The sequence below is a fragment of the Ascaphus truei genome, chromosome 5 (assembly GCF_040206685.1).
Source record: "Ascaphus truei isolate aAscTru1 chromosome 5, aAscTru1.hap1, whole genome shotgun sequence".
Classification (NCBI taxonomy): domain Eukaryota; kingdom Metazoa; phylum Chordata; class Amphibia; order Anura; family Ascaphidae; genus Ascaphus; species Ascaphus truei.
Genome location: NC_134487.1, coordinates 292,114,124 through 292,186,212, shown reverse-complemented (window position 1 = coordinate 292,186,212; position 72,089 = coordinate 292,114,124). Strand labels below are relative to the sequence as shown.

Here is a 72,089-nt window from a genome sequence, read left to right as displayed (position 1 = left end):
GTAATGCCATTCTGGTGGAGAAGGTGTTAAATGCTCCAGGCCTAGAATAAAAAAAAAAAAAAAACACAACCAAAACACGTGACAGGCAGGGATCCTCTTAGTATTATTTTACCAGCAGTTCTGCATCTAACAAGCACAGCGGCTTCACTCACCTGCCACGAAAGCCTGTTAAACAAAGTGGAATCACTAGGAAATTTGGGCACCGTTCCAAGCCCGAGAGAATGGAATCAAGCTACGCGGCTGCATTACTGTCCTCATTATTCCGACACGTAATTACGACTGACAAAATACAAAGGTGTTGTGTGGAGCAGATACCCATCTCATTTAGACAACGAGTGACAACTAGGCCTGAAAATCATCTGCATAAAAAAAAAAATATGTCATCTCACCCGCAAGACCCGCGTTTCACGGCATATTCTCATTAATCATATATCTGACATGATGGGATCCAGTAGAGGCCCCAGCACCTATATTCTATCTAGCACACCTTCAAAACGACCAGGCAGCCATATACAGTCTCACCAGCGGTGGAAGTGCTTTAAAAGTGATGCTGAGTCTGATTTCAACCCATAGTGATGAACCCCGCTTTTGATATGAATTAAGGGGAGAGAGAGAGCACCCAAGTATCGCACTATGGTTTCCCATTTATCTGGTTTTAGGTTCCATATAATATTTAGGTTTACCTAAGCTGTGCCAGTTTTCTTTTTGTTAACCCATTTTCAATGTCGATACAATATTTAGGCTTAAAGTATGAAAGTAGAAGAAATCCTGCGGGAGGTAAGCGGAGCACAGCAGAGCAAATGCAGGGGCTAAACACCAAGATAAATAAAAGTCCTTTATTGCATGATCGACTTCATGGTAAGTGGTGAGTAAAAATCTCTTACGTGTTTCAGGCGTCTGCCCTTTATCAAAGAGAACTAAAAAAATTAAGAAATTGGAAACGTACATTTGTAGATAAAATGTAATGGTAGTTTGGTATTGTGTTACCCCTAGTGCCATTGTACTTCAGAGTTTCACTCATTGTAAGCACAAGTTATCTTGTGAGAATAGAGAGCTCTTGAGTGTAGCTACAGAGATCAATACTGGGCAGCATGAGTGATCAGTGAGATGTGGCAGGAAAATTAGGGTAAAGTATTCTATTAATCCAGGGGTGGCCCTGAGAGATGCAGCTAGAAACTCCAACAAACTGATCTCTCATACTATGATGGTCGGCGAGATGTTCCATCGCAACCTCCTGGGCGGGAGCGGAGACATCAACCCTATCCCACATCAAACAAAGAATTTGGGTCTCCCTTAAAATGGAGGAACTAACCACTATCATTAGAGATACATGCCCCAAATTCCAGAAAGTCTGGCAACCCTGGCTGCTATATGATAGTGTAACAGTCGCGCTGCCCACAAACAAGACAAGGCCCCGGCACGCAGGTGGGAAGGTATAACACCACACACCCGCAGCAGCGGAGGCGTGTCTGGAAGGCGGATAGTTTAGTATTGCCGGGTCTGGGTTGGAGAGTGTAGGAGATGCGGTATACTTGCTGAGTCCTTGGATTGGAGAAGACAGGATAGTAGGGGTCTGTAAGCCGTGGTCTGGGATTCTAGAGAGCTGCGTTGAGACGCGGGAGGTGGGACCAGGTCGTGCAGCAGCTAGAAGAGCTGCGGGTGCGCGCGCATGTGCATGAACAGTGGCCGCGGCAGCAGCAGCAGGTAAGGAGGGAACACGCCGCAAAGGACGTGATCCCCGATTCCTTACAGATAGCCCCACTAGTGAGGGCGGCTTCCTCGTACACAGACCTCCATCTTGGTTTAGTTGGACTCGGCAGGCAGGTTCTTCTGCTGTGATTATGTCTCCCGTTGTTTGAGGAGTCTCAACCTCGGCTAGAGTCAAATGTGTTGTGTGTATATATATAGATATATATATGTGTAATTGATGTATGTCACCTTTCAAATCTCTCTATTTTGTACCCCTCCCCTTTTTATTGTACTTTTAAATTTCTCAAAAACAATAAAAAAAAAAGTAATTTTTTTTTCTTTTCTACTACTCTTCTATTGAGGTGCAGTAGGATGAATTGAAAATTTTTTTGTGCATTGCAAGGCACTGAAGTGGTTAATACAGAGAGCCAGGTGCACTTTCAATGCCAGTTGTTGCTTTGCGTCTTTGTCCGTTTACCAATCTGTTAGGACTGGCTGGTGCTTCCCTCTACATCATCCCATGTCCCTCTAGGGTTCCCAGTGGGCGATTACTTTCAGGTGTTGTCAACCCAGGTGTCAGGTCCTCTTACAAAGCAGACACCTGTACGGAGGCTGGAATGTGTCAAAACAATGAAACCACTCGGGCCATTTCTGGGGTACATTGAGAACACAGCTGGGAGGTGGCAGCACTCTGAGGCTTTGTTATCTTTTATTGTTCATCTTACATTCATGTATGTTCCTTACATTCACGTGGGCACATTTACACTTAGACATATATTGAGACAGTTTAAAGCTTGTGCCACCATGTTCGCACGTCTGTAAATGTCACATTTTTATATTTTAAACATCCTAACATGTTAACTATATATTGTCAGTTGTTAGCATTTACAACGGTGTTCTTGATTAACGTTAAAATGTAAATGAACCGTGGGTCAAACAAACTAATGTACGCAAGATATTGTCTTCTATCTCAGGGGTGCTCACCTCCAGTCCTCATCCCCTCAACATCCCCCTAACAGGTCAGGTTTTCAGGATATCCCTGCTCAATCAGAGGCTCAGGATCAGCCCAGTCCATTACTATCAAGGCGGGGCATGGGCCCAATTCCTTAGGACCCCTCTACTCCCTGCAGATCACATCCTACAGTAGGTGGTTAGTCCTTGAGCCTGAGTGATGGGGGCACGGACCATTGGTTACTCCTGCTCCTAACCACACTAGGGTGAACTTTCTTCTTAAATCGGCAGAAAAGAAAGATCGAGGTGACTGAAGCTCCGAGTGAAAAAATGTTGGAAACTCACCAGCTGATTTAGGGTTGTTCTATAGTAGGTGCGGGCGCGCGCCTGTGCGAACGCGCGTGCACGTGACGCACACTTTTTGTGTGTATGGTGGTCTGTGCTGCAGGGTGCGACAGGTTTGCAGTGGTCTGTGTTTGTGTGTGTGTGTGTGTGTGATTTATTATATATTTTTAAAATTAAAAAAAGACACGTTGGTAAAATATTAACATTGTGCACACACACACACACACACACACACACACACACACACACACACACACACACACACACACACACACACACACACACACACACACACACACACACACACACACACACACACACATTACAACGGCGGTAGCGGCGCAAATACTTACTTTCGGAGTCTTTCCCGCTATCGCCCGGCTCCACGCTCACTGCCGTGCGCTCGTGCGGCCCAAGCATACAATGGCTGGCTAACCACAGCCAACTATAACTGCCACGCGCGCGCATGGCGCAGCAAGCGCGCCCACTATATTACGGGCCTTAAAAGTTAAAATCCATTTATTCAGCTACATAAGAACGGAACAAGATAGGACATAACTCCTCCCACGCGTTTCACGCCCACTGCTGCGCTTTTTCAAGGAACACTCCTTGGAAAAAGCCCCACAGTGGGTGTGAAATGCGTGGGAGGAGGAGTTATTTCCTATCTTTGTCCATTTTTATGTAGCTGAATAAATGGATTTTAACGTCTAAATCAGCTGGTGAGTTTCTGACATTTTTTCACTCGGAGCGGCAGTCACATCGATCTTTTCTGCTGAATCTACTCTGATCGACGGACGCCACCGGGGGTATAGGAAGGCGAGTTCTGACTCATTCAGACTCGCAGCGCGGAAGGAGAGGCGAGGAGGCGCTCCCTAGTGAGTGCGTGACTCCACACCACAACCGGCCAGGAGAGACTGGGTAAGAGGACTATCATAGCAGGGTACACATATTAGTGGCGGTCACCCGCTCGGTGTAAGCTGCCCGCTACATTTGCACTATCATTACCCCCACTTTATGTCTCTCCATCTCCTAGCACTGGATACATTACTTCCACAACCCGGAACAAGCTCCAGCTTTCTATATTTTTTATTGTGAATTATTATTCTTACTACATTCCTAGAACTGATATTCGGTTTAATTTTCATTCTCTTAACAAATCAGCCTATGACAGGGGTACGCAAAGTGGGGAGCGCGAGACTTTATGGGGGGGGGGGGCGTGGCTGTTACAGAGACCCCGCACTTCCCCAAAGGCATTTAAATTAAATGCCAGGGATCGCGTGAGGCCTCGGTAACTTCACTTACCGTGCCTTCCAGCGACGCATCGTCATGACAATCCCGTGTAGCCATGGTCACATGACCCCGCAGCGTCATTTGACGCAGGAGCCAAGCAGGGGTGGGCACAGGAAGAAAACTTTGCGCACCCCTTGTCTAGGACACACACCCCAACCCTGGCTTACCTCACACAAAGGCTACACTGAGCATGGGATGGTCAACTTCTTTTTATAATGGTTTGCAAGGAGGCACTGGAGAGTCACAGTTACAGCTCGCCCCCTCCAGTGACTAGCTCCGGTTCAATAAAAAAAATATATATTATATCTTCAGCCCTCGTCGATTCACTGCTAGATGAAGTCTACCCAACGATCTCCCAGGTACCGCGGTTACAGCCTCTCTCCTCCACCTTGCGCCAACACATTGTCTGATTTCACCCTCCCATCTTTCTTTTGGTTGTCGTCTTGGCCTTTTTCCCCTCCCAATTCTTTATTTTATTGTTGATTCAGGTGTTGTTTTCTCATACATGAACAGTTACATTTCTTGTTACATATTAATCAGTATTGAGACATTTAGATAATACGTGATATAGTACTTCCAGAGTCATCGACATTTTGGAAGTACATTCAGAACGGGGAGGGGGATAGTATGAAAAAAAAGAGGGGGAGAGAAACAGGTATCATTTATGAGTGGGGAGGGAGAGAGAAGCAGGTATCATTTATGAGGGGGGAGGGAGAGAGAAGCAGGTATCATTTATGAGGGGGGAGGGAGAGAGAAGCAGGTATCATTTATGAGGGGGGAGAGAGAAGCAGGTATCATTTATGAGAGGGGAGGGAGAGAGAGTACATGCATCATTTATGAGGGGGGATGGAGAGAGAAACAAGTATCATTTATGAGGACGGGGGGGTAGAGAGAAACAGGCATCATTTATGAGGACGGGGGGGGGGGGGAGAGAAATGGGTATCATTTATGAGGGGGGAAATGGAGAAACACGTATCATTTTGAGGGTGTAGGGGAGAGAGAAACAGGCATCATTTATGAGGGTGTGGGGGAGAGAGAAACAGGCATCATTTATGAGGGGGGGGGGAAGGAGAGAAACAGGTATCATTTATGAGGGGGGGGAAGGAGAGAAACAGGTATCATTTATGAGGGGGGGAAGGAGAGAAACAGGTATCACTTATGAGGGTGTGGGGGGGAGAGAGAAACAGGTATCATTCATGAGAGGGGGAGAGAGACCAGGAGCAGCCTCGTTGAGCCGTTTCGTGATGTGGTACTATAGATATTTCTGAAAAGCATCTGTAGGTTGTTCAGTCTGTGAGAGGATCAGAGTTTGCTTTGGGAATTACCCTGTTTGTGTTGCTGATGTATAAATTTGCATGGGGTGCCACGCCTTTTTGAATTGTTCTATGTTGTTTCCTGTAATGCTGATCAGATGCAGCGGGATCATGTGACGTGACGCCATGGCAAAGCGCATGAAATGACGCCACGGGTCAAGTGATGTCACGTGACCCCGCATGTCTTTTTACGCCAGATTTTAGGTAAGGGGGGGTGCGAGCACAGGGGCTGGCAGGTTGAGGGGGCGCAGCGCACAAAGTTTGCGCGCCCCTAATCTATATGATTGCCGCGTATTACTACTGTGAAGCGCTATGTACATTAATGGTGCTATATAAATAAAGACATACATACAAGTCCACTTTCTTACTTGCTTTGTCGAGTTCTCTGATTTGTTGCTGGAGGTCTTCTGCACTTGACTAAAATAACAATGTCATCTACAATATGTCTGTGACTCAAGTATTCACTGTAGATTTTGATTCCTTTTTCTTTCCACTTCAATGTCCTCCTCGTTATCTATGTTCTGCTACAATTTCATGTGAAGTCCTCAACTCTATGATAAACGGAGTCTTTTATTGGTGCTCCAATGTCTTGCTCGTGTGCAATCATTTGCTTCCTCCCAATCATCAGTTGCTTCTTCATCTTCTTTAAACTTTTGCTATCTTCAAAAGTCCTCTTCACCATATCACAATGACATTTTCTTACCTCTTCAGTTATACTGTACATTGGTGGGTCGTCTTGAAGAGCACAGGAGAGAAAGACCCTAATTGACGCACACTCCCCCTACTGATAATTACAAAAGAAATACATTTTATTGAAGAAACAAATGAACTACAACATGACGAACTTAAAATCCTAATAGAGCGCTAGAGTATCAGTGAACTCGTTACTAAGCGTGTAAGGTAATAGCGTCAACCTACACCATAAGTGACTATCACTAGTAGCTTATCATGATCAAGCTACCTATTCATTATGCTTCTACCCTGACAGCACCACTCTAGGAAGTTTAACTATTTCGGCAGGCTGAGCAGGGATATCTCTGTTTGTGTTTGTGTACTGTGGATCGTGTTGCCCAGCTCCGCATATTCAATTCTTGGTCTTGGGGTTGCTCCATTTCTTGTCGTCTTCTCAGTAACTGCTTTGTCTCATCTGATAGTTTCTTATCCTTTTTTTGTTGGCGATTCCTCCAGTTTTTTCTGCCCTGTCAACTACAATCTTCCTATGGTCTTCAGAGTTGTTCGTTTACGAGTAGCCATATATTTGGAGCCAGCTTTTTCAGCTCTGGTTGACATTCTCTGCTGTTATTCTTGAGGCTGATTGTTCTTGTCTTCTTTTTAATCAGTCCTCTTTTCCACCTTCGCATTCAGATGTGATTTGCCCAAAACCAATAGGTGATTACCACTTGTGTCAATTTTTTTTTTAAAGTCTTGCGTAAACTTCATGTGGCTCCACTTTACTCTTCCACTTGTAAGGTCACCCGAGGTGACAAGGGACTTGTGAGCGTGAATCATTTATTCAATGGCCACTCACCCCACACACAGTTACCTGATCATTTTAACCTGAGGCTATTTGACCCAAGGTCAGAAGGAGCTGCCCAGACAAAGCACTGCAATTTTCTGCCAGCTATGGATACAAGTGTTTTTTTTTTCTTCTTCTAAAAAACAGTCTTTCCCACAAAGGTGAAATCCAACGGCTTCCTGTGACCCAGTCAGACTGTCTACAGCTATATCTGATTACATCGCATCATAAAACATTACAAACATAAAAAAAACTAAACTCACACCTCTAAAACTTCATTTATTTGCCCTTTTATGCAGCTAGAATCTCCATCCTCTATGATCATATAATACATTTTGAACAAGTTATCCCAATCCAGCAAAACGAAACACAAATGATGGAGCCATTGAGATGTTTGTCACTCGATCGGTAGGAGACAGTGAAACGTCTGGAAGAAGACCATTTTATGATGGCCGGGCAGAAAATAATAGACTAACACCTACAATGTTATAAAAATGAGTCCCAAAAAGGCTCATTGCCAGCTCTTCCTATCTGTCCATGTTCTCACTGCCCCATTATTAAACCAAGATCCATTCTCACATTTCCTGCCTGCTTCCATAAACCCTTAGGAGAGTCTGATAAACAAACACAGGTCCCGGAAGGCATCCATCACCCACTTCCAAACATGACCCCTTTCTGTCTGTCTCCTCCCCCTGTCTGGGCTAGAGGTCAGAGGGATTTATTTTAGGAAGCTGGCTTTGTATAGGTCAGCTGGGCAATTTGTCCTCATTGCACAAAGTTTTAGTCAAATCTCACTTGTTTGGAGTAAATCTCACTGGTTGGAAACTAATCTCACAGATTACAGGCACCATATAAATTGACACTACAAGCAAAGTGACTGTTAACTACCCTCTCCGATGACCCTTCCTTATAAATGCTGCACCTTATACTACAGAGCATGTGTTGTCTTTTCTTTACATACCATAACCTTATTGTGTCTGGTTTGCAACTACTCCCAGCTTCATGTTGTACAACCAGTAACCAAGCTCACACCAGAGTCTAAAAAGATGATACCGCTGAATTTGTTCTAGTTTTCTTTCTCTGTACTTCTTTTTTCCCAGTATAAGATGTGGAATAACGAAAGCTACAAAAAAATTGCATTATCATTGAGCTCATGTGCATGTTATTTGTATGAATGGAGTTCAAATCTTCCCCAGGAAGGGGAAAAAGGTTTTACAGTATACAGTGTAAGGATGTGTATACATATATATAGTATGGTTCCGCGCTGTCACTGACATAGGAAGCGCCATACTGTTCTGTGGCCAGTAAGGTCACTGAGTAAGAGTCAGGCTGCGCATGCGCGAGGAAAGCGCGCGAACGGCAACCAATCTGGAGAGACTTTGGGGGTTGCACTCTGAACTGTGGGAGAGTCAGCTGAGGCGGGGACCAATAGGGTGCGAGACTCTGGATAGAGAAGACAGGATGCGTGTGGGCGGTGGGACACACGAGTGAGAGGTGAAGGAGGAAGGTGGCGGAACCTCGCGTGCGCGAGCGGAGGGTCAGTGACCCTTCCACTTAGGTGAGAGACATTCCCCAGCCCCCAGGAGCATTACCCCTGTCATCGTAGGGTGCCGCTTTTGTAGGGACGGCCGTAGTAGTTAGGGACCCACCCTTTAGTGCGGTTCAGCTGCGAAGTTGCGGACGCCATCTTGGTCTGGAGGACAGACCTCATAGCATCACGGAGTGTCGGCGAAAGGCTGGAGCAACACTGGGTATCTGTGTGAAGTGGTGTGGTCACCGCAGTGACCGGAAGGTATCTTTAGTCAACAAGTGCATCTACACCGGTCATCAGGCGCTGATCCCGCCTCCCACTAACTAATTGGGGGCACCAGTGTGCCAGCATACTATGCTATACAGACACTAGTTACAGGACGTACTCCTAGGGAGAGTGGCAGAGCCACCGGGTGTACAGAACATTATACCTAACAAGGTGTGGCTGAGCCACTGTGTGTGTGTTACATGATGTGATATATAGAGTATAAGGGTTAAGACGTGTCATGTATACTCTCTAAGCTTCGTTACCTATTGCAATAGTAAAAGGTTGCCTGTTGCACAATACCGTTGTATGTTTCTTACTCAGGGCAGATTCTCTAATATGGGGATCCTGGGTAAGTGGAGGCGCTGCACCATGATAGTTAAGGGTATGACCCCAGGCTCTCCCATAGCGGAGGCTCAGAGCTCCTGAAACCACAGGTATACACAGCACACCAGTAGTTCCCTTAGATCTGGGATTCACAAAAAGGGCTACACAGTATATATTTTTTTCAACTTAACATTTGTATTGGGTTTTCACATATCATAACAAACGATATTCCCATTTTATCACTTGAGCTCCGAAGTCTTGAATCTTAGTTCTTTAATGTTAATTATATACCCCATGTGGATGAACAACATACAACATCGGAAAGGGGGGAGGGGGATGGGGGGCAGGGGTGGTAGAGATCCTATCCACTGTCCACGGATGAACTTCGATTCTGACCAGTTTACTTCCAAAGTCCTGGCTGAGGTGCCCCTGTGTCTGTAGCTTTCCCTGCTCTCATCCTTAATCCACCTGAGCTCTGCCGTCTGTCAAAGGAGAACGCACCCAACTCTATCACAGCCAAGCGGTGGCATTGCTCACCCCCGGGATCTCTGTCTGGGCCAGCCACGGCAACCAGACCTTTTGGAATTTTGGGCCAGTGTCTTTAACTAAAACTCGTTAACTTTTCCACTTGGCAAACAAACCAAATTCTATTTTGAATCTTGTCAATGGATGGAATTGCATTTTGTTTCCACAATGCTGCGATCTCGCACCTCGTTGCTGTTGCGCAATAAATGTATTTTCCACTCTTGCTAGTTCCTGTGCTGGTAGCGACCTTGACTAGTACCCACCAATATTAGAAATCTGCCTCCTTTGTCCCGTTGGATTTTTTCTGTGGTGAAGGGCAGTTTGTTATGTATCAGTATTGCGACCCCCCTCTTCTTCTCATTAGCGGAAGCGAGGTGAAATTGCCTAAAGTTTTTATCTAGAAATTTAGGATAGTTTGTCTTGCTAAAGTGGGTTTCCGGTAAGAGCAAGATGTCCGCCTTTCTCTTTTTGTACTCTGTGAAAGCTATACGTCTTTTATGTGGACTGTTAAATCCCTTAACATTGTGAGATATAAAATTCACCGCCGTTTGAGTTTATTCTATAATTTTCTTACCCCTTCCGGGCCCAGTGTCCGGCGCCGCCGGGGACTCAGGATCCGTCTTATCCATGGATTCCGTACTGTAGCTGCTTCAATCTCTTGACCGGGGAAGGGACCACACAGAGGGTAGACAAGGAAGAAAAAACACACAAAAAACAAACAAAACTAACCGAGCCTCTACTGGTCCTCCTAGATCTAGGCTCTACTGTCCTTGGGTAGAAAACCTCCTCTGGGCCCCTACAAAGATGGGCCCAAAGACTTGGGTTACACGTGTACCCAAGATCCCACGGGTCTTGACCTGCGACATGGGTTAAGCCCGGGGAAAGATGCCGGGAGATGCTGTTAGACACCAGCCACCACGGTGAGTGAATTAAGCACCAGTTCTGCGAACTTGTGAAATTTTAGGAACAGGTTCGCATGAACCGGTGTGAACGGCTGAATCCCACCACTGGTTGTAACCTTTATCAATGGTGAAATGTTTGAGTGTATATATAAACTTTGCATTACTTGTTACCTGGGCGTACTATGCTGGTAAAACACTTACCAAGCTTGCATGCCCAGGGATCCAGGTTAACCTGGTCCCAGGAGAAGGTTATGGAAAATGGAGGGTGGGGATGGGCAGTCCTTCTATCTGGGAACCATTGGTCTGATGAGCAGGGCTGTCTGTCCTGACAGAGAGGCGCCTATCTCATGAAATGATTGCGAGCCAGCCCAGAGGTATGTGCTGTTCTCATTGGCCGGTTCATAATTCCTGCTCTCCCTGCCTCTCCATCATGCCCCCTGTCCTGGTTGGCCAACACAGACAACCCCTAGCCCACATCTTGTGATTGGCCCATCACACAGCATCCATGTGGCGATTAGTCTCTGGCCCGTTTTCCATGTTTGTCTATGCAGACGGGAAGCCTATAAGAGTTGCAGCCGATTTTAGTACCAGTGGTATTGACACTAGCATATAGATGAACTAAGTGGAGCTCTTCAAGGAGTGAAGCAACCCAAAAGCGAAGCTGGGCATTCTTCTACAGCAGGAGATTCAAAGGTGATATCTAGACTCCAAACCCTCACAGGAGTGGAAGTTGCACCGGGAAAGTAATTGTGGTGAAGCAGAGCACCTAGGCCAACTAGTATTCCCCCTGTAGGGGCCTGGGATCGCGAGTATAGCTCTGTTGTTTTATTGGGTTGGGTCTGCTGGCTCTTGCCAGAATATACTTTTATTTGACTTCGAAGTCCTGTATGATTGCTTGATCCCGTGACATGGAACATGGATCATGGATGATAGCGGTACAATGATGGAGCAGGAATGTCATGCAGGGCTGATGCAGAAGTTGAGCCCACTTCCGATTTGGCCCAACCTTCAGCGCTGGAAGCCATTCCAAAGGCCGTCACGGGCCACAGTTTAACAACCTACGTGCTATAGTGTTGCTCCTGGGAGTAAAAGGCTTCAAGCTTGGAGTAAGTTTGCTAGTGACGTTTATTCTCCCTCTACTAGACAGCCCTCTGAAACACGTGCAGATTCAGCTCACAGCTCCTTTCTCCTTTTGCACAAACCAAGTTGTGTTGGAAACTTTTAACACCTAAAGAATACTGCAATCAACAGGTGCAGTTAGCCAGCTCTGGCAGCAAGGAATTTGCAATTCATTAGGTAGTAATAGTCTAACTAGTTTAAAGTGGGGTGGAAAATCTCTACTTGAAAGTTCCAAGGTCGGGTTAACAAAGAAGGATTTAAATTTTTTTTTTTAATTGGTTTCTTTCAGATTTTTTTTTCGCTCTCCAAAATCACATGATAAAAATCTATTTTTTTTACTTCGAATGTCTTCCAATTTTATTTGGGTATTTTGACCACTGGCTTTTGATCATTCATCAGTCAGATTTGAAGAAGCATTTCAGGGACACCTCCCCAAACATGTCTTTTGCACACCCTGGAACATCGCATGCACCTAACTCTGTGGAGTAACAAAAGAGGGGAGAAGGAGGAGGGGGTTTGACCCTTTTATTGGACCAACAAGTACTGTAGTTCCTACGTTACAAGCTTTTGAACCTCGCAGTGTCCTTCAGCGGGCGTACCCCTACCCCGAGAGGTTCGAAAGCTTGTAACATCTCAACTACTTGTTGGTCCAATAAAAGATGTCATACCACCTACTCCCTCCTTTGTTACTACACGAAGAAAGGACCAGCACAGCCGCCCATCCATCTTAACTCTGTGGGTGATTAGTTCCATGAAGATGGAGCTCCATCTGGATACATGCGTTTTCATTTGGTGCTACGTCATGACACCTTCCAGTGCGAATGGGCGGAAAATGTGTATTCTGCCACCAAAACGTATACAAAATAAACATTTCAATAAGAATTTTCTTTTCTGTTTTTGAAGAAGCACAGACACATTGCCCCATAATCTTACAGAAAATAATTTATTGTCTTGATTTTGAACATTTCTTTAAAAAAAAAAAAATACAAAAAAAAAAACACACAATAATATAAAAGACAAATGGCTGAAGTCACAAGAGATGGTTATATACAGAAAGTTGAAAAAGAAAGATCACTACCCTGTAAAGAAAATTGCTAAAACATTTCTTGCAGAATGGGACATTGGTCTGTTGCAGGTTGTGATGCCACTCAGTGGACCAAGGTGGTAGTTCTTCATACAGTAGGTCTTTTATTTAAAGCTTTCCAAGTTTGTTAGTGTTAACATACTAAAGTCTTGTGAGCGACAAAGCTTGTGTACAGTATATCGGAGTCTCCCTTTATCTCTTAGCTGTACCAGGACAGGAGCAAAGGGGAATCTATACAGAGGGGGAAGAGACTATTCACATTGGCAGTGATCTTTGGACAGTGAGAAAAATGAGCAGCAGCCATTTAAAGTGTTTTTTTTTTTTTTTTTTTTAACATGCTGCGTACTCTTGCGCTAAATAGTGTTTATACAGGTATATGAGTTTGTCTGACGCTGTGCAAAGGGGATTTTATCCAGGCAGCTGAACGTGGTGAAAAAGTATACGGTAAACAGCCCCCCCAAGGCTTCCCTTCAAAGGGAAGGAAACCAATAAAAAGGTGATCGGACCTTTAATGTATTTACAAAAGATTGCAACAGGAATATATATATAAATATCTCACCTCTTGACATTTGCTAGTGCTTACTGCACACAAATAGGAGAGGAGTCTCATTTTCTCTCTCAAATGTTCTAAACCAGAAGTGGCCAACTCCAGTCCTCAAGGACCACCAACAGGTCAGGTTTTAAGGATCTCTACTTCAGCACAAGTGGCTCAACCAGTGGCAGAGCCACCTGTTCTGAAGCAGGGATATACCCAATATCTGACCTGTTGGTGGCCCTTGAGGACTGGAGTTGGCCACTCCTGCTCTAAATGGTGAAACAGATTGGGGTTAAATCAGAACCACACAGAAAGCAGAAAACCCGATGTGATTCCCATGTCATTGGATTTACTAATCAGGGTCCATTGGCTGTAAACATGGCTTCTTCACGGCAAATTATTGTTGGGACCTTTAACTATGGCGGCCATCATTGTCTGTACATATTTATGTCCCCCGGTCTGGGTTTGTCTGTTCAGGTACCTGATCAAAGGGGAGTCCGTTCTGCATTTTAGGAAGACCTAGATTTCCCCCAATTAGGATCTCAGACTCAAATGCAAAATATAATAAAAAGGAGAAGAATAGAATAGGGGGGGAAAAAAAACCATTAAAAAGTGGAAAGACTTTATAACATTAATTTTCTCACGCGTTAGTAAGAAGGTACACACTTTTAAAACCATTAACGACCCCCAAAAAAGTTACAAAGTTAATTAAACTGCAACACAAAAGTAAACAATAGAATTTACAAGCGTCGTGTTAACGGAAAATAACATGAATTTCAGTTCCCTTTTAGAGCAGCATTGCAGACTGAATACAAATTAATTGACACTATACAAGAATATGGTGTCATTATGTACAATGATACACTTGTTTCCCCCCCCCCCCCCCCCCCCCCCGCAGCCGCCATGTAGAGCTGTAACCTCTGCCTGGGAGGTCACCTGGACCATCGGGCGGTCCTCTCCGAGACGGACAGTCACAGATAAAAGGGGGTTAAACTAAGTGCCAGGCACACATATGATTGTACCCATTGAACCCTACTAATTGTGTTTTACTGGTCATATATTATACAAAGTGGATATTTCCCCTTCTGATGGTAAACCTGCCTGCAGTGCTGATTTAACACAAAGGTTAAAACACCCCCTAAATCAGGGGTGGACAGCTCCAGTCCTCAAGACCCCCCAACAGTTTAGGTTTTAAGGATATCCCAGCTTCAGCACAGGTGGCTCAGTCGAAGACTCAATCAGTGGCTCCACTTATGCTGAAGCAGACTGATTGAGCCACCTGTGCTGAAGCAGGGATATCCTTAAAAACTGACCTGTCGGTGGGGTCTTGTGGACTGAAGTTGAGAAACCCTGCTCCAAATACAGACATATATTCGTTAGTCAGTCAGAATAACATGATTTTTTGCTTTTGCAAATTGTCAGCTATTTATTTTTTGCACCTTTCTTTAGACAAGAAAAGAGTTTGATTGTTACCTTGTATGTGGAGGCACCCAGAGAAAACGTGCCCACGGTCATAAGGAACCTAACGGCCGAAGGCTGGAATAGAACCCAAAGCCTGGTGCATTCAAGATACCAAAGCCTTGCCCACTGCACCACACACCCTCACGTGTCAGAGCCCAAAGCGGGCAAAGTTATTACAGAAGTTGCTTCCCATAAGGCCACAGCAGATAAGGTGACACTGGCCGATCTCTAGCTCAGAACTGCCGTTTGCACAGGTCGCTCCTTTTATTTACTTCTCTTTGTTGCTTTGCACGTTGTTCTGGCAGTGAAGACACACACACACACACGGCTTAGGAGTATTCGAAGCCCAAGTTTAAATCTCCGTGCCTTGTCGAGGCGTCACGCTCTGGGTTTCAGCAGTCTCCGGCTTCCCTCCTGCAGCAAGAACAGAGACGCCCGTGGGATGGCGCCAGGAAACCGCCTGTGTTTTTACTTCTAAAACTACTACACTTTCACTCTCGTTTCAAAGAAAATGGGATTGGTTTTCCCAACGCCTTTTTTCTGAGGCAATGATCTCTTGCAGGGGCGCCACGTGCTCCCGAAAATGAGGTGAAAAGATAAAAGCACAAAATTGAGAACCCACCACTCATGATTGTTTCTTAGTCTAAAAAAAAAAAAAATATTTAAATTTAAAAAAAAAAAAACTAAGTGTGCAATTATACCGGCCGTGCCCCTAAAATCCAGAGCCCGCATGACGTGATGCTACAACCGGGATCAATGGATCAAGGCAGGTGGATTAGAAATAAATTAAACATGGAGAACCACTTCCAATCAGCAGCGGGAAGAATCGGTACGAGACTTGGGCCAATCGTCGATAAGAAAAATCCCAGCTGATCCGGTGGGATTAATAGGTCCTCCTCTTCACTTGATTTCACCTTTCCCAAAAACCTTATCCCGTTCTCTTGCTTGGAGTTCAAACGCCTTTTGACAACGAGGGTCACCCTGCCCGCTGGGACGCGCGCCTTTTTCGCCGTGCTGCACTGATCTCTCGCACGATGAGCGGCGTGATGAACACTACGGTCAGGCTGGTCTGTGGAAACAGGAACATGCACAGCAACGTATGTACGATTGGGAACCTTTCCTGGATGTGCCACTGATACATCTCACATACATTTACCATGAACCCCTTGCAGACACATTTACTATAGCACCATTCTACTGTCTCTAAGTTCTCCCCACTTTCCACTTAGATTGCAAGCTCTTCGGGGTAGGGACTCTTTCCCAATATTACTTTTATGCCTGAAGCGTACACACACACACACACACACACACACACACACACACACACACACACACACACACACACACACACACACACACACACACACACACACACACACACACACACACACACACACACACACACACACACACCGGTGCAACACGACATCAAGGGACAGCACGCAGGTAAGTAAATCATGAATTTTCTATATTTGATAAAAGACACAAAAACCGACGTTTCGGTCCCCCAGTGGGACCTTTCTCAAGGTGGTGCAGATATATATATGTACATGTAAAAGCAAGAATAGAACTGCATGGATTATTAGTTCTTCCGGGCAGATGTTACCTTCTCCTTGTTTATTTGTAGGTTTGGTGCACTGCTCTGTTTTATATTATACTGATCTGTAGTCTATAAATCCTTCTGCAAAGTGAAGTGTAAGCTATAAAAATATACTTACACACACAATGGACTCCGTATTTTATCCTCTCTACACATTACACGTATCGTCTATGAACTGAATGTGCATGTTCTAAACCAGGGGTAGCTAACTCCAGTCCTCAAGAGCTACCAACAGGTCAGGTTTTCAGGATGTCTCTGCTTCAGCACAGGTGGCTCAATCAGTGGCTCAGTCAAAGACTGAGCCTCCTGTGCTGAAGCTGGCTCTTCGACAGTGCCACTGATTGAGCCACACGTGCTGAAGCAGGGATATCCTGCAAACCTGACCTGTTGGTGGCCGTTCAGGACTGGAGCTGGCCACCCCTGTTATAAATCCTCGCCTGTCTGTATACCGCTTCTGCGCTACAGAAGAAGTGTGGCAAACGCTAGGATGTCTTACCATGAGGATGAAGAAGTAAAAAACCCACTTCCAGTCGAGACTTCTCTGGATCAAGGAAACCAGAAACTGCAAAGAGCATGAAATATAAAGAGAATCAGAACTCACTGTCTTGTAATGGAGGTTCTAGAAACACAAAGTACCTGGAAAGTGCCCACCAAAAATACAAAATCATATGCAGGTTCTATAAAGTCAGAAGGAGTCAAACCAGAAATCAGAAACCTATTCATTTCACCCCTACCGTATACATTTAACTCATCAGTGTGGTCGGATCTGCAAAGCAATGCGCTAGCAAGCTCGGTTTCCATTGATGCAGCTATCCACAGACCTGCAGGACATACCCTAGGGTATTAGCCAATTGTCTATGCCAGGGGTGACCAACTCCAGTCCTCAAGGGCCATGAACATGTCAGGTTTTAAGGATATCCCTGCTTCAGCACAGGTATTTTACTGAGACACCTGTGCTGAAGCAGGGCTATCCTGAAACCTGACCTGATGGTGGCCCTTGAGGACTGGAGTTGCCCACCCCTGGGTTAACCCTGTTGGTTACCAGAGGGTCCTACTCTGGTAAGGAATGCGAAGCAATGGGTTAAAATACATTTTTACATTTAAAGGTCCTAATGCCAAGCAAAACCCCCCCAAATACAACAACATTCGGACTACGTAACACATACTATTTTTGTTATGTGCTAGTTCAGCGGTGCGCAAACTGGGGGGCCGCGAGAATTTCTAGGGGGGCGCAGCGGTTACAGAGCCCCCTCATTCTTCCCAACTGCATTTAAATTAAATGCCGGGGGAGGCATGAGGCCTCTAACTCACTTACCTGTTCTCTGCCGAGTCTTCGGAGACGCGTCACCATGGCAACGCACATCAAATGACGCAGCGGGGTCACGTGACGTCACATGACCCGCAATGTCATTTGACGCAGTCTTTGGAATGGGGGGGGGGGGGGGGCGCGAACGCTGCGGTTCCCGGGCAGGGGGGGCGCAGCTCCAAAAGTTTGCGCACCCCTGTGCTAGTTACAGAATCGGGCGCACAGGAGGTAAGTACGCACACAGGAGGTAAGTACGCACACAGGAGGTAAGTACGCACACAGGAGGTAAGTACGCACACAGGAGGTAAGTACGCTGCAGCAAACCCAACGCTGCAGGGATCTGGTGAACGTAAGAATAAAAGAATTATAATTTAACCCAGGGGTCTCAAAGTCAGTCCTCAAGGGGCACCAACAGGCCAGCTTTGTTGGATCTCCCTGCTTCAGCACAGGTGGCTTAATCAGTGGCTCAGTCAAAGACTGCACTACCGGTGCTGAAGCAGGGATATCCATAAAAGCTGGCCTGTTAGTGGCCCTTGATGACTAAGTTTGGGACCCCTGGTTTAACCCCATTCCCCCTTACCTTTCCTGTAGGACACAGAGCTGCGGGGCGGTTTTGACAGTGACGTGTATAATTAAACAAACAAACAAAATGTACAAACATTTGTGACCCGCCTAAATCTATTTTGGGATTGGCATCAAACTGCAATAGTGCCGATCAGGGCACGATCACAAGGAAACTCCAATTACGTTTAATGGGAGTCTCTAGTGCCCCGATCGGCACTATCACGGTAGCAGAGCCTACACAGCACTGTGTTGTGTCATTTTGCAAGTCCCTGCAGCAGCTACTCACCTGGCCCACTGCCGCTCCGATGCTTCCGGTCCCATCCACAATCCCAGTGACCGTGGCCAGTGCCTCGCTGCTGCCTCTCACCATCTCCTGCCGCCCCAGGTCTGCAGAGATTGCCGAGCTGATCATGTTAGAGGGGCCGCCAATGAAAAATCCTGAGGTCAAAAAAAAAAGGAGAAATGCGTCACCGGATCGACGCATTTCATGTGCTCTCCCCCACCAGCCCACGCTGCATGTGATGAAGAGCAGCGATTCCCAACAAGGTGTTTGCAAACCCCTATGGCAATGGCATTCAACCTTTCTTCTCTTGGGGCACCCCTAATCACAGTGCTCAGTTGCTGAGGCACCCCTACAACAGGACAGTTAGTCACAGGAGACAGAGGTTGCATCAACTGATAGTCACAGGAGACAGAGACAGTCACATAATACACACACACACACACACACACGTCAGAAAAAATACACACAGGGCAGACACACACACAGAGCCTCACCTCTACTGCCCATGCTGCTTCCTCTTCTGCTTGGCCACACCTCCAGGTTCCTGATTGGCTGATACTGGGCAATGCAGCCAATCAGGGTGGAGGAAACTGCCCAGCCCCCTAGCAACTTCCCTACGTTCTCCCTGCTCTGGGAGATCGCGGAAATCCCGCGGCCCCTTCTGATCCTCTCACGGAACCCCAGGGTGGGGCCGCGGAACACGAGGGCAGGGCCGCGGAACCCCAGGGCAGGGCCGCGGAACCCCGGTTGGGAAACGCGGTTCTAATACCCATCTTTGTGACCCTGTCCATGTTCTGCTTTTAAATAACTACTGTATCTCCCAACATTCCTTTCCCATAACCTCTGCTTGTACCTCAGGGACATTACACAATTCTATCTGTAAATTAGCACGCTGATAGAAGTTATAATAGAAGATGGAGTTTAAATCACAGGAGTCACATTCTGTAGCCAGGTTTTCACTGAACATTAGGAACAAACGTACCTACTTGTAGTGTGGACATTGCTTTACACTAGGCCCGAGCCAAGGATGGCAAATTTACCTATTTTCCCCCCATAAACACTCTGGAGATGAACACCGTTAATTTCAGCTCCAGGGACCCCCTGCTTCCAGAGACGCCTCCGAAGTAGGTGCCGGTAGCTGTCCCGGCTCAGCAAGCAGGGCTTTAAAGTTTATAGCTCCCGTGTCACATTGGCCAATAGGATGCCACACGGGTGATGCCAAGGCTTCCTATTGGCCAGCAGGATGTGAAAACTTTCAACAGCTGACATATTGTGAACCCTGGCAGTCGCAGAGAGCGGCTACTGGCACCTACTTCGGAGGTAGGTAACTCCGGAAGCATTGAGCAGCCCTGCATTACAACACCAAGCAGAAGTGTGGCTTGTGCTTATTGCAATACCTGTCTGAATATAATGGCATTCCAATACTGGAACACAAGATTCAATGTCTGCTGGTTTAAACATTTAAAGTAAAAATAAAACCACTGATGCCTGAGCACACCCAGGACATACCTGTGATTGCCATGATAACCGCGTTGATAGGCTTGTTATTTGGAGAGCCTGAGAAGAGAAGATGCGAGTTCAAAGTCAACCCTTGGGAGGTTTATGGTTTGTACATCTCCGGACAATGTGTCTACAGTACGCATTAGGGAACAGGATGCCCGGGGCACAAGACATTGTCATGGCTGTGATCCATAGGAGCCTGCATCAGCTGAGACGTATGCAGAATTAGGTATTCTCAGCTATTAACTGTGACCATGCTCGTCAAATCAACCAGCTGATCATTTCTCCCTGTAACTCGCAGGCCAGAGAAACCAGTACAGTAGCAAAAACAAATCCTTTCCATTTCCCCCATAACTTTGTGCAATGAAGATCAGATGAGATCTTCAATCCAACAAGGGGCCTAATCTCTAGTAAAACCGCAAGCAGAGCAATATCAAATCACATCTTGGATCGTCTCCCTTCCCTCCCTCTTTACCACAACATCCTCCATTCAATTATTATGAGAAAGGAAGGCAAACCGAGGCGTCCCAGCTGCCAGGCTCACAGCCAGCAGCCATAACCTCTGCTGACCCCTCCACACGGCTTCCCTTTCTTCCCTTTGGATCGTCAGGTCCTCCAAGCAAAAGCCTCATCACCCTTCATACGCGACGCAATAGATGATAGATACTGCACAGGTATTTCATTCCATTCCCTTTTTTTTACTGCTCTTCTTACTGACAAAGAAGAGGTCTTTCATGTGTCACTGTATTGCAAAGAGGAATAAGCTGGCACCATCTAAAGTGGTGGCTGGGCCACTTCAGTCCTCAAGGGCTGAAGCAGGGATATCCGGAAAACCAGACCTGTTGGTGGCCCTTGAAGACTGGTGTTGCCCACCCCTGGTCTGACCAATGATAACGTAGCATTCAAAGATACTCACGGCTGTATCCAAACAGGGCACCCACCGCCAAGACCAGGCTCACCGCTAGCACCGGTGACCTCATTTGCAGCATGTCCGAGATTAACCCTTGCACTGTTCCCCCTGGAGTAGAAGGAGAGGTTTAGACTTTGCAGATCTGATGTGGTCTCCTTTTTGCTTTTTTTTTTTGTTCAAAAGGGAAATGTTGAAGCATTAAAGTGAATGTAGATCACTATATACCAGGGGTGGCCAAATCCAGTCGTCAAGGGCCACCAACAGCCCAGGTTTTAAGGATATCCCTGCTACAGCACAGATTGAGCCATCTGTGCTGAAGCAGGGATATCCTTAAAACTTGGGCTGTTGGTGGGCATTGAGGACTGGAGTTGGCCACCCCTGTACTAAGTGGTGAGTCAAATTTCTACCTTGCTCACCGGGTGTAGTGAGCTAGTGACTGTCGGGCACGCTACACCGGTCACTTTACTTACCTATAATCCCTCCGATGTCGTACCAGATGGAAAGCTGGTCAGCCTCTGCCTCTTTCCAGCCAAAGTTGATACTCAAGTAGAAGGGAAGCCAGAAAAAGAAGGAATAGTTCACCAGCTTCAGGCAGGCGTATGCAAGAGAGTACTGCGGACAGACAAGACTACCAGTGAGAACGTACCAATGCTGCAATATTAATTTTTACTGTGCCAACAATGGATATTTTTGGCATTACAAAAGTTCTCTGTAGCGCTTTGTAGCCGCTTCCGCGATCCTACGTCGCTTCCGGTGACGTCTGATCCGAGGGCGGAAACAGCTGGGCTAGGTTCATTTCGGGAAACTGGAGTGTGAAGTCCTGGCAGCCGAACGAACCTAGCCCGGCTGTTTCCGCCCTCGGATGAGACGTCACCGGAAGTGACGTAGGATCGCGGAAGCAACCCGAGAGCCGGCAGCAAATCGGCGAGAGAGATGTCACGGACCCTCAGCTCCTACTATTCGAATGCACATTGTGTTTGTGCAAAAGGTGAGTGTACATTTGCAAGCTTGACATTTTTAACATAAATTATAGACGGACAGCACTATTAGAGTCTCTTAGTTTTGTGATATATTGGAGGAAAACTGCAGCACCCACAAAGAAACCACACTGGGGAAGAACACCATTGCTCCCAGCAGAGAGAGGCTGGTATGATATGCCATACACCTAAGGCTACAGTCCCAGTCCTCCCGGCTGCACGTGCTGACTACAGTCGCGATGGGCGGTCTTTAGGGGAGCTCTAGGGGAGCGCAGGGGGCGGGGCTATGACAGGGCATATCTGCCTTCCCATTGGTGCGCGCCAACCACGTGCTCACGTCGCAGCAAGGGAAGACAAAGCGTACGCGTCACAGCGCTTTGCGCACCCACATACAGCCACTGGGGCTTGCCCCATAGAGGGCTCTTCTGTGGTGTGTGGCGCGCGCCGCGTTGGCCACTGGGGACCTGGCCTAAGCAACATTTGTGAGTGGAATAAACACACATTGATTTGTTGTCAAATTGGTTACACTATTATACATTTTTTCCTTTTTATGTACCACCGGTGTGAATTTCCTGCGCTCCCCGTACCTGGAAGACATCGTTATCATATATAGAGCGGGGAACGGTCTAACAAAGGGGTTGTGAGCTGCTTTACATTATATTATCACACATCATTTAAACCTCATTGGCGGTGGGTTAACGTTTGCACGTTTTTCACAGTGACATCACGTTTGTGTCATAATATATGTTCACTTCACTTTCAACACCTTGTTTTCTTGGGATCACTAAGTTTTGCACTAGCACTTCAGCATTTATTCATTCCAATCAGGAGCACCCAGTTACACATCTTCTAGTATTATGTGTATGTGTGAGATTGTGGGTATGTGTGTATGTGTGTGTGTGTGAGATGCTGGGTATGTGTGTATGTGTGTGTGAGATGCTGGGTATGTGTGTGTGTGTGTGTGAGAGATGCTGGGTATGTGTGTATGTGTGTGTGTGTGAGATGCTGGGTATGTGTGTATGTGTGTGTGAGATGCTGGGTATGTGTGTATGTGTGTGTGTGTGAGAGGCTGGGTATGTGTGTATGTGTGTGTGAGATGCTGGATGTGTGTGTGTGTGTGTGTGTGTGTGTGTGTGAGAGAGAGAGAGAGATGCTGGGTATGTGTGTATGTGTGTGTGAGATGCTGGGTATGTGTGTGTGAGACGCTGGGTATGTGTGTATGTGTGTGTGTGAGATGCTGGGTATGTGTGTATGTGTGTGTGTGAGATGCTGGGTATGTGTGTATGTGTGTGTGTGTGATGCTGGGTATGTGTGTATGTGTGTGTGTGTGTATGTGTGTGTGGGGGAAATGGTGTGTGTGTGTGTGTGTGTGTTTGTGTTTGTGTGTGTGTGTGTGATGCTCTGTGTGTGTGTGTGTGATGCTGGTGCCAGTGAGGGTTGTCCTTGGAACTATGGAATGTTGTCCCTTGGAAGGTGTGTGTGCTGAGGGGTCAGTTGAAGAGTCCGTTAGAAACAGGACTTGCACAGAGAGACCTGTATATACTGACATGGATGTGAGGGGCTGTAAATAGTGCCGTGTACAGTAGTGCAGAGTCTCCCTCTGGCCTCTCCCGGTGAGTTATGGTGAAACCTGGAGAATTTGATGGATTTTTGGAACGGTGGAGAGGACCCTACATTTGGTGTCTAAGGTTGGAATCAAACTCACAAGCGTGTGTACTTGGGAACACCATTACAATCACGCCACACTTCCTGACGTGCTTATTTAGCGAGAGGAGTATGTGCATTTTCAGTAGTATAGATGCTCAGCACTCACCAGTAATACTCCTGGTAAACAGCAAGCCTGCAGAAAGCCAATAGCTACAGGTGCATTGGTGCTGTCAGAAGCCTGAACAGAGTAACTTATATCCTCCTCCTCGTCATTATCCCCATTGATCAGTGGTCTGTTTGACTCTTCCTCTGGGCTCCCACCTTCACTTTCCCCCTCACCAGTCTCTGGGAGACCTGCAACGTGGGGACATTTACAGAAGGAGGAACCTGTTCAATGGTCAACAACTATGTCTCAATATTTTCAGGCACGGAGAAGGCAAAGGGGAGTATTTAACCCTTTGCTGCTAGAGCGGCTTACGACATCTTACCATTCGTTTGCAACAATGATACAGTCCCATCTACTATTAAAAGCAGCAGTTCAAACAATGTGTGTTTTTTTTTTTTAATAAATCAGTTCTGTACTATGAGAAAATACTTGTAGCATTAAAAAAAAAAAAACAACAAAGTTTTAAAGACATTTTTAATGTTTCTAATGTAGGAAGCACTTCCAAAGTGACAGCCCCTCCCCCTTCTGATTGGCTCTGGCTCTTGAGCCCCAATTGTATCTAGTAACTGCCCAGTCAATCATATTCCAGGACTGCATTGCCCACAATGCTGTGCAAGAACTGAATTAAATAACCCGGAGCAAGCGATCGATTACAGGAGAACGGATCGATCTGCAGTTCCGCTAATCACTTGTCAGTGTGCAGATTGTATTGATGCACATATTGAATAAGGAAAAATATATATATATATTTTTTTTTTTTTTAAACGGCAGCTTGAACTGCAGCTTTAAGTCTCTGAACATACTTGTACAGTTACTCGTACAGTTACTCGTACAGTTACTCGTACAGTTACCCCAACGCCTGAGGCAGTTTTCTGCATGTTTTCCCCTCGGAAAGTGCGTTGCTTGATTTCTGCAGCATGTTCGCAGCCTGATGGATCAAGGGCGCCCAACTACAGTCCTCAAGCCTCCCCAACAGGCCAGGTTTTCAGGATATCCCTGCTTCAGCACAGGTGGCTCAATCAGAGGCTCTGTCGAAGACTCAGCCTCTAATTGGGCCACCTGTGCTACAGAAGACTGATTGAGCCACCTGTGCTGAAGCAGGGATATCCTGAATACCTGACCTGTTGGGGGGGCGGGGGGGGGGAGGACAGGAGTTGAGCACCCCATGCCTTTAAAGGGTTACTGCACCTCTCTCAGGGAGCCAGTCACATAAGTGGTTTCCATTTTTCCTTTCTGACCCACTACATGGGGCCACATCTTTAATGCGCCCAGACTCCGAATCTTCCACTTACCCACTTCTTTAGGGGAGGTGACCAGGCCGAAGAAGATAATCAGACCCCCAGCAAACTGCACCGCGGCCGTCACCAGGAAGGCGTACTTGGGAGAAGCAGGACACAAAGCAGCCAGGTTAAACACACCGCCCCTCCGGGCTCAAACGCGCCCCCACTCCGGGCTCAAACGCACCGCCCCTCCGGGCTCAAACGCACCGCCCCTCCGGGCTCAAACGCACCGCCCCTCCGGGCTCAAACGCACCGCCCCTCCGGGCTCAAACGCACCGCCCCTCCGGGCTCAAACGCACCGCCCCTCCGGGCTCAAACGCACCGCCCCTCCGGGCTCAAACGCACCGCCCCTCCGGGCTCAAACGCACCGCCCCTCCGGGCTCAAACGCACCGCCCCTCCGGGCTCAAACGCACCGCCCCTCCGGGCTCAAACGCACCGCCCCTCCGGGCTCAAACGCACCGCCCCTCCGGGCTCAAACGCACCGCCCCTCCGGGCTCAAACGCACCGCCCCTCCGGGCTCAAACGCACCGCCCCTCCGGGCTCAAACGCACCGCCCCTCCGGGCTCAAACGCACCATCCCTCCCGGCTCAAACACATGCGGTGACAATGTAACAGCGTAACTGGCTTCCTCAACGGGGTAATCCCTCCCAGGAACAAAAAGTGAATTAATTCCAGTCACGTTTAAGGAGTCCTATCTGAGTAACGGTTACCTTTATTTGCCCAAATCTGACACCTAGAAGTATGTTTTATTTATTAAAGTTTGACTTGGGCCAAAGCATTTAACTAAGTGACCGTCACTAATGAGAACAGAACAGATAAGCACTGGGGATCTCTGTCTTTTGTTTATACATTGTCACATACCCAGGAACACTTCTTTTGAGACAAAAATATATGGTGAAGTGCGTCCGGGTTTGAGTTTACAGGGATTGTGTGTGTAGACTTGGGAGGGGTTTGCTTATCATCAGGCTGCTCCACTTGCACAGTCGGACTCCCCCCTTCCCACCTCCCCTTATCTTTATTGGCTCTCTGATAAGGATAAGGTGGGATAAGGGGAAAGGAAACACTTGATTAACAAACACTTTCCCATTCAGAGGCCCCCATAGAAATTAACAATATTCCACAATGATGAAAACAGCCAAACCTTTGCTATTAGCATTGTTAGATTTGTTTAGGGAAGCCAGTTAGACTTTTAAAAGTATGTTTTCTGGCAGACTATGTGGGATTGCACCTGTAACCCCTACAGTGCCGAAACTACCGCCACACAGGATTGTGACCATGTGATCACTTTTGGTAGCGATCACATGGTCAGGCCTGCACATGACGTAGCAGGAAGTTCCCGCGCCTGCCGCTGGCAGTTCTGCATTTCCCGCCGCTGTTCCAATCACGTTCCGAGCGAAGAACGCGATTGGTTCCCTGACCATCACAGGGGCCCGCGCAATGCTGGCCCTTGTGAAGCTCAGGGAACGTCTAAGGGCAGTGAAGCGGTTAAACAAATGTAATCATGCTTACGGCAAAGATTCACGTTTTGGTTGTCCGTGGAAATGTAGCAAGTCTTTCTTTACAAAAAAAAAAATACGTGATGGGACGGAGGGTGCTCGTCATAACAAAAACAGTGTCTCCTCTAAGGAGGGAGCCAGAGCAAACGGGCGATTTCTTGCTTCCAATAATGGGAGGATCAGGCTGGAACACAATGCTGCCGTTACCGCTTCACCCTCAGTCTTTGTGAGCTTCCAGACATAATCCTTTGCTATACAGATCTCTCCTCGGATAAGAGCGTGTGTGTGTATAGGGATTGGATTCCAGCTGCTAGCATTAGGTGCAGCATCTTCAAATGGTTATTACACTTATTTATAAAATCTTTTTACCAGGAAGTTATACATTGAGAGTTATGAATTCAGTTCAGGACACAGACACACAGACACACAGACACACAGACACACAGACACACAGACACACAGACACACAGACACACTGACACACAGACACACAGACGCAATCCTATGCCCAAACAATTACTATTAAAAGGAAAACATATACACACATTTATCACAGAAAAATCAATAAAGTCCAAATATTCGAAGCACATTTTTGTCAGAAGTGTAAAACCTACATAAAAAGTTCAGTGACTTTGTATCCTCCTGTGTCTCTGTGCTGCTCCCACAAAGGGCTCTCCTCTGTGCATGGAGAATCCTAGGAAGACAAAGGAACCACACAAAGCCCCGACCAACGGTGCAGATTAACCTCCTGCAACCCAACACTTGCTCTCACAATAATGGCACATAACTTATACATTCATTGGAGCGTCCGTCCTCCCCCCCCTGCGACGTTCTGACCCAGCATCCCAGCGCCCCCGACTCCAAGAGATACCAGGCCCGGCACTGCCCCGACGTGTTTCACAAGACGGAACACGCCATCACGTGGGATACTGGCTCAGAAAGTCACAGGCTCATATGATGTGCCACATTTACGGCTACTATTGTGATTGCACGTCTTACTTTGGAGGAAGTAAAGGGTTAATCTGCACCAATCGTGGTCCTGTGTGCGCCCTCTGTCTTGCAAAGATCACAGCTCTGGAGTCGGGTGATCCCCACACTCACGGCCTAACTCGGACACCGGAGATTTTAGGGCCCTGGACCAAAGGAAACGGGAAATCAATGAAACGGTCCTGAAAGCAGGGAGCGGGACCCCACTGAAGTCTATGGGGTGTAAGGGGGGAAGGAAGACAAGTTCATAGTGTTAGATCTGACCACGTCCACGTTTTCTTTGTGCTGCTAAATACTGTAGTCCACGTAGGCCCTTATCTGCCATTAATATATGTTTCTGTGAAGCGTATAATGAATGAAATGACCTTCCAGAGACTTCACATGCTTATCACACAATCATTTACACCTGGGCTAATATGCACCGCATAGTTTCGCATGCTGAACACAGCTGTAACCACAAACCGCGTGAGCAGGGGGGGGGGAGAGCGAGCAGGAGGAGGGGGGGAGAGCAGGCAGGGGGGGGAGAGCAGGCAAGGGGGGCAAAAAAAAATAAGTTTGCGCACCTCGGTACTAGCGTAGACAGACCTGCTTGTAATCAAACTACTAGTATACACAGAACTGCTTAATCAGTATAAAGTGTTGTTAAAGGTAAATAACAAACACTGCGATGCATTGCAGGCGCTCCCCTGGCAGAGAATGTGAAGAGGCTCGGTGTATTTTTGTTATATGACGGTGTTGCTCGCATCGGACAAATACCTCATATCCATATTTCAGTACTGAAGAAGCGAGGAAGGCACCGAGTATGTTCCCCACAGAGGCACAGGCGCTCCAGAGCCCGAACACAAAGCCTCGCCTGAAAGAGAGACAGAGAGAAGGGAGGGGGGAGAAGAGGGAGAGGGGGGGGGGAGAGAGAGAGAGAGAGGGGGGGAAGAGAGAGAGGGGGGGGAGAAGAGGGAGAGAGAGAGAGGGGGGAGAAGAGGGAGAGAGAGAGAGGGGGGGAGAAGAGGGAGAGAGAGAGAGGGGGGGAGAAGAGGGAGAGAGAGAGGGGGGAGAAGAGGGAAATAGAGAGATGGGGGGAGAGAAGAGGGAGAGGGGGGGGAGAGAGAGGGGGGAGAAGAGGGAGAGAGACAGAGGGGGGGGGGGGAGAAGAGGGAGAGAGAGAGAGAGGGGGAGGAGAAGAGGGAGAGAGAGAGAGGGGGGATGGGGAGAAGAGGGAGAGAGAGAGAGGGGGGGGGGAGAAGAGGGAGAGAGAGAGGGGGGGGGGAGAAGAGGGAGAGAGAGAGAGAGGGGGGGGGAGAAGAGGGAGAGAGAGAGAGAGGGGAGGGGAGAAGAGGGAGAGAGAGAGAGGGGGGGAGAAGAGGGAGATAGAGAGATGGGGGGAGAGAAGAGGGAGAGAGAGAGAGGGGGGGGAGAAGAGGGAGAGAGAGGTGGGGGAGAAGAGGGAGAGAGAGGTGGGGGAGAAGAGGGAGAGAGAGAGAGGGGGGGGAGAAGAGGGAGAGAGAGAGAGAGGGGGGGAGAAGAGGGAGAGAGAGAGGGGGGGAGAAGAGGGAGAGAGGGGGGGGGAGAAGAGGGAGAGAGAGAGGGGGAGAGTTTGGTTTCAAAGCCCATTCCAACTACCTCAAGCGATCTCCTGCATTCAGGGCATCTATGTGAGAGCCGGGTCCGTTTTTCTATAACACTTTTTCTCCCATATAGCGCAGCATTGTATGCCGGGGTTTGCCCCTTACAAGTTCCAAACACCTTCACTTTCATGCGTGCCGCTAATCATGAATGTACCGCCTAAAAGGGGAGCGCTTTGTAACAACTGTGAAACCGAGGACTCCGCACGCACACGCACGCACGCACGCACGCACACACGAGAAAGAAAAGTATCCCAACTAAAGCCCTCGGTTATACAAAAGTAACACATTTATTAATAACATCCCATGAAACAATCAAAATATTTAAACAATCCGCAGTGTCCCCTAAATGAATCACCTGAATGACCAATACACACGAGCACAGTAACCCAGGTGTGGAGGAATGTAATCAGCCTCCCACCACTAAGACTGGCCGGTCGTACATACAAGCCTGATGTAATAATCAACCTCCCTAAATGAGGCAGTGTGTTAGCTCATGACAGATCCACATTAATAGCCTGCACACCACGAAACAAGCTATGACAGTGACAGATGACTAGAGGAGTGATAAGTCCTGCCAGATATGCTAAATCCTGTACAGCAAGGTGGGCAGACAGCACGTGATACAGCAGCTTGTAATATAAATAACAGCGTAGGTCCCGAAGTAAGCAAATTGTGTCGGATATCAGATAGGATACTTAGCCATAGCCAAGCATGGGAGTCCAAGATCAGATGATAACTCAGAAAAATTTTGCTGGAAATGAGGCTCCCAAAATGCGCTGCCACTCAGTCGTAAATTGTCAGGAGTGCACCAAATCATTTTGCAGTGGGGCCTGTCAGCTGCACTGCTCCATATCATGACTAAGGCCGCGCCCATGGATAGTGCTTGCGGACGGAGGCGCGCTTCCGCTCGGCACTGAGCCCCTAGTCACAATGAGAGCGCGGAAGCGTAGGTCTTAGGAAAATTTTAAATCTTCGCGCTTGCCGGAGCGCAGGGCCGGTCACGTGAGCGGTTCTCCCAATGAGGGTGAACCAGCTCCGTGACGTCACTGGCCCGCCCTTGACACGCCCACGGACGGCGCGCTCTCTAAGGCCAGGGAAAGCACCCGCTTTCCCTCAGCCTCAGCGCGCCTCCGCCCGCCAGCAATAACCATGGACGAAGCCTAATATGGGTCCCGCACTAGAATTTTGATCCATAAGCTGGGTGGTGCCACGGGAGGCATGCCCGGGCCCATAAGCCAAAGGTTGATGGTTTGAAACCGTCCTCTGCTGTTTTTTTAAAAAAAATTCTTTATACATTTTTACTAAAATGTCATTTTATTCACTATAGTTTAACGATATATGAATGTATTAACAAGCGCCAGTTATTTAAGTAATAATCCCCTCAGAACAGGGTATTACTGGCCAATAATTATAAGTCATTATTGACCCGCAATGCCCTGTTCTAAGGGGATTATTACTATTATAGGCTAATTGCTTTATTTATTTACATTTTTCATAAAAAATATTTATAAACATTCTACATTTTATTGTGCTATTACTGTACTTTTTTTTTATTAAAATGAAATTGTAAATACACTGCATCCATCTCTCTCTCATTGAGCCACCTGTGCTGAAGCTGGGATATCCTGAAAACCTGACCTGTTGGGGAGGGGGTCCTTAAGAACTGGAGTTGAGCACCACTGGTATATGGTAATAAAATGAAACGAAGGGCAAACAGACCTACCCTGACTTCCCGAACCAGTTCCCCATGACGGCTACCACACAGGGCCAGCCTGTGGACTGCAGGAGACCGTTCAGCATCCAGAGCAGGCAGTAGAAGACCTTGTTGTAAAAGTGCAGCCACTCGGTGAGCGTTCCGAACACAAACACCTGGAACAAAAGCCACACACACACAGGGACACGTGAATCCATCCAGAACAAAAAGGGGAAGAGACGACGACTAGTGGCTAACTCCAGGGCTGGGCAACTCAAGGGCCACCAACGGGTCAGGTTTTCAGGATATCTCCGCTTCAGCACAGGTGGCTCCATCAGTGGCTCAGTCTTCGACTGAGCAACCTGTGCTGAAGCAGGAATATCCTGAAAACCTGATCCGTTGGTGGCCCTTGAGGCCTGGACTTGCCCGCCCATAGGCTAACTGGATAAAACAGAGGAAGATATGGATTGGCACGAGACTGCAGCGTCCAAGAAAAGCACCCTCAGCTCACCAGATATCAATGAATAAAAACGTTTATTAAACTACATAAAAATGAAAAAAAGACAAACAAACTACAAAGAAACACAACCTTCTACGCGTTTCAGGCTCTAAAAGCCCTCTCTCAAGAAAGGGCTTTTAGAGCCTGAAACGCGTAGAAGGTTGTGTTTCTTTGTAGTTTGTTTGTCTTTTTTTCATTTTTATGTAGTTTAATAAACGTTTTTATTCATTGATATCTGGTGAGCTGAGGGTGCTTTTCTTGGACGCTGCAGTCTCGTGCCAATCCATATCTTCCTCTGTATTGCCTGCTGATTGGAGAGACGCACTGAGGTTATGAGGGCACGCTACATGGGAATCTGTGTTTCAATTGTACTACTCGCGGAACTTGCAGAGTGAGGGGAGCGTTCCTGGACGGACCGGAGGTGAATACACACACTACCGGCACTCGGGAGCTCCACAGAGTTTGTGAGAAGGAAGCCGCAGCTGATCTGGAGACAACGACGCCCACGCCTTAGACCGGACAACAATGCAGTCAAAACGGAGTGCTACACGACGGGATCAACAGAGGTAATACATTTTTACTGTTTTTTGCTTATCCCAGGTAGCGGTGTCCATTGGAACTCCTACACTGCACAGTTTTGTCCTTGGTCACTTCTACAAGCAACATATTTTGATACCCACGTTTATATTCCCCCTCAAGTGCTACCTCAGTTGTCCATAATATCATTGACTGTATTATTTATATTTCGTTACTCTCTGTTTTGAGCTTTGAGCAGCTTTTTTCCTAACTGGATAAAACAGCTGTTTCTGGATGGGTTAATTGGCTTCTTCACTTCCAACCCAGCAGACTAATGTCTTTCTTAAAGCAGTGTTCCCACCCCCCCGTAGCACAATGCGAGTGTAACTCACACAATGACAGTATCCCCCCTCCCCCCCCCAGCATGTCCTGCTCGGTAAGGGTTAAACCAAACAACATGATTGAGACAATCTCCAGCTTCTGAGATTACCTGCAGACTGCAGTGGACTATCCTGAAAACCTGACCTGTTGGTGGCCTTTGAGGACTGGAATTGGCCGCCCCTGTGCTAGAGGTTGACATTGGGATACAGTAGGGCCCTGCTTTTCGGTGCCCCACTTTTCGGCACCCCACTTTTCGGCGGTACCGAGAAGGGGGCCACCATTTCTGCGCATGCGCAGAACGGGGGGTGCCGGGGTTTAGCATGCGCAGCACGGAGGTCACACATGCGCAGAACGGGGGGTGCCGGGGTTTAGCATGCGCAGCACAGAGGTCACGGATGCGCAGAACGGGGGTGCCGGGGTTTAGGATGCGCAGCACGGAGGTCACGCATGCGCAGAACGGGTTGGTGTCGGGGTTTAGCATGCGCAGCATGGTCACGCATGCGCAGAACGGGGGATTGTAGGTCTGCGCATACGCAGACCTGCAATAGACGCCGAAAATCGCCAATTCCGCTTTCCAGCGATTTTCGCATTGCGCCGGGGCCATAGAACGGAACCCGCCGTATTAGCGGGGCTCGCCTGTGCTAAGGCCGAGCGACACAAACCTAATGTTAGCACCACAACATACACCTCGATAACAGCCCTGCATACTTCTTACCACCACTGCAGAGGAGCACATGCCAAAGGTGAGCACCAAGCGCATATTCAGTCGATCCCCAACGATGCCACTGACAAAGAGACCCTGCGACCAGAGGAAAGGAAACATCAGCATATTAATGTATGTATCGCCTTATTAGTGTTCATACGCATGGATGGGGTGCTGAGGTCTAAAACCATGTTAGAAACTAAAGGGCAGGTAACTAGCACAGGGACGGCCAACTCCAGTCCTCAAGGGCCACCAACAGGTCAGGTTTTAAGGATATCCCTGCTTCAGCACAGGTGGTTCAATCAATGACTGAGCCACCTACGCTGAAGCAGGGATATCCTTAAGCCCGGACCTGTTGGTGGCCCTTGAGGACTGGAGTTGGTCACCAGTGAACGCAGGCTACGATTATACCAGATGCCGCTGGGCGGCAGCGTGATCCGGTGACGTCATCCTCATGCTGCTGCCGAGTGGCATCTGGACAAGCAGAGGAGACAGGGAGGTCGTGGCCGTGAGCGGTTCGCCCTCATTGGCTGAACCGCTCGCGTGACGCGACCGTCACCAGCCAAAAACAAATTCTCATGACTCCTCTCCAGTCTGTTGCGCTTGGTCTGAGCAGTGAAAGGGACTTAAACTCACCACTGCATAGGAGAAGAGAAATATAGTGTCTAGCAGCCCCAGAAAGAGTGTGGCAGAGTCCTTGTCGGGGAAGAGGTGATTGCTGTTCCAAGTCTGTAGGAGAAAAACACAAGTCCATCAAAACACAAGATTTTTTTATTTTTTTTACCAACACAACAGCTTGTAGCCCTGTAATGACTACAACTTCTACGCACAATTGCTTTAATCCCAAAGAATCCTACAATTTGACGGCCCATCTAATCTGCCCGTTTTCCTATCTGTTGTTAAAGGTCAGATGGGATTAGATCCCTGACTTCCCAAGCATGTTTGAATTCCCTTACTAAATTAGCCTCTAGCAACTCTGTTGGGAGGCTATTAGTTTTGGGGAAGACTACAGCCCCATACATCCCTCCCACCTTCTAGTACTGCCTCTGAAAAACAACGTGGTCATGGCTTGCTCACCTGGTTTGGCTCCACTATGTAAACGGAGGTGTTAAGGCTAGAAGGGGTCCATTGGCTTGATATGCTGACCTTGACATTGCTGAAGGACTTCCTGGATGCATGGAGCAGGGCATAACTGCAGAAGAGAGTCAGAAACAGGTGAAGCGCACAGAGAGACAACAAGCATGGAGATAAAGCATAGCAAGCCTGCACAACACCAGTCATCAAGGGCCGGGCTTTCAGGATATCCCTGCTTCAGCACAGCTGGCTCAATTAGTGGCTCAGTCATTCTGATTGAGCCAGCTGCGCTGAAGTAGGGATATCCTGAAAACCTGGCCTGTTTACAGCCATCGAGGACTGGAGTTATGCAGGCCTGGTATAGGGAAACAGGACAGCAGCACATGACAGGGACAGTGTATCTACCATCTACAAAAGGGGTGGCCAACTCCAGTCCTCAAGGGCCACCATAGGCCAGGTATTGGGGGTTTCCCTGCTTCAGCACAGGTGGCTCAATAATAATGACTGAGCCACCTGTGCTGAAGCAGGGATATCCTTAAAACCAGACTTGTTGGTGGCCCTCGAGGACTCGATTTGGCCACCCCTGATCTACAATATTAGCAAAAGCCCTACACATACTGGCTAACTGATGTGTAATAATACAAGCGTCTACAAGTGTATCGTAAACACGCTGTGAGATGTAAATAAAAGCATTGTGTAGAGAGGGCACGCTGCAATTCTCATTCGCCTCTGTGCCAAACCGAATGCAGTAACTGTAGGTATCCGACGGCACCAGTCAGTAACAGTAACTTAATAACTCGCATGAATCACGTCCTCCGGAGAGCCTGTTATTGACTGAACCAGTCAGGTACCAATTGTATTATATATGGAGGTCAGGTGAGAGCCTTTAACCCACCTAACCGGGCTAGTCTCCTGTGAGAAATGAGAGTTTTGCTGATTTTAAGTAGGGTTTCATGCAGACCGATTTGCACTTGGCTACAGACCTGGGGAAACCGTCAATCTGTGGGGCTTTATTGTAGGGTAATATGGTCTCTTCTCTGATGTGCTGGACACATGGAAGTGTCTCCAAGCAGAGAAGACACGTGAAAAAAAATGTAAATAATGCACGACTACTTGGGATAGACGAGAGAAAAGCCAAGACGGGGCAGAAGAAACCGAATACAATAAGGATGGGAAACAGACTGAAGGCCTAATGGTCCTATATACCACGGGGGCGCAAACTTTTTGTCTGCATCCCCCTGCCTGCTCCTCTCTTACCCTTTCTCCGGCGTCATCTGACATCGCGTTGCCGTGGCATCGTGTGACCCAGCGGCGTCGTTTGACGCGTTGCCAGAAGCCGCCGGAGACAAGGTAAGCCAGGCATACAGAGGCCTCGCGCGCTCCCCCCGGCATTGCATTGAAATGTTGTGGGATAGAGCGTGGGGCCTCTAAGCACCGGGCCCCTCCCCACCCCCCGAAAATGTCACCCCCCCCCCCCCAGTTTGCGCACTCCTGCTATACACCAATCAAATATTACTGGTGATTCTATTACAAGTATTTGCCCTTAGTAGAAAGAGAAATTGTAAGCTCACCAGCCCTGCCAGTATACAGAAAGCCTCAGACCCCAATAGAGGCTTTCCCCCCCCTCATTAGGGCACCTCTGTGCCCACGGATCTGTTGCAGTAGCCTTCACTACCTCTGCCTAGAAGCTGTTCTATGCAATCACTACCCTTTTAATGAAGAGGTGTTTCCGCACAATGGCCGACCTGGGCACGGTTTTAAAGCTACTGCAATGCCTCGCGCTTTAACATCTACATTTAAAAGCAAAGACTCACATGTAAGGCCCGGGCCATAGAGGGGGGGAGCCGGGCTGCCCTGCGCTGACGCTGAGGCTCGCCTGCAGAAGCTGGGCGATTTCATGCTCATACAGGCGAGCCAGCGTCCGCGATCGGAGGTGGGGGGAGACTGAGGGAGGCGGGGCAGTGACGTCGCCGGGCCAATCGCCCGCGACGCACTGACGTCAACGTCACGCTCTCATTGGAGGGTTTCAGCCGACAGCGCGCTGAAAAACAGCTTGGCGCTCGGCTGAAAACTCCAAAGCCTCCGCACGCCTGCGGACGCTCGCGCGAGCCCCCTCTCAAGGCATCCTCTGAGGATGCAGGGGCTCAGCGCTGAGCGTCCGCACGCCTCAGCACGGCCTGTCCTGCTATGGACTCGGCCTAAGAGTAATCATTACAACAGCAATTCCCCTCTCCCAGAATCAGGTACGAGTTGAATGAATAGAACATTAGTATCTGGCCCCCTGAGCATGTGCAGCTTTTATTTTTAGCGTCAAAAAACCTACAATTCTCTTTATTTGTAGAATCTGAGGTTGCCATTGTGACCTTTAGTGCAATTGTTGGGCAACTGCAGTCCTCAAGGGCCACCAAACAGGTCAGGTTTTCAGGATATTCCTGCTTCAGCACAAGCGGCTCAATCAGTGGCTCAATGACCGAGCCACCTGTACTGAAGCAGGGATAGCCTGAAAACCTGACCTGTTGGAGGGCCCTTGAGGACTTGCCCACCCCTGTTCTAGAACCATGAAATAGAGGCAAGACAAACACCAGGATTTAGCAATCAAATACATTTTGCAACTCTAAGCATTGTGTATGCGAATGAGGAACAAGCGATTTAAAGAGCGGCTTCTGCAAAGACCACGGGACAGGCAGCACCCGAGAGCTCAGATCCCAGCACCCGAGAGCTCAGATCCCAGCACCCGAGAGCTCAGATCCCAGCACCCGAGAGCTCAGATCCCAGCACCCGAGAGCTCAGATCCCAGCACCCGAGAGCTCAGATCCCAGCACCCGAGAGCTCAGATCCCAGCACCCGAGAGCTCAGATCCCAGCACCCGAGAGCTCAGATCCCAGCACCCGAGAGCTCAGATCCCAGCACCCGAGAGCTCAGATCCCAGCACCCGAGAGCTCAGATCCCAGCACCCGAGAGCTAAGATCCCAGCACCCGAGAGCTAAGATCCCAGCACCCGAGAGCTCAGATCCCAGCACCCGCCGGCTTTTCCCACCTGAAGAAGGTTAACAGGAAGACGATCACATGGTGCTGGGTGTACTGGGACAAGAAGCCCTTCCTTGCCGGATTCCTCCTGGTGATGACCGGAAAGTCCATGACTCGGACGCCCCCAACCTCAGACCACAGAACGTCTGCGTGCTTCAGCGTTTCCTCCCCTCGCTGCTCGGGAGAGCACTTTCCTTGTAACTAGCTGAAGTGAAAAGGGTGAGAGACAGACTTCAGAGAGATTCGTGTGTGCTGGAAACGGAGCACGAGCATAACGTGCACAGAACATCATATTACAACGAAAACGTCAACAGGCACATGCAAGAGGCGCTGGTTCTATAACCCCGCGGGACCGAATCGAACCAAGGATGGATATCGTCGTTGTAGAGTTAAAAGTCATTAACTACCTCGTTTGAGTGCAGAGGAAAAGGCGATTAAATGTTCTGACATTATTTCAAAAACCATACTTAATGAGCTTTGTGTTTTGGTAACTCTGAACTACGACTAAATAGGCACGTAGTTTTTCAATAGAAATATCAAGAAATTCCAAGTCAGGAAGTACATTTAGTGAGTTTTACCTCTACATCGACGATATGTTTAATAAACACAAATTATTGGACTTGTGCCTTTAAAAATAAAATCAGAATAGATCTTTAAATTAATATTTAGTGATATTTTAATTTGCTGTACAAAGTTATTCTTGAAAGGTTTATAATGCAACCTAAATGTAAAATGAATTGTTTAATATACACCCCCTCACACAGTACCACTACTTGTATTATATACACCCCCTCACACAGTACCACTACTTGTATTATATACACCCCCACACAGTACCACTACTTGTATTATATACACCCCCACACAGTACCACTACTTGTATTATATACACCCCCACACAGTACCACTACTTGTATTATATACACCCCCACACAGTACCACTACTTGTATTATATACACCCCACACACAGTACCACTACTTGTATTATATACACCCACACACAGTACCACTACTTGTATTATATACACCCCACACACAGTACCACTACTTGTATTATATACACACCCCTCACACAGTACCACTACTTGTATTATATACACCCCTCACACAGTACCACTACTTGTATTATATACACCCCCTCACAGTACCACTACTTGTATTATATACACCCCCCTTACACAGTACCACTACTTGTATTATATACACCCCACACACAGTACCACTACTTGTATTATATACACCCCACACACAGTACCACTACTTGTATTATACTTGTATTATATACACCCCCACACACAGTACCACTACTTGTATTATATACACCCCCACACACAGTACCACTACTTGTATTATATACACCCCCACACACAGTACCACTACTTGTATTATATACACCCCCACACAGTACCACCATTTGTATTATATACACCCCCTCACACAGTACCACTACTTGTATTATATACACCCCCACACACAGCCCCACTACTTGTATTATATACACCCCCACACAGTACCACCATTTGTATTATATACACCCCCACACAGTACCACTACTTGTATTATATACACCCCCACACAGTACCACCATTTGTATTATATACACCCCCACACAGTACCACTACTTGTATTATATACACCCCCACACAGTACCACCATTTGTATTATATACACCCCCACACAGTACCACTACTTGTATTATATACACCCCCACACAGTACCACCATTTGTATTATATACACCCCCACACAGTACCACTACTTGTATTATATACACCCCCACACAGGACCACCATTTGTATTATATACACCCCCACACAGGACCACTACTTGTATTATATAAAACCCCTCACACAGTACCACCATTTGTATTATATACACCCCCACACAGTACCACTACTTGTATTATATACACCCCCACACAGTACCACTACTTGTATTATATACACCCCCACACAGTACCACCATTTGTATTATATACACCCCCACACAGTACCACTACTTGTATTATATACACCCCCACACAGTACCACCATTTGTATTATATACACCCCCACACAGTACCACTACTTGTATTATATACACCCCCACACAGGACCACCATTTGTATTATATACACCCCCACACAGGACCACTACTTGTATTATATAAAACCCCTCACACAGTACCACCATTTGTATTATATACACCCCCACACAGTACCACTACTTGTATTATATACACCCCCACACAGTACCACTACTTGTATTATATACACCCCCACACAGTACCACCATTTGTATTATATACACCCCCACACAGTACCACTACTTGTATTATATACACCCCCACACAGTACCACCATTTGTATTATATACACCCCCACACAGTACCACTACTTGTATTATATAAAACCCCTCACACAGTACCACCATTTGTATTATATACACCCCCACACAGTACCACCATTTGTATTATATACACCCCCACACAGTACCACCATTTGTATTATATACACCCCCACACAGTACCACTACTTGTATTATATACACCCCCACACACAGTACCACCATTTGTATTATATACACCCCCACACAGGACCACTACTTGTATTATATACACCCCCACACAGTACCACTACTTGTTTTATTTACACAAAGTTACACTTTCTATTTTACCATTTGAGTGCCGTGGGGCATAGCTATGTCCTGGCACCCAGGGTGCTGCAGGGCGTAGTAGCTAAATCCCCCCAAAAATGCTTGTTATCTTGGGGAGATCAGGTCACTGCGTTCCTATGGCGTCAAGGACGCGATCTGCAATGATGGCGGACGGGAGACGAGTCCTCGCTTTCTATTCTCCGTGAAAGAGCGGTCACGTGATTGCGAGTACCGGAGCGGCCGTGGCCTTCTGATCCCGTGGACCTCAAAGAAGGGTAGGGTCTCCTTTTGCATTAGGTTGTCATTTACCTGTAGCACTTATTCCCACTGTTCATACATAAAATGATGCGTACAACGGGTTAAATAAAGGTGGCAGTATTTAACTTAGTCTCCTGTCTTAAACCTCTCCCTACCTAGGGAACACTCTTCCACTCAACTAGTCATACACCTTCACTTTCCATATTCAAAGTCCAGCAGATAATCCACCTCTTAAAAGCAGCAGCTCATTACATTTTCTGCATCTCTGCTACGACCTCCAGATGCCCTTGATGCTTCCTGACGGCACTTTTACTTCTACAGCCTGTAAAACATCCCAACATACCAATTAGATTGTAAGCTCTTCGGGGCAGGGCCTCCCTTGCCATATGTGGCCATTTAGTTGCTGCTGTCATCCCCAGTGTTTGTACTTTATTCACCTTGTACTTTCATTATGTAAAGTGCTGCGTACACTGTTGGAGCTGAATAAATAACATTATACCTATGTGGTTTAAGCCCAAGGAAGCTGTGGCGAAACGCGCGTTGGGACGGGTCTTGTTCTATGTCCTCTCATACGGTGGCCACCGTACCCTGAGGCTCAGCGAGCAGACATCCTGGAGCCCCGCAGTTCTGGACACGGAGAAACAGATCGGGGAAGCCGTGGGCACGGAGGACGTGCAGCCGAGCGCGCCTCAAGGAAAGCGCGAGTGTAATCCTATCCCGTCTGTTTGAGCGTGATCGTATAGTAAAACGTTAATAAACTATTGTGTTCCTGTGTTTCTCTCTACATGCGGTTTTGCTACGGACAAGAATACATCATCCTTACTATGGCAGCATGGAGGAAATTGCTGTGCGAGATCAGTGCCATGTTTGGTCTTCATTAATATTTGCACAGGTTTATTGCCATCACTTTCATTAGACACCCAGTTTGCCCATTGTTTGCACATTGTTCTATTGCGGCTGGGAGACGGCAGGTATCTGGCAGCACCTGGCTTACGAGCACTTTAGCTGATTCCAATGGGACACATTGGTTAATGCTATGTACTGTATTTAACTCATCACTAGCACATTATTTACTTAATGGTATATGGTGCGCGTTGTTGGTCATTAGAGCTATTTAGGCCTTATTTTTGGTGCCCGATTTAATACTCCTTGAGCGGCCGGCTGGGGTCTAACTTCTGCTTGTAAAGCCCCCTTTTTAAAATCAGGTACTTGCTATAGTCTTGGTAGGGATTATAGGAACCAATACATATGTATTTTATTTACGTAGTGTTTTTTTAATTATTTGTTGTTTTTTTTATTTGTAATAAAGTGTTTATATTTTGGTATATGTGAGTGCTTTGGAGGGGGAGTTCTTTTTCTCTTTTTGTGTTCATGTATGTACAGTATATCTTTATCTGTATAGCGCCATCTACATACACAGCGCGTCACAGCAGTAACACACGGGACACTAATATAACATAATGGGAATTAGCGCTTCAGACATTAAAGTAACATCAGGGAAAGGAGATTACACTTTGATACAATCTAAGTATATAAAAAACAAACAAATGAATAACATTATACATACACAACTGCAGGGGTGGCAGCCTCCCATCCTTAAAGTGGCCCCTTTTTAAGTGGCATACAATGTGCAGTTTAATAGAAGCGATAAAAGAAATGGAAAACTGCCCCGGATTCGAACTGCGCTGGAAAGGTCTTTTCCGAACATGCTCAAGAAGACGCAAGTCTCCAGTCTAGAGAACCTCCACTCATAATGCATGTCTTCCACTTTATCCCAACTTCATTTTCACTGCCTAGTCCTCACTCACCTCTCAATACTAAACTACCACGCCCATGCGCCCTCACCTATTTCTATTTCACTTCTTTCCTAGCGACACGTTTCTGTCCACCAGCCGCATTACTCCACTAACTCCATTCCGATATCTCCATCTCTCCTTCCTTCCCCACTTCTCCGTTCGCATAAACTCCTCTCCTACCTGCGCCCTCTGACACTACACAGCTGCACTACAACACACCCTTACAAGTGCTCCTCACACATCCGCTCTCTGTCCATTCTTCTCCGCCTGTGGATCTCTCTCACTATCCTGGTCCCTGCCTTCTGTCTACATGCTCTCATCCTCGCCTCTCACTCCTCCTGGTGTAAACCTCTCTAACCTCATACCTATACCCAGTCAAGACCCATCTTAAAAACACACCTCTATAACAAAGCATATGGGTATCCCTGCTGGCTCTCACTATACATCAACACTGACCCCTTGTAGACACATTGAACAGAACACCCTCCTACTGTCTCTGTACGTTCTTCCTACTTACCACTTAGATTGTAAGCTCTTCAGGACAGGGACTCCTTTTCGAAACGTCACGTTTATGTGTCTGAAGCGCTTATTCCCATTATGTTATATTATTATGTCTCATGTGATACTCCTGTAAAGTGCAGTGCGTGTAGAATGCGCTACATAAATAAAGATATAAATATAAATAACATAAACGCCTCTCTGCATTTTCTGGGTTTGTTTTTCTCATAAAGCATAAATATTGTATATTTGTTTCTAAAAAATACTCCAAATACAGTGACGAGAAAACATTTGTGAACCCTTTAGAATTAGCACATATTTAAAACCTAAAATGTTATTACAGGGGCGCGCAAACTGGGGGGGTGGGAGGAGGCGGCAGTTATTGAGGTCCCACGCTCCTTCCCCCCCCCCCGGGCATTTAAATTAAATGCCGGGGGACCACGAGAGGCCTCTATAACACACTTCCCTTCCAACTACGCGTCGTCATGGTAACCCGGCACCCAATGGTGCTGCGGGGTCACGTGTGTTATTAGATCTTAATTTAAGTCCTAATAATAGATACATATAACCTCATCAAACAAATGACACAAAAACATGATACGGTTTCGGCATTTATTGATCCACAAACGATTCAACATTCAATATCCTTGTGTGAAAAACAGTATGTGGACCTTTAGATTCAGTACCTGGTGGCGCCCCCTTGAGCAGCAATGACATCTACTAAGCGTTTCCTGCAACTGCTGGTCAGTCTCTCACATCCGTTATTAGGAATTTTGACCCATTCCTCCTTACAGAACTGCTTCAACTCAGTGACATTTGAGGGCTTCCTTGCATGGACAGCTCACTTCAGGTCCTGCCACAACATTTCGATGGGGTTTACGTCCGGATTTTGACAAGGCCATTCTAAAACACGGTATTTCTTCTTCTGAAGCCATTCTTTTGTTGATCTGCTTGTATGTTTAGGATCATTGTCTTGCTGCATGACCCACTCTCACTTCAGCTCACTGACCGACGACGGCCTGACGTTCTCCCCTAGAATCTTCTGATGGCCCCCAAACCATCACATTCCCACCACCATGCTTGATGGTTGGGATGAGGTTCTTATGTTCTAACGCAGTTTTAGTTTTCGCTGAACATAAGGCCAAAAAGTTCTACATTTGACTCGTCTGTTCAGAGAACATTGTTCCAGAAGTCTTGTGGATGATCTATGTGGTGTTTGGCAAACTTCAGATGGCAGCAATGTTCTTTTAAGAGAGCAGCGGTTTCCTCCTGGCTATCCTTCCATGAACACCATTCTTGTTCAGATAGTTGAGTCATGAACACTCACATTAGCCAAGGAGAGAGTGGCCTGCAGATCCTTGGATGTTTCTCTGGGGTTCTCTGTGACTTCCTGGATGATTTGCAGGTTTGTTCTTGGAGATAGTTTTGATGGACGACCGCTCCTGGGTAGAGTGACTCCTTGTGTAACCCTTTTTCTAAACTGATGAGCATCAATAACTACTTTTGAGGTATTCAGAGATTCATTTTGATCGTGGCATGACATGTTTCCACACACCTATATGGTGAAGACCAAACTCACAAAGTTTCTGATCTTTATATATGGTAGGGTCTTCCAAACTCCTACCTGAAGATCTACCTAATTATTTAAAACACCTGATTCTAATTATCCCCTTTAATTTAGCTGATAAAACCAGGGTTTAATTTACTTTTTCACATAGCCTGACTCCTAATTACTCATTGTTTGTCTAATTCATACATCATTTTGTTTCAAAATACATGGAATTGGTTAATATAAACCGTATTGGATATTTAAGAAAAGACTGGTTTGGATTCAAGAAGGTTATCATGGAAAAACTAGGGAATTTCTGTAATTATCACTGCGGTCCACAAACTTTGTCTCGCCACTGAATAATATACATTTTTTAAGTCAAAACAGTGTTACTACTTTAAGCTACTTTGAGCACTGCTTATAACACTAATCTGCATACTCACCCTGTATATTCCAATTACACAGTGGGCTGAGACGGCACAAACCTATATAGATTATTATTGCCTGAATACACTGCTATGAATGATACCCCTGAGAGATGAATATACCTCTATGGCAATCACACCCGCAATCCCTATAATACCCAGGACTAATAAGGATGAATACACCTCTAAACCAGGGGTGCGCTAACTTTTCCCCGTGCGCACCCCTGTCTGCTCTCCCCGGTGCCTCGTGCCTCGCACCCCTACCCCCCCCCCCCACTCGACCCCGGCGTCAAATGACGCACGGGGTCATGTGACGTCACGTTGCCAGGGTAACATGACAGCACATGACCCCGCGCCGTCATTTGACGCCGGGTTACCAGGATGACGTATCGTGGGAAGGAAAGTGTGTTATAGAGGCTGCGCTCTGCCCCCCGGCATTTCATTTAATTGCCCGGAGGGAGAGCGCGGGACCTCTATAACTGCCCCCGCCCCCCAGTTTGCGCACAGCTGCTCTAAACCATTACAAGCAAAAGAGTTGAAAAAAAACACAATGTGACTAATACACTGAACAAAGTGGAGTACACCTCTATGACGGGTAATATCTGTGACTATTATATCAATAAGACTAATGTAATAATAATTGCAATATTATACCGGTACAACTCTAGGACAAATACACGCAGGAAAGATTATTACTCCACGTTTATTATACCCACGAGACCAGACTACACCACCAGGTCTATTGACACCCAGGAGAATAATGAACCTCTATAACCATTTCAGACAGGAGAGCTGAAAACACCTGTCATTTTGATGCAGAATTGTACGGACTACACCTCTATGACTACTATACCCAGGAGAGCCAAATGCACCTCTATGACTGGTATAACCAGGAGAGCTAAAAGCATCTATTAGTCATTGAGGTGTATTCTGCTCTCCTGGGTATAATAGTCATAGAAGCGTATTCAGTATCACTTATTTCCTGGTCTATTTCACTGAATACACCTCTATGTCTATTATTACCGAGGTGAGATGAATACACCTCTATGTCTATTATTACCGAGGTGAGATGAATACACCTCTATGTCTATTATACCGAGGTGAGATGAATACACCTCTGTAACTATAATACCCAGGGCAGATGAGGTATATTCAGTGACCTGGAGAGCAGAAAATAAGTGATGCAGAAAATTATTATACGACTACTATATCCAGGAGAGCAGACTACACCTCTAGCACAAATATACCCAGGACATATGAATACAACTTTGTGACTATTATACCAATGACATATAATACAGCTCTGTGACTATTATACCCAGGACATATAATACAGCTCTGTGACTATTATACCCAGGACAGATGAATATACCTCTATGAATATTATACACAACATATGAATACACCTCTTAGCACAATTATACACAGGACAGATGAATACACCTCTTAGCACAATTATACACAGGACATATGAATACACCTCTATGGCTATTATACACAGGGCAGATGAATACACCTCTAAGACTATTATACCCAGGTCATATGAATACACCTCTATGACTATTATACCCAGGACAGATGAATATACCTCTATGACTATCATACCTCTATGACTATCATACCCCTATGTGTTACCTGTCCTCGGAGCCCCCCTCGGTCCCGAAGACCGGCGCTCCCTTCTCCTCCTCCGCCGCCGGCTCATCGGTTCCAGACCCACGGGTGCCAACGTGACCAACTCTGCCCCTGCCACACAGCACTTCCGGGAACCCGGGCTGACGTCACCGACCCCGCCTCCTTCCGCGAGGAGCACTCTGGGAATTGTAGTTCAAAGCCTGGGTAACTCATCTGCTGGGGATGGACCAGAGGGGCCTGGTCTGGCAGCCAGGGGGTTACAGTTGTTGTGCTGTGCAAATTCACTGGTCTGTATATATGTATATCGACTTTTTGGCTCCCAAGGGAGCCTTTTTTTCCCTTTGGGAACCGAAACATCCAGGAATAAAAAAAAAAATCACATATTTGCAATGATGGAGTGCCCACCGCTTTGATTTATAATACATATAAATGATTAATATGAGGAATTACTGATTAACAAGAAAAGAGGGAGCCTCATAGTGCGAAACCATGTATCAAAGGTATAAATCTCATAGGTAAATATTGCGCTTACAATTTTAACATTAAAACAATCGCTTATTAATCTCAGTTGTCCGAAACCGTTACTGTATGCGCTGAAGCGGAGGCGTCTTCTAGTGTTGCACGTCCCACGCGGAACAAAGGGAAGTGACCTCGAAAGATGGTTTTGTTTCTTCCAAATGCGCTCCGTCCCATCGTCATTCTTCTGTTGATTTACATCCGAAAGGTTTTCTATTCTGTTTGTAGCACCCTGATAAAATCTTGCCCTTGTCCTGCACGTCAGCCGTGGCGAGCTGCAGGCAGTGCCAGGGTTAATCAGTCACCAGGCTGGGCAGGTGAGATCATATCCCCAGCTGTTGCATTAGGCTGAGTCCATGCTGCCTTCGCCCGTGCGGAGGCGTGCGCGTCCGTGATGTCACCCGCGTGAAGCGGGTGCGTTTTTCGGACATGCTAGACGCGCCGTCGGGGGCGGCGCGTGTCAGTGACGTCACGGAGCTGGTGTGCCCTCATTGGGTGAACCGCTCACGTGACCTGCTCGTCGCGCCGAGAAATCAGTTTCAACCGATTCCTCGCGCAACCCCTCTCCCCTTCCTGCCGTCGCCAACGCGGTTTATGGGCGGACACCTCCGCACGGTCTGCGGCAGCGTGGACTTAGCTTTATTGTTGCAACTTTCAGGCACACGCTTGTCTGGGGGACGCTGGAGTCACATGCCAGGATGAGGGGCCTTTGCTACACTTAGATCTGCCCAGTGGCCCCTCCCCAAGTATAAATATGTAGCTCCATCTCATTATAAGGGGAGAGAAGTGGAGACCACAGGGAGAGCTGACCAGGGGGGGGGGGGGGGGGGGGTTGGAGAGACTCAGGGAAACCAGATCCCCAAGAATGTACCCTATTTGCAAGCCTCAGTTCAGACCCAGCAAGGGGGGTCTACAGGTTAGGCTTGACCGATGGTGTAAGGGACAAGTTCTTTTAGTGCAGGGGCCTAATATTACACACCAAAAGGAGTGAATGTTGCGTCGGAGATTGGGGAGGTAACCCCTGCCCATACACAGTCTTCAGAATGAAGAAAGGCTTGTGGGTGTAATTCGTTGATTGCCTGCTGTGAACCCCTGTCTGATGTATGATGGAGAGACGTTGTGCAGCAAATAAAGAGTCTGTTGAAAATGTCCTGGTGCCCTGTTCTACCATTATTTCACTCCTAGCAGCCTTGGCCTGAACCCATGAAGAAAGCACCCCGAGAAAGAAAAGGTAACCCACTGAGCTAACACTTTAACTAAGCAGGAAATCCCTGCCAGCACGCAGAACTAGAATCACATTATCTGTACACTCTATCTCTGCCAGCCGGGTGGGATAGAGGTGTTACATATTCATAAAAAGCCAGCTAAAGACTGTGCAGTCTGCAATCAGATGTATCTTGTTAGGTAGGATATAGTACATTTCATTATTTATTCCATTAAGTCCACCCCATGTCCATTTTCTAATTTGATTCTTCTTGAAGAATGAATTAAGATGTAGAATTTTTTCCATTCTGCAAATTCTACCAATCTTTCCCCCACGTTAATACTTACCAGCGGACGCTTCGTCTTTCTGCTGGGCACCAATTTTTGCATTGAAATCTCCCTAAATGACCTAGAGACGCCAATTTTCTTTGTTAAGTTGGTTGATTTCATGATAGAAGTCTTCCCCTTTATTGTCTTCGACTGAGCCACCTGTGCTGAAGCAGGGATATCCTGAAAACCTGACCTGTTGGTGGCCCTTGAGGACTGGATTGGCCACCCCTGCCCTAGTGTATGCAGTGGGCACAGTGCCATAATGTAGCGGTACTGCGTTTGCCATCAATACACTGTATCCTAGTACCAAATACATTGGTTCGCTTTGGTGCCAAATGGAATGCACCTTTAAAATACACTCAGCTATCAAAATAGCAACTTAGCATTGTTACTAGCTTCCATACAGGCATGTTTAACCCCTTGGGTGCCTCATGACATGGTAGCTGCGTGTCATGGGGTCTGGTACTCCAGTGGACCCTTGACGCAAAAGCGACGTCATATGCTATTTGCTTGTTTATCTAGGGGAGATCGCGATCTGTCTTACGGGCCGTCGGCATTGGCACCGCAACCAGGTGACGCACCCTGCTGCCAGGTTCCCTCCGGCACTCAAAAGGTTAAAGGAAAGTGTCACTTTGTAAAAATTCTTTGAGACACCGGAAGGTTTTTTTCTTTTGATGTTGCAATGTTGCGGTTTGCTAAATGTGCGCTCAACACTTGCCCGCTCGGACTCTTTTGACATGTCAGTATCACCCATAATCCCCGAAATCATAAACCCTCCAACCCTTCTTAGGTATGGTTGCCAGGTGTCCAGTACTGAACCGGACTGTCCTGTATTTGGACACTGTCCAGTAAAAAGTTAGAGGTAATACTAGACATGTATGTGTCCGGTATTACCTCTCTGGACATAGCGACCTGACCGGCTTGGGGGGCCGTGGGATTTCCCCTGAGCAGGGCTGTTGCTAGGGGGCTGGGCAGCTTTCTCCATCCTAATTGGCTGCATTACCCAGCAGCAGCCAATCAGGAGGAGGTGTCAGGAGCCTGGGGGGGGGCCAAGAAGAGGAGGAAACCGCATGGAGCGGAAAGAGGTGTGTGTTTGTGTCGAGCACATCGCTCCTTTCACCACTGTGTCAATGTGTGTGAGAAGCTACCTGGCAACCCTATTCAGAGGCCCAAACAGCACCTCGAAGAAGAAGGGGAGGGCACTTTGCATGTGGAAGGGAGAGCGTGAAAAAGGCGAAATTCCTCTCACATTTTAGGAAAATTATAGAGGTGATGGTACTATAACTTGATTTGTACTTTAAAAGCAATTAATGCGTTTAAAAAAAATAATATTTTTATATATATATATACAGTATATATATATATATATATATATATATATATATATATATATATATATATATTACATTAGACTGAAGCAGGGAGTCTTTCCGAGCTGAACCCCATTCGTTTCAGCTCCAGGGACCCCCTGCTTCCCGTGATACAGACCTCCGGAGGGGTTGCCGGTATCTTGGCAAAGTTTAAAGCCCCCCAGTCACATAGGCCAATAGGAAGCCACACCCGATGACGTCACAACTTCCTATTGGCTCGCAGGGCGCTGGAGCTTTTGAAATGCGGCCATTACATGATCCCTGCTATTCGAGCCGGGGGGCGGCTACCGGAAACTACTACGGACATAAGTATCTCGGGAAGCAGGGGGACGCCGGTCAACTTCCGGTGTTAGAGCACCTACCTCCCTCGCCGTCTCCTGTGCTCCTGCCAGAGCCAAGCCAACGTCTTCCCTCCGCTGACATCGTCTCTACTGCCGCTCCCTGACTCCTGCACCGCCGCCAAGCCTGGTAAGTGAGAGGGGGGAGGGGAGGGGGGGGGGGGCAACTTTTAGGGTGCACCTAGGGCGCATGAAACCCTTGCGCCGGCCTTGCCTAGATTTAATGCTGAAACGTGACTTCTATGGCGCTAGAGTGGTCTGCAATGCATGGCAGTGAAGTGGTTAACAAGCCTTAACTTAACATAGGCCTTTGCCATTTAGTAAGGTGCCCACCCCTGCTGCACCTAACCCCTCGGCCTAGTGATGAACACACTGAACTTTGAAGTAGGATGTGCCGACTCGCAAGCCGCTGCCAGTCACATTAGGCAGCAGAAATGAGCGAAACTTTTGCATGAAATCACGAAGAAAAAAAAGCCGCGGCTGGGTCCGAGATGGCGAGCAATTCACCAAACGTTAGGTCAATGTGCGGCGCAATTTTGCTTACTGTGCTCTAGAATCGCTCAAAGCTGAGACTACTGGGGGGGGGGGGGCGTTGTCTCCCCCGCTGTCTGAATAGCACGGAATAGAATTGGGGGGGGGGGGGGGGGACAGTTGCCATTTGGGACCGTATGTCACATATGTCTATTAGGTAGGTCTCTGTGTTCCTGAGCCTGTGTACCACTAATTGGGCTGTGAGGAGCTTTTTAAGAAAGAAATTAATTGTACTTGTAGAAAAGGTGTAACAAGCCCATGAAAGGAGTTACCCAAGGGGGTTTCTCATGTGTACACAGATGAAAGGTTAGATCCAGGGTGGGCAACTCCAGACTTCAAGGGCCAACAACAGGTCAGGTTTTCAGGATATCCCTGCTTCAGCACAGGTGGCACAATCAGTGGCTCAGTTTAAGACGGCACTACCTGTGCTGAAGCAGGGATATCCTGAAAACCTGACCTGTTGGTGGCCCTTGAGGACTGGAGTTGCCCATCCCTGGATTAGATGGTTGGGAGTTTGCAGTGATACGCAGCGTTGATTTTATATTGCACCACTTTCGAGGGCAGAGCAGCGCCAATTAGTGATTTAAGTTAATGACCCGTGGCATGATTGATTTAAACGAAACTGAAGCGTGTCACTGCCTTCCACACAACTGACACTTATCCACACAGAGTGTATATGCCACAATCCACAGTCACAGTGTACCTCTATAGTGACAACAAGAGCCCCTTTGTGCTAAGAAAGCGCTTTGTGTCACTGTCTGTGCTAAGCAGTGACACAAAACCCAGAGGCGTCCATCCACACTGAATCTCTGCACTGCAACATAGGAGGGGATTATACCTGGGTCTCTCAGGACTGTTCCTATTATTACCAGGGGACAGGATCGCTTCATAGTCTCAAGATAAAAGCCCTGAATAAAATGTGTCTGCGTTTACAGAACGAGGCGGTCACTCTTTAACCCCCGCTTGTAGTTGGCCTGGAAGAGAATTGGGTAGCGAACTCAAGGACGAGTTGAGGTTGTTCATTTTGTCTTTTAAGGCAGGTGCAGGGATTTCCTTATTGCACAATTTTGTTACCGGACTACAACTCCCAGCATGCTCAGCTAGGGGTGACAGAGGCTGCCTCACCTGTCCAGGCAGGTGAGAGGCAGACACAAGAAGGTGTGCGGCAGGTGAACGGATACTATCAGGTAAGAGAAATAGAATAATGGGCAGCGTGTAGAAATCTGAACGGGGCTGAAGCTGGTCTCAGAGGCAGAAATGGAGCGAATCTGCACCTAGTGTGGGGGTAGGGAATCCAGGTCCTAGGAGTAACAAGGTAATCGACAGAAGAAGACAGGAAGACGGCAGGTGTGGGCATAGCAAATCAGGAGAAGAGACCAGGCTAGCTAATACATATATACGTAGTGAATATGCACACTCTATACTGTATATATCATATAGAAAAGCGGCACTCACATACTCAGTGGGCAAACCTGCCCAGGTGCACTGAAAGTAAATAATAATAAAATTTTTAGACATCAGGCACTCTCAGGACCAATAGATATAGAAATAAGGTTTTATTTAAACAGGATCGACGTTCGATTGTGTGTGTGTGTGTGTGTCACTCTCAGGACCAATGGATATAGAAATAAGGTTTTATTTAAACAGGATTGACGTTCGATTGTGTGTGTGTGTGTGTCACTCTCAGGACCAATGGATATAGAAATAAGGTTTTATTTAAACAGGATCGACGTTCGATTGTGTGTGTGTGTCACTCTCAGGACCAATAGATATAGAAATAAGGTTTTATTTAAACAGGATCGACGTTCGATTGTGTGTGTGTGTGTGTGTGTCACTCTCAGGAACAATGGATATAGAAATAAGGTTTTATTTAAACAGGATCGACGTTTCGATCCTCTCAAGGACCTTTCTCAAGATAATCGTATGTCAATCTGCTTAAAACCTTTTTCTATATCAATAGGTCCTGAGAGTGTCTGATTTCTGTGTGTGTGTGTGTGTGTGTGTGTGTGTGTGTGTGTGTGTGTGTGTGTGTGTGTGTGTGTGTGTGTGTGTGTGTGTGTGTGTGTGTGTATAAGTAATCCTTGCTTCATTCATTGTAACATCGCCGGAAGAAGAGATCAGTGTATCTCGAAAGCTCGCACAAATAAAAGCATTTCGTTAGCCACAGAACGGTATCATCTATTTATTTTTTGATTATTGAAGCTCGGCTAACACGGTTGATACCTCTACATGTGTGTGTATATATATATGTATATATATGTATATATATGTATATATATATATATATATATATATATATATACACATGCGCATACTCCATACCGTGTTAGTGTAATCCAGGGAGGGGCAAACTACAGTCATGGGCCACCAACAGGTCAGGTTTTCAGATATCTCTGCTTCCGCACAGGTGATTGAGCCACCTGTGCGGAAGCTGGGATATCCTGAAAACCAGACCTGTTGCTTTCCCTTGAGGACTGGAGTTGGCCGCCCCTGCTGTATACAAATAGTTTTAATAAAAAGATAACATCTCTTCGATATACACTCACAAGGAGACATGCAAAGAGCGCATTAGAGAGTACAACTCGAGAACACGGGACGCCGCACTAATGGGGTAACTGCAATAGCCGAACCCGGGATGAAATATCCCAGGATTTTAAGAAAAGCTGTTTGAATTCCAGGAATCCCCAGAAGAGACGCATTCAGCATTCACAGTGTTTAGACAGCAGCCTGACTCTCCGATATGCACTCACGCTCTGCCAATAATGGGATAATGTCCCTGTGTGTAACCCAATGTGTTAAGTCACAAAAACGTGACTTCTTCATTACATACATACACACATGCATTCATACACACGCATGCATACACACATATATACATACATACACACATGCATACATACACACACGCATACATACATACACACACGCATGCATACACACATGCATACATACATACACACATGCATACATACATACACACATGCATACATACACACATGCATACATACATACATACATACACACACGCATACATACATACAACAGATCCTGCGCTCTTATCAATTGGTCTAAAATATACTAGTGACTTAAGTCTGTGTGACAAAGCATATATATCTGTAAATTCAAATGTAACACCCCTCCCCCCCTCCCCCCCCAGGATGAGGGCCAGGGTGTACAGTAAAAAAGGAGATATTATACTGTCTCTGTCTCTTTAGACAGGTTTGGGACCTGCTCAAAGAGTGTAAATGCTCAGCGGTTTACCCAATTGCATAAACAGGACAGGTCTTCAGGTGCATTTCAGGGCAGTTGGATCCACCTTGGCTCTTGCTGAGCAGTATAATAATAGGACAGGGCACCAGGAACTTTTAACGCCAAGCGCTCTGTGTGCGTGCACACGCACTGACTGGGGCCGCAGCCCTGCAGATGGAACTACTCCCTCCAGCCGTGCAGTGACTTCTCAGCACCTCTTCTAGGGAGCTCCTAACACGGGGATACTGTCCTATGCTGAAATCAATCAAAGTGGTTGGCTGCTATACAGGCTAGGAGAGCCTGGAGACTTCCCTGGAGTCCTCCTAGATCTTACAGGAGCTTCCTCATGTTAAATGGGGCCTGCCTCCAAACTGCAGGAACCCAATTTATATACTTAGTGGCGTGGACAAGAATCTGCCCCAGCATCTGGGCAGAATACGTTACAAACTGGTCACACCACATGCATGTGACCATGTAGCAACTTCTAAAACAACAGGTGACTAACACTGGCCTTCTAAAAAGGCAACATATAATAACTATACTGTGACTAACTTACATGTCAGGGCCTGGTGAGGACTTAACCTCTACACTGCCTGCAGCTACCAGGACTGACATGCAGGGTAAAGGGAAAATCCTAGCAGGGTGCTACACAAATATACAGAGACAACCTCACCGTCGGACTATGAAGTATTTATGAGAATAGGCAACAGATTGAATTTCACAGACTAATTTTCTGATCTATGTTTTACTTGCCTCAAAATCTCCCTGCCAGATCCCAGTTCCTGAGCAAGTTATGCGCTTCCTGAGCGGCAAAGGTCTCTAAACCCCTACAGTTGTCTGTACTACCCCCCGGAGGATGGAGACTCTGCCGGAATTCAGCGCTGCCGATGACGACCCATTTGATTTCCTGTTTAAGATCATTCTGATCGGGGACTCCAACGTGGGCAAAACGTGCGTGGTCCATCGATTCCAGTCCGGGCTCTTCAGTGGCAAGCAGCAGAACACCATCGGGGTGGATTTCACTGTGAGGTCCCTTAACATTGAAGGCAAGAAGGTCAAGGTAAAGTGTTGGTCACACTGGCTACCCCTATTAAATCACACTAATACTAAAAAATATACCCAAGCGCTCTACCTATTTCTACAAAAACCAAGAAGGTGTTGGTACCTAATGTGTTAAAAGTGCACGATTATACATATACCAAGTGTATAATAAACACAATTAAATTGGGTGATGACTCAAAACAATTAGTGAATCCTAAAGTGACTAGTGAGTCTGCTATTAGAATGGCAGCCAACAGGACATACAGCAAATCAATCCATATGATTTGTACAACAGTGCAATAATACAAGAGGACAAACGTCCTCGGCTCAAGAAAGTCAAATAATACCAATCCTGGTTTGTGATACTTGGGCTTTGGTTATAGTGACAGCGACGCGGCAGCGACGTCACGCTGCGGCTGCTGGAAAATCCAAATTGACTTGACTTCCAGCGATCGCGACCAAGCCGTTGTGCTGTCGCTTCTACTATAGGCGCACGTGACGGCGGCAATGCATTTGTTTTGCTGCGACGTCGCGTCACCGCCACTATAAGCGCAGCCTTAGATCAGTCCCAGCAGGGACTCTGTTCACTTGTGTAACTGTATTTGTAACCATGTATTCTTTGTCATCATAACTCTGTGCCCAGGACATACTCGAAAACGAGAGGTAACTCTCAATGTATTACTTCCTGGTAAAACATTTTATAAATAAATAAGGTTAACGTTGATCTCAGAAAAGTTCTCCTTAAGGACTGGAAGTTGGTAATCAGTCCCAATATATACGCTTGTTGATCTCACTTGATTTCTTCAAAAAAAACGTAATTCTGTAGACAAAAAAGAGAAAAAACAAACGATTGCGCAGTAACGTCTATAACAGGGGTCACTGCTCTCCTCCAAATGCCTACTTACAACACGTCAGTAGGTCACCGGCAACGAGTAGTGTCTTTAAGTTCACTACCAGTGCGGTAGCGGTGACGGCATGCATATTTATTCATTTCCTGGGTACTTTCTGATTGGGAGACCGCGTGGGATTCAGGGATCCAGTATGTCCGCCTGATTGAAGTTAAAGACACTACTCCTCGCCCGTGACCTGTTGACTTGTACTGCCTGGCCGGAGCTGGTCGGGACTCTTGTTGCCGCCGGGCATCTCCCCAGCTGCTGGTCTGCCTCCTACACTGTCCCACGCCAGGCCTCTCTGATGCTGGCGTGCGCCGGAAGTGGGCGCCGCAACATCCGGCGCGCTGATGTCACAGAGCAGCCCGGCACGGGACAGTGTCGCGGCTCTTGGAATATTTTGGGCAAATACATTTTTTTATAAAATGCCTCTTCTTCCTTGAACGGTTGCAGAATCCGGACATAGTGCTGCGCAGCATTAATACACGTGACATAATAATATAACACATAATGGGATGTACAAGTAACAATACTGCCCCGAAGAGCTTACAATCTAAGTGGTAAGTAGAGAGAACTTGGAGACAGTAGGAAGGTGTTATGGAAAGTGTGTCTGCAAGACGCTAAAGTCAATGCATGTGATATTTAACGTTTCATCCAACTGAGCTATCCATATGCTTCGTTAAAGGGATGTGTTTAAATTAAATGTCGGGGGATCGCGAAGCCTCTGTAACTATCCGTACCTTGTCTTCGGTAACGCGGCGTCACAGGGTCACGTTGCCATGGCAATGTGACGTCACGTGACCCAGTGACGTAATTTTACCCCGGAGACAAAGTAAGGGTGGGGAGGGGGGGCACGAGCAGGGAGGGAAGCAGGCAAGGGGGCGCAGCGAGAAAAGATTTCGCACCCCTGCTCTAGTGAAGGGTGCTGTTTTCTTGCGTCTTTGATAGAAAATGTTCTCCTTTCCAGTTCAACCCCAGAACCCCAGAATCCCAGGGCCTGTAGGCGCGCAGTCATCCAATTCTGTTAAACTCCCAACCCCTACAGATACTCTTTCCCCCCCCCCTTCTCTAAATATATAGGCTTAATGAGTCAACTGATCACAAGTTTTGTTGGTTAACACGAGAGGCACAGAAGAGCGATGTTGATTGTAATCGGGCGTTCTCATATCTGTGTTAGCTGTTCAGTTTACTCCTATTTGCAGCACAGCAGATGTTCATTGCAAAGGCAGGAAGGAGACGGGAGCGTTAACCCTGTGCATACCTGAGAAAAGAAAGAGATGACCAAAGGGAACAAAGATGACTACAGCAGCAACACTCGCAGTCACCCGGTAGTAACTGCCACGGGTGCTCCGACTTCCACAAGGATCCGACGAGGAAGTTAAAGAGCCGGCACTCCAGGGCAGGGGTGCGCAAACTTCTGTTGCTGCACACCTCTGCCTCCACTCCCCCCGAGCTCGCGCCCCGCCCCCCCCTTACCTTCCTGTCTGCGGCAAAGGATGCCGTGGGGTCATGTCACGTGACCCTGGGACGTCATTTGACGCCGCGTTGCCATGTCAACACGTCATCTGAAGCCGGCAGAACCTCTGTAAGTTCAGTTGCAGAGGCCTCACGCGATCCCCCCGGCATTTAATTTAACTGCCTTGGGGAAGAGCGCGGGGCCTCTACAACTGCTGTGCCCCCCCCCCCCCAGTTTGAGCACCCCAGGGGACCTTTGGTGTAAAGGTTTATTGAGAGATCAATGTTTCAGTTCCTATTTGGACCTTTTGTATTTTGACCAAGGTCCAAATGGGAACCGGAATGTTGATGTCTCAATAAACCTTTACACCGATTGTCTCCTGGAGTGCCGTCTCTTCCCTTTCCTCAAAGTAAGCTCAGAGCAGTGGCATGTTTTAGTACCAGGTTAAGTGATGTTGATTGGCACAATGTGGAATCGAATCCGATAGTCTACATGCTTTTAAATAGCTTTTATTGCAGGTGTAACCCTTTGGGTACCCCAGGAGGTAGTCACTATGTCATGGGGTCAGGTACTCCAAGGGTCTCATGACCTAACAGCTGGGTCAGGGGGGGGGTGGGCAAACTCCAATCCTCAAGGGCCACCCACAGGCCAGGTATTAGGGATATCCCTACTTCAGCACAGGTGGCTCAATCAGTCTCTTAGCCGACCCCCGCTTAAGAGTAAATGTGTTTGAACATAATGACGGAAAATCAGCTCTGATGTCTCGCGCTGTAACATCAAAACCCACCTTAAAACGCACCTTTATAACAAAGTATTTAAATCGTCCTGGATGCGCACTGCTCACTAAACAAAAAAAGTATGTTCTTACACACATTCTAACCAATACACTCCCATCTACTCCTGTTTTAGTCTTCACATGCCGGTTAGATTGCAAGCTCTTCGGGACAGGCACTCCTTTCTCCCAATGTTATATTTGTCAATGTACTTATCCCATCTATATTATTAACATTTTCTGTATTGTCATTTTTATTAACAAAATACAATAAAGTCCTGCTCTGGCTATAAAAATACATGTCCTATTCACCTCATACAGGGCAAATCTCCCAGATTAAGAGGGAGATTTCACAATTTTCTGATAAATGTAGTTTTTCTACTCTCCCCCCCCACCAACCCCCCGGGGGAGAGGCAAAAAGCTTCCTCAGCCCAGCACAAATGAATGGAAGTATTAGGAGATCTCCCGCATACTCCTGCCATTCACTGAGGCTTCCCACTTCGGCCAGTCTGATCCGTCCCTCGTCTCCAAGAGCACAGGTCTCTTTACCTACAAGACGATGAGTGTTCTGCTTGGTTCATACAGGTGCAGGTGTGGGACACAGCCGGCCAGGAGCGGTTCCGTACAATTACTCAGAGCTACTACCGCAGCGCCCATGGGGCCATCATCGCGTACGACATCACCCGGCGGCAGACTTTTGACTCCGTTACTCACTGGATCCACGAAGCAGAGAAATATGGAGCAGCCAACTTGATGCTAATGTTGATCGGTAATGTCTGCTTCATTTCCCCCATTGGCTCAGTCATCCAAGTCTGACGCGCTATTGATAGCTTGAGTCCATGTCACCGTGAGATTTTGATCCATTTGTTGGTTTTCTGACCCGAATATCAGTAGATTCTGCTTGGCCCAAGTCCTGTTGCTGTAGAGAATGAAGATGGGAAAATTAGGACTGGTCTAGATGACGTGCAGTTTGAATGTTAATACTGGTGATGCTACTGGGTGGTAATTAAAGTGCTTATGATTACAGAAGTGTGAATATCACAGTCCCGTTCGCAAACCTTTTAACCACCCTCACCGGATTGATTGTTTTGCTTACACATTTGCAGAAACTCCTCCATAGGCATAACATTTTCTCCTATTTCTGCAACTCTAGCCAAAATTCTGTAAAAATGCTGTGTAGAGAATGTTGCACTATGCCAAATTCTAATGAATTTAAAGAGGACAGCAATTTTCCCCATGAATTTGTAATGCATAATAAGTTCACGCCTGGACAAATATTTGAGAATATTGACTATTTAGCAAGTTTTGGACTTGAGCTGCTCATGAAAATGGTATATTTTGTGAACTAATGCAAACGTTTTGCATATCTGTATTTATGCCCCCACACCCTACAATTTCACAATTAAGGAGTAAAAAACTATTTATCTCTATCTCTATAACTATATCTCTATCTATCTATATCTAATCTATCTATATCTATATCCCTAAAAAAAACCTCAATCACCTATTTAACACGATTTCTTGGTTCAGTTTGGTCCAATGATGGAGAGCATTCAAAAAGAAAGGGAAGGTGGAAGAAACTCTAAAAGAATAAAACAGCCTGGAAACCAGTGTGTGTAAAATATATATATATATATATATATATATATATATATATATATGATAAAAAAATACATGCCAAAATAAGAAACAAAAGTAAAAGAGGATAAACCCATTGGCGAATACCCAATTTCATAAGGAATTGTCAGACCTGCTGGCCCTTTTATACCTTTTTTTTGCTTATTTTAGCATGTAAAAATTGTGTTGCTTTGTGTATTTTTTTGTATATTTACTTTTTCTAAATACATGTAGGCAAAAAAATAAATGTATATATCAGTGTGCAGGTTCTTTATTCTTTAATATAACAAGAAAACAGAGAAACTTTCCCCACTGTTGCCTCTGAATATAGAATAGTGTAAAGAGATGGAAGCAGGGTACGTCTAGGAGGACCTATTAGAATATGTTTGTAAGCTTGTGAAGAGACTAGCTCCATACCAGAGAGGTCCGCTCGGGAGCACACCGGGCTAGAATACAGGTGGTCCTCGGTATCCGACGGCCCGCTTTCCGTGGAACGACTTATGCGACGCCGCATAATGCCATCCGCTGGACGCATTATCCATCGTCTGAACCGTTTATCCGCTACTCACCGATTAACATAGACGCGCAATCCGACGGTCCGTGTTTCTGGTGGTTTTTGGGATGTATTCCAGCGGATAAGCGAGGACCAACTGTAGCTGAATATTTAGACCAATAAAGGTCACCCGCTATCCTAGCCAGGTGTGCTTTCACGTGGACCTCTCTGATTTGGGGCTAGCCTCTTCCGGATATCCTATATTTCTTTAGGAGTTATTTCCCCCAATCTCGTTCTTTTTGTACTTTGTTCTTGTGGTTTTATGGGGAGGAATTTTGCAAATGATGGCAAGTATTTTAATTATAGATATACCTTTTTGAGTGCACCACCAACTACTTTTACCAATGGAGGAATGCACCATTAAGTTATACAAGATAACTACATGTTCATGAAAGCTGCGGTCTCGCCATGTTATTTAGAAACATTCCCTTTGGAAGGAACAGGCTAACCCGCCCTCTCTTTCTCTGTTTGAAGGGAATAAGTCAGACCTGCTCGAGAAGCGCCAGATCTTGTTTGAAGAAGCCTGTACGCTGGCAGAAAATCACGGGCTACTGGCAGTCCTGGAGACCTCGGCTAAAGAGTCCCGTAACGTCAACGAGGTCTTCCTTCTGATGGCAAAGGAGCTCATAGCACGCAACACCCTCCACTTTCACCAGGAGAGTCCTCGGAACAGCTTCATGCTGGAATCCCGACCCATTGTTGCAGCTCAGGAGACAAAGAACTGTCCGTGTTGAGTTATCAAAAAAGTCACACGGTAATATGATGTGGTGACCAGTTTTACAGTGCCAGCTGTTTGTGTCCACTGTGTTTACCAACCATTTATCTTAAAGGGAGTCCAGGCTTGTCCTGTCTTATTCGCTTGGATCAGGTGTTTCTTCATGATGAGCAATATTCACCTCTAGGCTTTCCATAGAGTCTCGAGTACAACTTTTTCATTGCAGTACAATTTTTTTAGTTTTTTCCCCCCCACAGAAACCACAATTCCGTTGTCCTTGGACTTTGCCTTCCGTGGAACCTCTTCTGGTTTAGAAGACAAACTGTGGTCAATGTTTTTCAATTTTAAGCAGGCAAAATGCATGGACTAGATGGGCAAATCAGCCAGTTTCCAATTTGCAAAACGTCAACCCAAAGGGAAAGGTACAATGCCACTGGACACAAGCCTTGAAAACAAATAGGAGATTGTACAGCGTTGGAGAAAAGCCGTGGGGAACAGGTCCTCATCCGTTTGTGTGTGCTGATGCTACTAGCTGGATTTTCAGAACAATTGCCAACCAATTTCTTTTCCGACTGTACTCTTCTTTAAATGTGGTTCTTTTTTTTTTTTTTTTTTTTTTTTTACCAAGAGCAATCCCCACTCCTTTCATGTACAAGGTAGTGATTCCTGTATTTCTTTAAAGTTGCTACACTCCAAGGGGGTTGGCACACCAGAATGCCCCAAAACCTTTGTGTAAAAACAAAAAACAAAAAAAGAGAACTGGGTTCCATCCTCAAACCCAATGAGCAAGCTTGGAATAAAAGTCAGTTTTAATTTTCTAACAAATCTACTTTTGCGCCCCATTGTCTATTTTATTTTTTTATATAGAACTTGTATTTTATTGAAGATTTACATGTTAACTACAATACAGTTGTGCAATAAAAAAATAACTAGCTGTACGCAGCGTAACCTATTAATGAAACATTACTCTTTGTTTTCACCCCTCCCTGTAATGCCTTGCCGTCTCTTGTCACCTCTTCCCCACCTTACACTCTCCTCTATCATGCCCTGCTCCTCTTTGCACTCTGCTCCCCTCCTTGCTGTCTCTCTGAATCCTCCCCTAATCATGCCATGCTCGTCTTTGCACTCTCTCCTCCCCTCTCTTTGCACTCCCTGCCTTACTGCTTGTCAAAGTCTGGGTCTTCCAAAAAATACCATGTGCAAATTCATTTTTGGATTATCCTTGGTTATTTGATGTATTTGTTTATATGACTCAGCAAATGAGTTAACTTCTCACAGCATCTCGCCCAATTGTTGCATTAATTTGGCCATACACCCCTGGTTTGATTGTTTTTCAAGCCGTTTTGTTGTTGCTTCAGCAGAATCGAAAATATAAAGTTGGCCATTATTTGTCTTATTTGGATATAGTGGTTAGATCAAAAGCTAAATCTGGCCATTTATTCTAAAATAATATAGACCATTTAGTGTATCGATTCGATGTGTTTAACTCCATGTCCCCAATATCTTGCATTGCAGGACTCTCAGGTGTTATACATACTTCCTATGTCATGCTCTCCTTTGATTACAGCTTGGTGATTATTCACATCCCGTACTTCCATTTGATTAGTCCTACAGCGTCTCGCTTTTCTCTTCCTTCAATGTTCTCGTTCCATGTTCGTCGTCATAGAGTTTCATTTGGGTCTCTTTGATCTCTCTTCTGTTTCATTAGCATTTCTTCTATAGTTTCTCAGAGTTCTTTCACACGGTTCAGCCATTTTTCCACTTAAATTTTTTTTACACACTGTATGAAGTTCAAAAACACTTCAATTAGTTTAACACTTTTACGCATTGTTCATAAAAGGTTACATGTGTGTTTAATGTTACACGTTGTTATTGTTGTTTAGCAACCCTGTAACAGCTGTACCTTTGTATGGAAACATACCTAAGAGACGCACACTCTTTTCCTTGAATATGTCTCTACTGATATTAGCCATGTGTTTTTACAATCAGCCAGGTACAGAAGTCATCAGTTCAACGTAGGCATACATAACTGAATAACACCTATCATGTACTTTTCATTCCTCTCCATCCATCAAATAATTTATTTTATCTTTTGGAAAACAGGGCCAAAAATAACACAAAGTAGAGTGGTTGTACCCTTGGGACTTATCTCCTAATCCATGGTTCCCAGGTTCTATAAAATCTTTTGATAGTATGTCTCAGGAAAGATGTTATTCCCTCCATGAGCATAACTTTGTTAATTCTCTGCTGGTCTTATGGATGGGGTCCGGTGATTGTTCCATGCTGCCAATGCACATTGTGCCGCTGTTAGGATGTGAGAAATGAATATTTATATGTAATGATATTTGTTTTCTATTGGTTTAGCCAGAATGCATATGAAGGGGTTGTCACGGTAGACCAAAACTTTTAACACCAAAAATACCCGGATCCTTTGATTGAGCAAAGCAAGAGATAAAATAAATTGTGATTTATTAACAGAATGAACACACACAGCTTAGTTTACAATTACAACGAAAATACACTTACTGGAATAGGGGTAAAACGAAATATCTTGTTTCCAAAATGAAATGTTGCAAAACAAAGTCTCTAGGAGCAATTTTCCAGGAGCGGGAGTTGCTCGCGAAAAGAGCCTGAAACAGTCCTCGGTCAGCAGCGCAACTTGCCACTGCTGTTTATTCCGCCAGAGCTGCTTCTTTCGTTCTGTTCCCGTAGTACTGGATCTTGGAACCTTAATTCTTACGAACTATTGAAGCTTAGCTGAATCTTTGTTACGATGTTACAAATCTCTTACAGCATGATGACTCTCTTCCTGATGGGCTGCACGGGTTCTTATAGGGTTAACATTCCTATACATAACTAGTGCAGCCTATCTCTCCATGAGAATATTTCTGTCCCACTATCACGGAGTTGCCAATACTTTGCAAACCTGGCAGAGGGGCTTCTCATTCTGCTCTGGGCACGTGTGAACTTTGCCCCTTTAGCATATGAGACCCTGCCCCTCTTACCTGGTGCCGCTCAGTCTGGGCAGGGTGACATCTTGCCAGGATGGCTTATTGAAGTTCTCTTCCTCTACCAAGCAAGCTAACAAATGGTTTACTACTTCCATATCCTGGATTGCCTTTGAAGCTTAGAGGGCGGAGTAGCCACTCGGTCTCCCCTGCAAATGGACTTTTACCTACTGAACATTACTGTAAATTAAAAAGAGATGTACTGAACCCCACACTGGGTTTTGGGCATATATCGTGGACCTTTGAATGTAATTCAATTCCCCTGCCCGGTCTTACTATTCTGGTCTGTGCTGAATCAGGGAGATTTGGTGGTGAGCTGCAAACTGCTTTCTAGGGAGGATTTTATCCGGTGGTCTGTGTTCCTTATGTCCTCAGGAATCTTGGGGGGGGTATCCTGAGTACATGTTTCGGGGTAACCCGCAACACTGGCCCCCTTCTACCCAAACACACCCTGACAACATTTTAACGTAAAATCACCACCGATACTCACGCCCTGCACATCTCTGCTGGTTGGCACTCCTGAAACAGTAAAAAATACACATTTCATCTTTATTACAAATGCAGTTAAATGCCATGATTGGGTTGAAGAGCTGACAATCACAATTCCCCCATATGGCTCAGGGTCACCCAGCCGGGCATAATACCTTTATTACCAGTTTCTTTTATGATTCTCCGGATCATTATCCACTATTCTGTATTATTGAGCTGAGCCACCACAAGTACCATGTCCCCGACTTGCCCACAGTTCCTCCAGCATAGGCCTGATGTTTCAGGGAAGATTTGTTTGTCTTTGGGGAGTTAAGTACCATCTCAATAAAATGTTGTATATATGTTCTCTTTTGTCATGGTTCAGATTAATGCCTTTGAAGCATTGTCCCAATCCTCTTGTCATTTCCATATTTCATTTCTCCACTGCCACACACACAATATATACATATGTATTCATATTCAGACACTTCCTCCCTTGTTTAGTCCCTTTTGGGATCTACGTATGCTTTAAAAATGTGTTAATTCCAGGAATTCTAGTTAATCAGAACATTTGTGTACACAACGTCTGACCTGCAAATATTTTATTCAGATTTTCAAATCTCAGATCTGGTACACACTTCCCCAAATAACAAAATGTCCATCCCTGTGTTAAGTCTCTTATGTTTACTATATTTTTATTTGTCCACATATCAAATGTTTTTGTTTCAAATCCCGGAGGGAAGTTTGGGTTACCAAAAATTGGAAAAAGTTGGGAGGGTGATTCACTTAATTCCCATTTTATTTTTGTTTGGCTCCATATTTCTATTGTGTCCTTCACTACACTTAATTCTAGATGTGCCTGGTTAGAACGTTTTCTTTCTATATTCGTCCAGAGTAAGGACGGTAGGGACCAGAGTTTTGAGTATTGCGATTCAATTTCAACCCAACAGTAGAAGCTCGGATCCGTATTCCCACATCACGAGCTGGCAGAGATAAGCCACCAGATAATATCGTTTTATATCTGGGACCGCTAAGCCACCCCCTGCTTTGGGTGTTAACATCACCGACCTGGATTCTCTTGGCTTTTCCCCCATGCCAGATAAAGGCATTACAATAGAAGATTCTCCAATTTATGTCCCTACTGGGTATGGATATCAGGAGAATCTGAAAATTGTACAGGAGTCAGGGCAAGATTTTCATCTTTACTGATAGTTATCCTACTTCTGCAGCTCTTTCTTGGTTTATTCAAATAAGGGTAGGTAATTACATTTAAAGAGAGTTGTATTTGTTTGCATTGTTATTACCCAAGGACTTAAGATGGTTTTTACACCACTATAATTTGCTTGCTAATGATTAATCTCATGCAAAGGTACTGTCAAATTCAAAGCTTCAGATTTATCTTGTATCGTGATATTTATTGCTCCTAGTTAAATAAAATATTCAAATTCTTTCTGCACATGGTAAATGACTTTAGTATGTTCTATGCTACCACCAAAGCTCTGTAGGTACAGATGTAGCCAGCTTTACCTCTAAGTGTCCCTAGTGACTCCGCATGTACGCCACGGTCACTCGGTTAATAAGTACCACTGTGCCGCAGCATGCTGCTACTGAACTGCTGGAACTTTGTTTGTGGTCAGATGGAATTATTTGTGTTGTTGCCGTTCAGTGAGAAGCCAGTGGCCGGCGCACTGAATATCTTTGCCTACAGTACGGGACTCTGAATGCCGCAGTGGAATGTCTGAAGCAGGTGCCTTAGAGATAAACAATGAAACTGACATGTTTTAATGACTTTGTACTGTTCATACTGTATCTAATGTTGGTGTTTCACTTTTCATTTAAAACCTGTATGTATTTAATGGAATCTGCCTGACATTAACTTCATTTCTGTGTGTCATGGGACAATGATGGCAACTCCTTTCAGCAAAGACCAGCTTGGAGCTATGCATTATAACATGCCACAATTAAAGTTGGGACAGATAAGAAAGCAACTCTAAGATCTATGAGTATATCATCAACAAGTACGAATACTACTACTACAAAAAAGTCACCGACCAGGAAAGGTGGAGGAATTCTATAAAGACAACTCAATGTTGAATGATTGAATAAAACAAACACCTCTGCATCTCATCTTGGGTGGTATCTTTGATAATGGGATCTTTTGATGGACAAGGCTATTGATCGGGACCAAGACATTGCCTAATAGACCTGCCCTAGCTTGTCCCACCAATCTGCCACAACATGGTTTTCAGCTCCAACCAGAGTCCTTACCTCAATACCATTACCAGTATAGTCCAACCAACACTGAAAATCAGATGACCATATATCCCAGCTACTTGCCTCAACCTGATTTTGTCTCCCTCTGGCTACTTGTCCCAATATCATTACCAGCACGGACCAACCAACTCCACCAACGAGATGAACCTTCATGCCAACTACATGATCAACTCGAGCATCTACACACATCACTCAGAAATCAATAGTAGGTCACGGTCACCCAATTTTTAAGGGTTATAATAAAATAAACATGGGTAAATTAAACTGTCATTCACAATTAATCATATACAATATGCATGCCAGAGATACATTTACGCATGCGCACTATTCTGGAACCACAGGGTCACATGTAGGATATGAATGTAGCCAGATAGCTTAACTCGTCCCTTTTTGAAAGCACACCAAGTCCTTTTATATTTTCTTAACTTTATTGGGGAAGTCACAGAAATAAAAGGTGCTTGTAGATGGTATTGTGTGGTGAGAAAGTGCTTCTCTAGGTGAAGGTGCTTTGGAATTGGGGATGGGGGGGATGGGACGGAACGGTCAAAATTGCCTTGCAAGGGAGTGGAGGGAAGAAAGGTGTACTCACTCAGGGAGAAAGGAAGTGTGGTGTTCTGTGAGACAGGAACAGTCTCCGGCCCAAACTAACTGTGAGCAAAGACAGGGGAGGACTGTTGACCCAACCTCGGCTAGGAGGATTGGGAGGTTGCCAGGGCAACCAGCTACAGGCTGTGTGGAGAAGGGAATGTGTCACTAATGTAGCCGTTTCCACATGCACTGGGAATTACAGAGCAGGGAAAGCATGCAACTAAAATGAAGGTGATTTGGCAGTCAGAGAGCTGCAAAAGGGGGAACAGAAGAATAAACAGCCCTGTTCCAGGACACACACATTAGTGTACATTCCCACATGTGCATAGGTTAAATATGCGCACTGTACTTTAAGCAGTTCCTTCTTGTGTTACTGTACAGTAAATTTCACAATTGTTTTACAGAAATAAAAACATCAGATCGGCAGCCACAAAACGTCATCGATGAGTCTAAAACCATTATTATGTGGACACTTTTAAGACTATAGTATTTGTTACTTTTACACTAGTGGGCACAGAGAAAAACAATATAAATAAAAGGTATTTACTGTACACACTTTTATACTAGGGAAATTCATTGAATTAAGGTGGTGGCTACCAAAAAAAGCATAGCAAATTCTATGCATTGACTAATTGTACAGTAATACATAGGTTCCGGCAATTTTTGTGATTTGTATTTCCGGCAATTTTTGTGATTTGTATTTCATTTTAAGCGTGTTTGCATAGACTACACAAAGCCGTTCCCCTCATCCACTTTGATCTAATCTACATTCATGCTATCTAAAAACTCAGCCCTCTCCGGTCCCCCCTCTGGCCACCTCCTCCATTCAATTTCCTATCGAGTGAAGAGCTTTGCTAAAGCGTTCCACACCCACGCATGCACAGACCAACCACATAGTATGAGCAAGTGACTTTGTTTTTTCACACCATTGATTTAAAAAAAATAATAATAATTGGACAGCATAGTGGACACATAGAGAAACACTATATAAAGCATTAGATGCATATAGCTTGTTTATACACTTTTATATTAGGGAAATTCAGGGAGGGGTGCCTACCACAAAAGCATTGCAAATGCTATGCACATTGACTAATCATACTGTACATGTGTTTCTGCTGTTATTTTTATATTTTAATGTATTTTTATTTTAAGAATAGTGGGCACAGTGATATGTATATTGTATACAGTACATGGTTAAACTTTAATAAAATGCAACACCATGGACCGATGACAACACCGTGTTCGGGCAGGAAACGTCCATCAATACTGCCAGGTAATTCATGCATATACAGTAGTTTGATTTTCAACCAGGTTCCATAGAAACACACATGCGCAGAAATTCAATGACAAGCATACACGTTTCTACTAGATTCCATAGACACGCATGCACAGACACACGCATACTATACCACATGTAATTCGCGCAGTAAACTACTGTATTTTTGCACAATTATTAATAAAGAATATTGTTTGTATAGGCTATGTCATCCAAGATCCAGCCAGCTCGAAGATGATGTAGAAAGAATATTGTACATTTGGAAGAGCGAAGAAATTTGTATTATCGCATTCTTCATGAAGTCAATGTTATTTTAATTAGATAACTTTAGTTGACTAAAAAGTAGTTAAAAATGTGTTTTTACATTTCAATATCATTACATAGTATAATATCGGATTGTACAAAACTGAACAGGAATAAGGGACAGGTTATATTACACTTAGATTTTGAAGACAATAGCGCCTATCATTTCTGATCAGTATTGCAACCAACCCCTAAAACGCCACTGTCACGTGTAACATTTGCGTGCCAAACGCGAGCAACCGCTACCCGTGCGGGGAGGGTATGCGACTCCCCCAAAGACTATGCGACAATGTATCTGGCTGCATCTGTACCACGAGCCAGCAAACCGTTTGTTACACCGTTTACAAACAGGAATTCCACCATTCTTCCGTGGAATGCAGTCAATAAACCAGTTCCTCAGGCAGAACACAGAAAGCAGCCTTTAAAAAAAAACAGTCAAGGGTAGCAGCCGGGTCACTCCCTTGTACAAAAGGGCAGGAGATTAATAATCTATCGCACACACCGACATATGCTTGATGACCTATTTCCTTATTCTACTGCTCTGGAAATGTTTTTTTTTTTTTTTTTAAGATGTTGATACAATGCAGTGATCACGTTTGATCTGTATGGACAGTACTGAAAATAGATATAGGTCCATATTTAACAAGCTGGAATATTAGACACTTTTAGGTGAACGGGCAGTAAGGGGTATTTTAGCAGGTCTTATGACACAGCACCACTTAGGGCAGCAGGCACTACAGGGCATATGTATGAATTAGCATATGGTTCAGAAGTTGAACTAAGAAGCATGAGGCAGAGAATAGAATATAGACGGGTATAAGGAAAGAACTGCAGCGCTCCCCTACAATTATATATCTAGACAGTATTAACAAGAGCCTGAATAAATAAATATACTGGCCTTTCAGATATCCTCCGAATTGCACCTCAACCGTAAGGAGAGATCCTTCCTTGACCCCCACCAATCAGTAGCCGTACAGTTGTGTTAATATTTACCCTGCACCTGTTATTTTGTTTCTCTCATCTCCATGCGCTCACCACAACTGTACGGCTATAAGTATAAGGGTTAGCAACAAACCAAATTGTAAGTCATACAAACAGCAAAGGGTGTAATCACCATCCCCCATGGACCTTGGCTAATTCAGCTATTGACACCATTTGGAACTAGAGTAAAGAACTTGCAAATGGTCCAAGCAGCATTGTATAATGTTATTCATTAAAATGAGTGAGGCTTTCCCTGGCAATGCTGCTTTAAAGTTGTTTCTGACACATGCATTACTAATCGGATGGTCTTAACAGACACTGGTTTATACACAGGACAGAGAATTTAAAACAGTATTTTATGGCTGAGTGTAAAGCAGAAATAGCACCTGCATTACCACTGTAAACAGACTTTGACCTCTTCCAATCACATAACTTGCCCTACCACAGTAAACTGGATTAACAGGTGTCTTGCAGGAGGAAGACCTGCTGTCCCAATTACTACTCTGTCAAACAGCAAGAAAACAGGAAGCATCATTTCATCTTACCACTCCCACCGTTCAGCAAACTACTAGCAGTCATAATTCAAGAGAAGCGTCATATTTTCTTGACGCTCTTAAACTGACCAGTATCAATGAAAAAAAATAAAAAATATATATTTTTTAAAACTTGTAAAAACATGTACTTAAAATGGCCAATAGAGAGTGCAAGGCGGCATACTGAAGAACGTACACATGGGGAACAGATACTTTGGGCATTGACAGTAATGAGCAGTTAAGCTACGTACAAAATTGAATCGCTTAAACCAGTAATAAGACAAAGCTCATGTTCAAATAAGGAGAATGGGATTCTATTAGAAATCAAACCTTAGCTGATGCTATAAAATGTTAGGGTAATGCGATTGGGATTTTTGCATCTATATAGATGCAACTGGATGACATACATAATCACTAATCCACATCTATTGAAGCTGGATAATATTGCACTGGTTTATAAACGACACGCACTATTATTTTTCTACAGTGAACAGGGCAAGGCAGATTCTCTCTCCTCCTCCTCCTCTGCCTCCCTCCTCCTCCTCCTCCTCTAGGACACCTCTGGTTAAAAAGTGGTCACCATTGATGGAAAATTAACATCGAGATGGTTTGTTTCCATGCTGTCAATCTTCACTGGTCATCGGTGGTGGTGAAGTCTCTGAAAGCAAATGCCCTGCCGGACCTAGAGTACGGTATTCGTTTGACATCACAAGAACCACAGTGCAATTAGCTTTTGGTCTAGGAAATGCAATCATAACTACAAAAGTAGCTCTCTCCGAATTAAACTAAATCTGTCATCAAGTAACACTTTTCATGAATGATAAAGCAGTTTGTGCCATGCTCACATGAGCAAGGAGAAAGCTAGAAAAAGTACCTTTCCAATTTATTGTCACATGACAAAACAGAGCAACATAATTACCTCCTTAACATCTCTTCCCCGCCCACTGTTCTTGACCTATTAATTTAACGTTGTTGAAATTGATTTCTCTCCCACCTACTCTGAGTCTTAAACATCACCTCCAACCTGCTAGGACAGCAGTGTCTAAGCCAGGGGTGCACCACTCCAGGCTTGCAGACTGGAGCCCCCCCATGTCTCACTAATCCCATGTAAAACCCATCACATTTTCTCTCTTTTTTTTTTTTTACGGGCACTGAAAAACTGAATTGGAACAGCGTCATCTATAATTACACCAGAATGCTGTAATAACTAACGAGTTAGAAAACACACAAACACAATGTGTTCTCAAATACATGGAATGTTTGTTATACTCCTCTGGTCAAGGTAGTTTATAGCATGCGTACTGGGTTTTTTTTAACCATTGGGGCAAAAGGTTTTTGGGTCGAATTTGAAAAAGATTTGCACAAAGTTGATGCTTAAGAAATTGAGAATGTTCATTAAAAAATACATTTTAATGAAGTTGTGTTGTGCGCCCCAGAGCACCATCACGCTATAACCACTGTGGTATCCTGTGCATACTTTGAGGACCATTGTACTGGACTGATATGTGCTATGTTGGCAGGTCGGGGGCACCATATCCGACAGAGTGCCTCCCACAAATTGCCGTTGGATAATGGACAGTGGGATTGCGGGTCCATGTTAATCCATGCGGTGAGCGTCTGATAAGGCGTTCGACGGAAAGTGGACCGTCGGATACAGATGACCACCTGTATTAAGTGAAGAGGACCATTTTACATTTTTAAACTCCTCACTGGTTACCTTGGCTATAGAATGTCACTTCCCTCACCTTGTGGCTCCATTGGATACAATTGGCTCACAACAAACCATTTTCCATCTATGGTTAACTCCGTACCACTTTGTTACTTGTGTATAAATCAATACACACACAACTGCAAAAATAATAATAATAAATATATATATATATTTATCAGATTACCATGGTTTAACACATGCAACCAGCGTCTGCCATTTCACTTAGTAACTTCTTGTCCAACTCCATGGTTCCTGTCCAGCAAGGAAAACTTGTTTATATGTTGGTGTTTTAGTGTCAAGTCTTTATTTTCCAAATGACAAAGATTATAGCTCACTTACCTCCATGTATGGAATAATTTGTTACACGCTCAATCCAGGGTTAATACTTGCTGGTTCAAATACATACGATCCTTGTTATTTTCTGCTGGGGCCACTAGCTCACTGCAAAAGCAATAAATTGGCCATGTCTTCCGATGCCACAAGGCGGCTAG

At 45.8% G+C, this 72,089-nt stretch overlaps 2 protein-coding genes across 3 annotated transcripts; one reads left to right on the top strand and one right to left on the bottom strand.

Annotated features, from left to right (window-relative positions):
• Positions 1-13,128: 13,128 nt before the first annotated feature.
• On the bottom strand, positions 13,129-46,015 carry SLC37A3 (solute carrier family 37 member 3). Of its 2 annotated transcripts, XM_075602666.1 has the most exons (16): positions 45,879-46,015; positions 40,204-40,297; positions 37,095-37,289; positions 34,061-34,175; positions 33,620-33,712; positions 32,996-33,079; positions 30,915-31,060; positions 28,326-28,422; positions 25,098-25,182; positions 23,806-23,993; positions 21,486-21,627; positions 21,022-21,123; positions 20,115-20,162; positions 18,609-18,760; positions 16,949-17,014; positions 13,129-15,921 (listed from the first exon to the last, which is right to left on the bottom strand). In XM_075602666.1, the coding sequence occupies exons 3-16, from the start codon at positions 37,193-37,195 to the stop codon at positions 15,829-15,831; spliced, it is 1,512 nt and encodes a 503-aa protein (XP_075458781.1). In that variant the 5' UTR covers positions 37,196-37,289; positions 40,204-40,297; positions 45,879-46,015; the 3' UTR covers positions 13,129-15,828. The 2 variants fall into 2 exon arrangements, with proteins under 2 accessions (XP_075458781.1, XP_075458780.1); XM_075602665.1 differs by lacking the exon at positions 40,204-40,297.
• Positions 46,016-51,270: 5,255 nt separating this feature from the next.
• Positions 51,271-61,076, top strand: RAB19 (RAB19, member RAS oncogene family). Its single transcript, XM_075602664.1, has 4 exons — positions 51,271-51,350; positions 54,185-54,472; positions 58,157-58,340; positions 60,216-61,076. The coding sequence occupies exons 2-4, from the start codon at positions 54,269-54,271 to the stop codon at positions 60,473-60,475; spliced, it is 648 nt and encodes a 215-aa protein (XP_075458779.1). The 5' UTR covers positions 51,271-51,350; positions 54,185-54,268; the 3' UTR covers positions 60,476-61,076.
• The last annotated feature ends 11,013 nt before the right edge of the window (positions 61,077-72,089 follow it).

Excerpts from the sequence above, each read along its gene's own strand:
- SLC37A3 (XM_075602666.1), bottom strand. The coding sequence starts at position 37,195 with ATGGACTTTCCGGTCATCACCAGGAGGAATCCGGCAAGGAAGGGCTTC. Across the intron at positions 34,176-37,094 it reads TTCCTGTTAACCTTCTTCAG|TTATGCCCTGCTCCATGCAT; the intron begins GTGGGAAAAGCC and ends TCTCTTCTGCAG. Across the intron at positions 20,163-21,021 it reads TGCCCTGTTTGGATACAGCC|GCTCTCCAAATAACAAGCCT; the intron begins GTGAGTATCTTT and ends TTCTCTTCTCAG.
- RAB19 (XM_075602664.1), top strand. The coding sequence starts at position 54,269 with ATGGAGACTCTGCCGGAATTCAGCGCTGCCGATGACGACCCATTTGAT. Across the intron at positions 54,473-58,156 it reads TTGAAGGCAAGAAGGTCAAG|GTGCAGGTGTGGGACACAGC; the intron begins GTAAAGTGTTGG and ends TGGTTCATACAG. Across the intron at positions 58,341-60,215 it reads CTTGATGCTAATGTTGATCG|GGAATAAGTCAGACCTGCTC; the intron begins GTAATGTCTGCT and ends CTCTGTTTGAAG.